This window comes from Ovis canadensis, chromosome 11 (genome assembly GCF_042477335.2).
Source record: "Ovis canadensis isolate MfBH-ARS-UI-01 breed Bighorn chromosome 11, ARS-UI_OviCan_v2, whole genome shotgun sequence".
NCBI classification, from domain to species: Eukaryota; Metazoa; Chordata; class Mammalia; order Artiodactyla; family Bovidae; genus Ovis; species Ovis canadensis.
The window spans coordinates 64,990,707-65,050,537 of record NC_091255.1 but is presented as its reverse complement, the minus strand read 5'-3'; the positions used below and the strand labels follow the sequence as shown (position 1 = coordinate 65,050,537).

Here is a 59,831-nt window from a genome sequence, read left to right as displayed (position 1 = left end):
TCACTCTCTGACAGCAAAATGATCACAGCACTTCTGACTTACCCCTTGCAAACATGTTTTTCATCAAGGTCAAATAGCTTTGATGAAAGGTCATATCTTTTCTTCTATAGGTGGAGAGGGGATCTGTGTGGTCTTGTTCCGTGATTGTCAAGTCTGCGCACACTGCCCTCCAATTCCCTGGTTTCTAGAACAGACAATGCTGTAACTCAACACGGAAGCTAAGAGCAGAGCTGAAGCGGAAGTGGATTCCGCCAGCTCCCGCTGGTCCGTCCAGAGCCTGGAGTTGGGACCACCCTCTCCCCATGGCCTACCTGGACCAGAGACCGTCCTGGAACTGGAGACCTCACTGTCCTTCAGCCCCATTCGCTCCCAGGCCCTCTGCTCTTGATGCTAGACCTGGGCCCCCATGTTGCTCCCCTGTGAACTGGCAACTTTGCTCTCAGACCTGCGCATCTCGTGGAATTGTGGCGAGGCTCCAACGAGCAAGCACAGAAAACATCTGGACAGATACAGCCCAGACTGGCTTCTGTGGTGAGTGGTAGGGGACAGTGGAGAAGAGGGGTCAGAGGACATGTCTTATCTTCAGCCAACTCTGATCTTATTTCGAATGTTGTAACAAGTATGAATTCCTTTTCATGACTGAAAAAAAGTTTGTAAAGTTTCACAGTAACTAAATATGGTAATACAATAATGTATTTTGGGGTCTTCAAGAAATTTCCAGCCCTGTTAAGCTCTCCTATGCCTGTGTGTGGGTCACTTGGCCCAGCTATGGATGCTTTTAGTCCGAGGATGCCAATGAAATCGGCTGGGATGGGGACCTGGGTTCCAGGGGAGGTGGGAGACAGAGGCATGGCGTGACTCCAGGTGGTTGGCTGGCTCCTCCCTTCCCCCCCAAGCCCCCATGTATGAGACATATGCTTCTCCCTCGGTCTCTGGCCAGACCAGCTTGCAGGAAGGAGCCGTGGTACCGGAGAGAGGGATGCTACAGAACAGAGTGGAGTCAGCACAGAACACATTTTTAAAAAATCAATCGCCAGGGCAGCAGCCCACCAGAGTAAGAGGGCTGGGTGCCGGGGCCATCATCCCAAGAAGCCAGCTTGCAGCTAGAGGTTCTGGGCATTCTGATAGCTCAGCAGACACTGGGGCCAGCCTTGGCTGACTGTATTCAGTGCCCAAGGGCACAGCGTGGGCTGGCACACCTTTACCAGGCAGCGAGGAGGAATGGGGCTGTGCACATTTGTACTTGTTTATTTGCTGTTTAGAGCTCCTTGCACGTGGGTGGGGGTGCAGACTTCCCCACGGGGTTGGAGTCTGCCCAGGACAAGCCCTCCCTTGCTCACAGTCCCTCCCAGGTCTGGGAAAGCGGCTGGGGGCACAGTCCATGGAGGAGAACCAGGAGACCTCAGGAGCAAGAAAAAGGACCAAATAAGGAGACCGCTGTTGTTCCTAACAGGGGGTGTCCACACCCACTGTCATTTTCCCATGATGGGAGGGCGGGTCCCCAGGATGACTCTCAAGAAGCGGGAGGTGGGATGGCAGAGATCCGGAGCCCCTGAGTATACCAGGTCACAGCTGAGCTCACGTTACAGCGGTTCTCACCCTTCTGGAATTTACCTCCTGCCCCCAGGCTCCGGCCACAGTTATTTTGGGGCAAGGGGCCGGAAATTCTTCATGTGCTGGGAACAAGTTCTGTCTTTTCCTCCTGAGCCGCCCAGGACTTGGTGCACCGAGGGAACCGGTGGTTCTCTGCTGGGGGCTATAGCTGCCCAGTGGCCAATGATAGCCTGAGGGCAGGAGTGAAAAATGACCCGGGTCCTGAGTCAGCACCGCTGAGACCTCGACTCAATCTCACCATGAACAAGCCCAGCCCATCAGATTGGCGAGACACCCACACCCTCTCCGACAGACAGTCTCCTACTCAAAACATGAATCTCCTCTAGCAGCCCAGACAGAGACTGTCATGCAGAGGGCAGGGTGAGGCCTTCCCTAATTCAGAGCCCAATGGGTGGTTTTTTTTTTTTTTTTTTTTTGTAAAGGGCCAAAGAGCACAGATTTTTGGCTTAAAAAAAAAAAAGATTTATTTCAATTGGCTGTGCCGGGTCTTAGTTTCAGCACTCAGGACCTTTAGTTGCAGCATGTGGGATCTAGTTCCTGACCAGGGATCGAACCCAGGCCCATTGGGAGCTCAGAGTCTTAGCCTCTGAACTGCCAGGGAAGTCCCAAAGGTTTTTGCCTTTTCGGCTATGTGGTCTCCATCACTGCCATTGCAGCGTGAACATAGACAGACAATACACCAACACACGGCCGTGGCTGTGTTCCAATAAAACTTTATTTATAAAAACAGGCAGAGGACCAGCCTTTGGCCTGTATGGTTTACTGACCCCTGTTGTAATTCACCAGACTCCTGCCCAGGCAGGTCAGAGCAGGCTTTAGGACTAGCCATCCTCCCTAAGCCCTGGACCTGCAGTAGCTATCCTGAATTCCCCAAGGGCCTGACTGTCCCTCATTGCAGACAGGACAGTTTGGGGTTTTTTTTAATACTTATTTACTTGACTGTGCCCAGTTTTAGTAGCAGCATGCAGGACCTTTAGTCGTGGCACGCAGCATGGGGGATCTAGTTCCCTGACTAGAGATGGAACCCAGGCGCCCTGCACTGTGTGCTGAGTCCTAGCCCCTGGACTACAAGGGATGTCCCGAGGAAAGTGTGTATGGGGGGAGAAGAAGCAGATTTTTACTGAACTGAGCCCCCCACGCCAACTCTGGGAAATTTGCTCAGTTTAACTTGACCTGATCAGATGCCTCCCCTGTGAACACGTGTTTGTAGCTCCATAAATCTCCAAGATAGGCCACTTAAAAAGATGAACACGGAGTGACCCATCTGCAGGGGGATGTGAGTCTAGAGAAAAAGCGGGAAGCCTGGAGAGAGGCCACGGGGCTTAGGATCAGTCTGCTCTGGGAAAAAAATGGGTTCAAGTCTCCGAGTTGCTGTCACTTGCTAACCAAATGACCTTGGGCAAGTTACTTAATCTCTCTAAGCTTTAAAATTTCTTTGCTTTATAAAATAGAGATAAAAATAGTCCTTGGTTCCTGGAGCCCTGAGGTTTGGATCAGATTACCCATGTAAAGCATTTAACACCTAATATGTTTGGGGGGCAGGGCTGTTAGCTTCCTTCTTGCATGTATCAGACCTGTGCTAGGGACTGCCAGGTTAAATCTTTTCTTTTTCTTTTTTGGCTGCTCTAGGTCTTTGTTGCAGCATGCAGGCTTCCCTTGTTACGGAGCACAGGCCCCAGAACACAAGGGCTTAGCTACCCCGCGGTGTGAGGGATGCTGGTTCCCTAACCAGGGATCGAACCCACGTCTCCTGCATTGGAAGGTGGATTCCTAACCTACTGGACCACCAGGGAAGCCCCTCTATGAGGTAGCTCTTATTATTTCCATGTTACAGGTGAGGAAACTGAGGTTCAGAGAAGCAATGTCTCCCCCAGGGCATACAGAGTTAGTTACAGTCAAAAGGGAAGGGTAAATAAAAAATCTGAAAAAATAAAAGGTATATATGTCAAATAACTGACTCCCTGGGCTGAACGCCTGGAAGCTAACACTACGCTGCCTGTGTGGGCTCAGTCGCTCAGTCGTGTCTGACTCTTTGCAACCCCATGGTCCATAGCCCGCCAGGCTCCTCCGTCCATGGGATTTCCCAGGCAAGGATACTGGAGTGGGTTGCCATTTCCTTCTCCGGGGATCTTCCCGACCCAGGAATCGAACCTGTGTCTGCTACATTGGCAGGCAGATTCTTTACCACTGAGCCACCAGGGAAGCCCAAAGACCTTCATTGCTTTGAGCCTCATCATTTACCATGAGGCCCAGGCTATATCAAGTCTCTGGGCTCCCCTTCGCACAGTTCTTGAGGCAGTAGCCTGCTGTGCTCTACCCTCTCCTGGCAGAGGATTAAAGCCATCTTCCTATTTCTTCCAAACTCTGTCTCGTATTTTTTATTCGCTGGGCGGCAAAGCGGAGATTTTGGCGGCAACCAAAGGACACAGGATGGGAGAAATCTGCTGATGGACAAGCGTGGGTTTGGAAAGCCGGGGGATGTCATAGAGTTTAACAGGAGCCACTGCAAGGACCAGGAATAGGGGTGTAGTCAGGAAATAAATGGGAGGAGAGGCTGGCTGAGCAAGACTCCATTGCCTGAGAACTGCAAACACACGGGGCCTGGTGACACGCTCTTTATTGAAGAGAGATCGGCCACTTGATGACGCATTGTTGGTCGGCTTCTCCCTTCCACTTCAAGCTGCCCTCCCCACCCCTACACAGGGGCTTTGCTTGCACAGCTGTCCAGCGGACAATCAGAAGCCACCCAAGAAAGCCATTCAACTGCCAGGTCAGGGCTGTGCTCAGACGAGGGCGTGCGGCCAGGCTGGATGGTGGCCACATACAGGCCTCTGAACTGTGGTTCTGACCTTGGTGCCCCAGGGCTGAGCTCTACAGGATTCCCGTGGCCCTGGGCAAGCCAGCAGCACCCGGGGGACAGGTGCAGGGGCCTAAGGCTGCCCAGTAGGTGCTCCATGGAGGGGTTTCTCCCCGTCCCCCCACACTCCTCGGAAGGAGGAGTTGTCATAGCAACAGCTGGTCAAAGCCGGGCAGCTCAGGAGTCTGAGTGGTGAAGACTGCCCCTTATTCTGGGTGGTAGCTTGTGTCAGAGACGGTGGCTCTCAATTCCTGCCCTCCTTGTGTGTACACACCACTCCCCTCTCGAGAGCTAGGGTCCATTTCTCCGCCTGCTTGTAGCCACGCTGCCTTGTGGCTGCTTTGACTGAGAGGATATGGCACAAGGGAGGCTGAGCCAGCTCTCAAGAGGACTGGCCATTTTTCTTTCTTGTTTTTAAATCTATTTATTTGGCCACGCCTGGTCTTAGTTTCAAGGTCTTCAATCTTTGTTGTGGCATGCTGGATCTTTTTAGATGTGGGCATGTGGGATCTACTTCTCAGATCAAGGACGGGACCTGGGTCCCCTGTGTTGGGAGCATAGAGTCTTAGCCACTGGAACAGCACAGAAGTTCCAAGACTGGGCATTCCCACCTGCTTTTGGAGTTGTAAAAGTGAAGTGAAAAGCGTTAGTCTCTCAGCCGTGTCTGACTCTTTGCAACCCCAGGGCCGATAGCCCCCAGGCTTCTTTATCCAGAGGAATCTCCAGGCAAGAATACTGAAGTGGGTTGCCATGCCCTTCTCCAGGAGATCTTCCCACTCCAGGGATCGAACCTGGGTCTCCTGCTTTGCGGGCCGAGGCTTTACCGTCTGAGCCACCAGGGAAGCCCCTTGGAGCTGTGAGCTGCCACTTAAGAAGCTGGGCGGTCCCCCTGGACAGAGAGGCTACATGGGGGTAGGCCCTGACAACCTCAGATATTCCATCCAGTGGGGCCTTCAGATGACCACAGCCCCAGCTGCTTCCTGATTACAGCTGCACAGAGGCCCCTAACCCGTGGCCGAGTGAGAATGGGCCAGCTGAACCCTGTCAAGCCACACAACGTTGAGAGTTCAAAAGACTGCTTTAAAGCTATTACATTTGGGGGTAGCTTGTTTACAAAGCTCTCAGTGGTAGGAATACCCTGAAAGAGTCACCCAGTCTTATTCACTGGCCGCTGCTGCTGCTGCTAAGTCGCTTCAGTCGTGTCCGACTCTGTGCAACCCCATAGACGGCAGCCCACCAGGCTCCCCCATCCCTGGGATTCTCCAGGCAAGAACACTGGAGTGGGTTGCCATTTCCTTCTCCCATGCATGAAAGTGAAAAGTAAAAGTGAAGTCGCTCAGCCGTGTCCAACTCTTTGAGACCCCATGGACTGCAGCCTACCACTCTCCTCCGCCCATGGGATTTTCCAGGCAAGCGTACTGGAGTGGGGTGCCATTGCCTTCTCCGATTCACTGGCTACTTCAGGGCAAAAGAAAGCCCCTTTACAACACCCAGACTCCAAGGCCATGGTCCCTCACTGACGATTTGACCCAATGGGCTCCCTTGGTAACCAGCCCTAAGAACGGGGCTGAGTTGCTGGGAGGCGCTGCTCTTTCTAGGGTTGGTAGGAAATCTTTACATTAAAATCAACAAATATTTGTCAAGCAGCTAGGAGGTTCACGGCCCTCTGAGGAGCTCAGAGAGACGGCATATGACACTTCTTATTTGAAGAGCATTAAGCAGCTTAGCAAGCATGCTACCTTATTGAACCTCATTTCACCCGTGACGACCATGAAAGGAGCAGGGCGGGCATGATTCATTTTGTTATTGAACAGGAAAGTACACACAAGACCACACAGGAGCAGCAGAGCCAGGGCTGGGAGCCAGGGCACCTGACCGCCCGTCCCCAGGCCTTCTTTGCACAGAACGTTATTGTCCTTAAACCATCCAGATAGCAGTCTGGGGTGGGTCAGGCCCTTTCCAGGTCAAAAGAACAAAATACTGGAGAAGAGAAAGTGACCACAGGTTCTATGATCATGTTATGATTACAGGCCCTGAAGTCACTTTCCTGGGTTCTGCCCTTGGACTTCCCAGGTGGTGCTAGTGGTAAAGAACCTGCCTCCCAAAAGCAGGAGACATAAGAGATGCGGGTTCCATGCCTGGGTCCGGTAGGTCCCCTGGAGAAGGGAATGGCAACCCACTCCAGTATTCTTGCCTGGAGAATCCCATGGACAGAGGAGCCTGGTGGGCTACTGTCCATGGGGTCGCAAAGAGTCAGGCACGACTGAGCGACTCAGCAAGATTGCACGCCCATGGTTGTGACCAGGTGGCAGTTGCTCACCTGGCTCAGCCTGTCTCTCTGTCAGGGGGATGATCTCTCTGGTCTGCAGAGAGCTACTGTGAACCCAGGGAGAGGGTGAGCTTTTGTGAATGGCAGAGCACGCGGAAGTGGCTCCCGGTAATGCTGGAAATTAAGTCACAACCCGGAAGCTCTCTGCCTCGCTCTGCACGAATGGCCTGACCTCCCCTGGTGGCCATGCTGTGAGGAAGCCCAAACCAGCCTGCAGAGGGGGAACTGCCCAGACAAGCCCTTCCTGAATTCCTAGCCCAGAAAAAACACGAGAGGTAAGGAGATGGTTGTTTCTTGAAGTCACTACATTTAAGGGTTATTTGCTGCATAGCAACAGATAACCAAAACCGGTGAGGCTGGGGCTGGGGGAGTTAGTGGGTTGAATGGTGTCTATCTCTTCCCTTCTCCTCTACTGGGGGGGAAAAAAAAAGACACTTTCACTTGGAACTTTTGGAATAAGGGTCTTTGCAGATATAATTAAGATAAACATCTAGGTGTCCCCTAGAGGTCCAGTGGCCCTGACTTGGTGCTTTCACCCTGCCGTGACCAGAGTTCAATCCCTGGTTGGGGAACTGAGACCTCGGAAGCCCTGCCGAATGGGCAGGACAAAAAAGATAAAGATCTTGAAATGAGATCATCCTGAATTTGGCCGGGCCCTACACTCAGTGACAAGTGTCCTTCTACAGACAGAAAAGAAGACACGGAGGCTTGGGTCACGTGAAGCCAGAGACGAGAATGAGGCAGTCACCAGCCAAGGAACGCCTGGAGACCCCGGACCTATAAGAGGCAAGCGAAGAAAAAACAATAAATAAAAATAAGAGGCAAGGAGGGATCCTCTCCCAGGAGCCGTCAGAGGGAGTCCCCTGGCATGAGCCACAAGGGGTTACTTGTTGCTTTCTGAACCCACCAAGACCCCACAGCCTCCAGGTCTCCTCTCATGCTTGGAATTCCTTTCCGTCCTGCCTTTGCATTCCTTTCATTGTTCCCAGTCCAGCTCAGATCCCACCTCTTTTCTTACCCTCTCCCGGATTCCCCCACCCTCTCCCCAGCATCCATGGCATCCCCCGTCTTCATGCCCAAGGTCTTGGTGCTCTTCTGTGACTATCACCCCGCATCTCAGTGACTGTTGTCATTGACCTCATTGATTAGATTATGCGTGTTCGAAGGCAGAGACTGACTGGGTTTCCTTTACACCCTGCCTCTTGCACACACTTATCCAGTGTGCATCTGAAGACATGTGCCTGAGGAATCAGGAGGCTCGGGTAGAAAGGGTCCTGAAGGGATTTGCTGGAGGAGGATAATCAGAGGCAGAGCTGCGACGGGAAATCCCTTCCCTGCCAGCATTTTTCTCGCACGTTGACCAGCGGTGGGTTTGGCTTCAGAGTCGGTGAGCCCAGGCATGAGGGACTGAGCTGCGTTTCTTGAGGGGTGCCGGGACTCCGCCAGGAGATGATTTTTAGAGACACGGTGGCTTCAGAAACAGAGGGAGGAGATGTGGGCCACGGAGATGTGTGGGGAAGTCAGGAGAGGAGGTTCTGGAGTAGAAGGAGCCTCTGGGAAGTGTTAGACACAAAGCCTGTGGCCAGAATCTAGAACCCACTGGAATCCATGAGGAAGTTCCAATGAGAGGACCTGAGAAAATGGCCAAGACATCAAGGACTTTTAAAGTGACCTTGAGACTTCCCTGGTAATACAGTGGTTAAAAATCTGAGCTTCCAATGCAGAAGATGTGAGTTTGATCCCTGCTCAGGGAACTAAGATTCCATGTGCCATGTGGTGCAGCCAAAAAAATATAAAATAAAGTGCCCTAAAGAATTGTCCCTGCGCTGCCGTGACAATGAGAAGACGGTTGACTAGGCTGACCATTCTAACCACTGGCTCCCATCATCGTTATTCCTACCAGCACCTCTGTGATCTAAGACGATGCCTATTCCTATGTACAGGGTTTTACACATTGCCTAGCACGTGCAAGGGTTGAATTAAGCACCCCCCCAACCCCAGAAAGAGATATATTGAGGTCCTAACACCTGGTAGCTGTCAATGTGACCTTCTTTGGAAACAGAATTTTGCAGATGTTAACAAGTTAAGATGAAGTTATATTGGATCAGGTCGTCCTTCAATCCAATCTGGGCTTCCCTGATGGGTCAGTCAGTAAAGAATCCTCCTGCAATGCAGGAGATCCGGGTTCTATCTCTGGGTCAGGAGGATCCCCTGGAGAAGGAAATGGCAACCCACTAGAATATTCTTGCCTGGGAAATCTCATGGACAGAGGAGCCTGGCAAGCTATACTCCATGGAGCTCACAAAGAGTCAAGAAACGACTGAAGTGACTAGACCACTGCCACATGTCAATCCAATGTGACAGTGTCTTTATAAGAAAACCATGTGGGGCCTTCCTGGTGGTCTAACGGGTAAGACTCCATGTTCTCAACGCAGGGGCACAGGTTTGATCCCTGGTCAGGGAACTAAGATCCAGCATGCAATGGGGCAGCCAAAAAAGAAAAAACTTCCAAAGATTGCCAGTTGCTGGAAGAGACATGGACGACTTTATCCTGGGAGCCATCAGAGAGCACAGGGCTCACCCGACACCTCAACTTTGGACTTCCAGCCCCCAGGACTGTGAGAAGACGCTTTCCTGTGTTTGAAGCCACTGTCTCTGTGGTTCAGCAGCCCTGGGAAACTCACTGCACGTGTTGACATCAGTCTCTTAATTTGATCCTCCCAACCACCCAGTTACTTCATGTATGTTACTATCTGTGAGAGCCAGCCTCCAGTATGGCCCCAGCGGTCCTGTTGCAGCAAGGGGAACTCCTTCCAGGGCCTGAGAGTGGGCTCTCTAACATTTGGAAATGACTTGTCTAAGAAGACACACGAGCTGACAAGCAAGAGACTTCAGTGGGAAGGGGCCCCAGGCAGAGAGCAGCAGGGTAAAGGAACCCAGGAGAACTGCTCTGCCTCGTGGCTCACAGTCTTGGGTTTTATGGTGATGGGATTAGTTTCTGGGTTTTCTGTGGCCAATCATTCTGACTTGGAGTCCTTCCTGGTGGTACACACATTGCTTAGCCAAGATGGATATCATCGAGAAGGATTCTGGGACGTGGTAGGACATGTGGCAGATAGCTCAGAAGTAAAGAATCTGCCTGCAAGGCGGGAGACCTGGGTTCGATCCCTGAGTCAGGAAGATCCCCTGGAGGAGGAGATGACAACCCACTCCAGCATTCTTGGAAATCCCATGGACAGAGGACCCTGGCGGGCTACAGTCCCTGGAGTCACAAAGAGTCAGACAGGACTGAGCGACTGACACACAGGACATGTGGTATCTCCTCTTGACCTTTCCTGAACTCTTCTCGTTGTTGGTGACTTATTAGTTCTGTGGTCCTTATCAGGACCTCCTGCAGGAAAATAACTCATGCAAATGGTTACTCTGGTGCCCGGCCAGGGTGAGCAGTTTCAGCCAATGTGTTTCCCCTAACAGTCCCACCCCCCGACATTCACCTCTCTGTGTAGTTTCCTTCCACACGGAATAAGGCTGACCTGCATACCTGTAAGCAGATAGGATAAATGTCCTTGGAGAAAGAGAACCAGGCCCAGCTTTCTTGATGAAAGTCTTTTTTTTTGTTTGGCTGTGCCACCTGACGTGGGATGTGGGATCTTAATCCCCTGACCAGGGATCGAACCGAACCTGGGTCCCCTGCAGTGGAAACTTAGAATCTTAACCACTGGACCACCAGGGAAATCCCAAAAAGTCATTTTTGGCCTAACCCATTTTGTGATCTAAGCCTACCCACAGTCCTTGCCTTTGAAGAGGTCTCAGTAATTAATGGTCTTCAGGGAGTAAAAGAAAGCAGAAACAAAGGACTATTTTCAAGCAAGAAAATTAATAATAACAAAGATAACGTGTCAGTTGTAAAGGCTCCCAGTTCTGTTTCAATGGTAAAGATCAGCCTGAAGTACTCACAGATCAAGGGCACCTAAGGGGTGACAATGACTTTTTTCTGACCCTCGTGACTTAATCAACTAAAGCTTAGACTCTGTCCTCTGCTGCCCAAGCCCCTTCATGAATATGCATGTACCCTTAGCTTAAAACAAAACAAAACAAAACCCTGTCACTAAGTCCTGTCTGACTCTTTGTGACCCCATGGACTGTAGCCCGCCAGGCTCCTCTGGCCATGGGATTTCCCAGGCAAGAGTACTGGAGTGAGTTGCCATTTCCTTCTCCAGGGGATCTTTCCTGGCCTAGTGATAGAACCCCTGTCTCCTATGTCTCCTGCATTGCAGGCAGATTCTTTGCCCACTGAGCCATCACGGAAGCTCACTTAGCTTAAAACTTCTGCAAATTTGTTGTTCAGAGAGACACTGCTTTGAGAAAAATCCCAGGTATTCTCTTTACCTGCTGCAAGTAATGAATTCTTTCTTCTCCCTATCTTTGGCTTGATTGTGTCTTTTGGCTCAAACACCCACCAAGAGGCGAACTCAGTTTTTGGATAACATAACCAATAAGATCTTGTAGAAATAACAGTGCATACCATCTCTGGGTCAGTCACTGTGTTCAGTTTCTGCCTCACCCTCTCTTGGAACGCCTGCACTGGGAAAACCCAGAGCCCGAGGCCATTCAGTTTATGTGATAAGGAAATGAGGCCTCCAGCCAACAATCAGCCCCACATGAGGGCACCATCTTGGAAGCAGATCCTGCAGCCCCAGTCCAGCTGTGATAAAATAGGAAGGAAGGGGGCAGGGTACAACCTTTGAAAGAACAACAGAACCTGAGAACACAACACAATATACAGGCTGCGTACTGTCACCCTGCTTATTTAACTTGAATGCACAGTACATCATGCGAAACGCCGGGCTGAAGGAAGCACAAGCTGGAATCAAGCTTGCTGGGAGAAACATCAATAACCTCAGATATGCAGATGACACCACCCTTATGGCAGAAGGCGAAGAGGAACCCAGGAGCCTTTTGATGAAAGTGAAAGAGGAGGGTGAAAAAGCCGGCTTAAAACTCAACATTCAAAAAGCTAAGATCATGGCATCCAGGCCCATCACTTCATGGCACAGGGGACACAGTGGAAACAGTGACAGACTTTATTTTCTTGGGCTCCAAAGTCACTGCAGATGGTGACTGCAGCCATGAAATTAAAAGACACTTGCTCCTTGGAGGAAAAGCTGAAACTGTTTACCACAGATTGGGACTCGAACCCATGTGCTAGGACTCAAACCCAGCCAAAACCCTGCTTGGGACTCGAATCCAGGCAAAACCCATGGTTCAGTTCAGTTCAGTCGCTCAGTCGTGTCCAACTCTTTGCGACCCCATGAATTGCAGCACGCCAGGCCTCCCTGTCCATCACCAACTCCCGGAGTTCACTCAGACTCACGTCCATCGAGTCCGTGATGCCATCCAGCCGTCTCATCCTCTGTCGTCCCCTTTTTCTACTGCCCCCAATCCCTCCCAGCATCAGGGTCTTTTCCAATGAGTCAACTCTTCGCATGAGGTGGCCAAAATACTGGAGCTTCAGCTTTAGCATCATTCCTTCCAAAGAAATCCCAGGGTTGATCTCCTTCAGAATGGACTGGTTGGATCTCCTTGCAGTCCAAGGACTCTCAAGAGTCTTCTCCAACACCACAGTTCAAAAGCATCAATTCTTCGGCACTCAGCCGTCTTCACAGTCCAACTCTCACATCCATATATGACTACTGGAAAAACCATAGCCTTGACTAGACGGACATTAGTCGGCAAAGTAATGTCTCTGCTTTTCAATATACTATCTAGGTTGGTCATAACTTTTCTTCCAAGGAGTAAGCATCTTTTAATTTCATGGCTGCAGTCACCATCTGCAGTGATTTTGGAGCCCCAAAAAATAAAGTCTGACACTGTTTCCACTGTTTCCCCATCTATTTCTCATGGAGTGATAGGACTGGATGCCATGATCTTCGTTTTCTGAATGTTGAGCTTTAAGCCAACTTTTTCACTCTCCTCTTTCACTTTCATCAAGAGGCTTTTTAGTTCTTCTTCACTCTCTGCCATAAGGGTGGTGTCATCTGCATATCTGAGGTTATTGATGTTTCTCCCGGCAATCTTGATACCAGCTTGTGCTTCTTCCAGTCCAGCGTTTCTCATGATGTACTCTGCATAGAAGTTAAATAAGCAGGGTGACAGTATGCAGCCTTGACGTACTCCTTTTCCTATTTGGAACCAGTCTGTTGTTCCATGTCCAGTTCTAACTGTTGCTTCCTGGCCTGCATACAGATTTCTCAAGAGGCAGGTCAGGTGGTCTGGTATTCCCATCTCTTTCAGAATTTTCCACAATTTATTGTGATCCATACAGTCAAAGGCTTTGGCATACTCAATAAAGCAGAAATAGATGTTTTTCTGGACCTCTCTTGCTTTTTCAATGATCCAGTGGATGTTGGCAATTTGATCTCTGGTTCCTCTGCCTTTTCTAAAACCAGCTTGAACATCAGGAATTTCACGGTTCACATATTGCTGAAGCCTGGTTTGGAGAATTTTTACCTGGTTTCAGAACCTAATGAAGCTCAGGTTCTTGATGTCTCATCATAGAAAGAATTTAGTGAGAGACAAAGTGATAGGTAAGAAATGGATTTATTCAGATACAGAGTGTGGGCCATCGCAGAGGGTGAATGTGGCTGTGAAATTTGGTGTGGTTAGTTTTTACAGGCTGGGAAAGATTGAAGGCAGGAGGAGAAGGGGACGACAGAGGATGAGATGGTTGGATGGCATCACTGACTCAATGGACATGAGCTTGAGTAAACTCTAAAGTTGGTGATGGACAGGGAGGCCTGGCATGCTGCAGTCCCTGGGGTTGCAAAGAGTCAGACACAACTGAGCGACTGAACTGAACTGAATTTCATATGCTAATGAGTGGGAGGATTATTCCAACTATTTTGGGGAAGGGGCAGAGATTTCCAGGATTTGGGCCGCTGCCCATTCCTTGGTCTTTTAACAGTGCCTTGGAACTGTCATGGTACTTCTAGGCATGGCATTCCACTTACTGATTGAGGATTAAGGTCTAGTCTTGTCTGCCATCTTGGTCCCGTATGATTCTAATCCTTTATGTTGTGTCCTTGGGTGATGCCATTTTTCCAAAAGTTGTGCCCGGCCTCTTTCCCTACTGTTACAAAGCTATGACCAACCTAGACAGCATATTAAAAAGCAGAGACATTACTTTGTCAACAAAGGTCCATCTAGTCAAAGCTATGGTTTCTTCAGTAGTCATGTATGGATGTGAGAGTTGGGCCATAAAGAAAGCTGAGTGCCAAAGAATTGATGCTTTTGAACTATGGTGTTGGAAAAGACTCTTGAGAGTTCCTTGGACTGCAAGGAGATCCAACTGGTCAATCCTAAAGGAGATCAATCCTGAATATTCATTGAAAGGACTGATGCTGACATTGCAGCTCCAATACTTTGGCCACCTGATGGGAAGAACTGACTCACTGGAAAGGACGCTGATGCTGGGAAAGATTGAAGGCAGGAGGAGAAGGGGATGGCAGAGGATGAGATGGTGGGATGGCATCACCAAGCTGATGGATATGAGTCTGAACAAACTCTGGGAGTTGGTGATGGACAGGGAAGCTTGGCGTGCTGCAGTCCATGGGGTCACAGAGTCAGACACGACTGAGTGACTGAACTGAACTGAACCAAGGGCACAACAGAAACTGATCAGAATCATATAAGTCCAAGATGGCAGACAAGTCAACTTCAACTAGACCTTGATCCTCAATATATGCTCATTATAACACATCAGTAAGCCAATGACACACCCAACGTCGCCATGATAGTTCCAAGGCCAACTATCAAAGACCAAAAGGTGGGCAGTGGCACAATTCCTGGCAACCTCCACCTCTTCCCTAAAATAGTTGGAGTAATCCTCCCACTTATTAGCTTATGAGATTACCCAGATCATAAAAGCTAACCACACCGCATTTCAAGGCCACACTAACTCTGCAATGACCCACACTCTGGCTGCTTTGCACTAAATAAATCCACTTCTTACCCTATCACGCTGTCTCTTGCTGATTTCTTTCTGCGATGAGATATCAAGAATCTGAGCTTCATTAGGTACCGAAATGTGGTCTATGATCTCAGTCAGAAGACTGTAGGTTTTGGCTGGGTTCAAGTAGCAGCCTCGTGGGTTTGAGTCCCAAATTAGGTTTTGGCTGAGATCGAGACCTGGCCCATGGGTTCAAGCCTTAATCTGACGTGAACGATTTCAACCAGATGAACTTGCCGCCCCAGCCAACATCTTGGCTTCAGTCTCATGAGAAACTCCCAACCAGATCTCCTAGGTAATCATTCCTTGATCCCTGACTCCTAGAAACAGAGTCATAACAAATATTATTGCTTTTATGCCGCTAGATTTCACAGGACAGCAAATACTTTTTTTCTATCTCAACTAAGGTAGTGTGCATAGTAGTTAAGAACACAAGTTCTGGAGTCAACTATCACTCGCTAGTTACTGACTTTGAACCCCTCATTTGGGCCTCTTTGAGTTTCCTCATTTTATAAGCATGTAGAATAATTATATCGACTTTAGAGACTGTAGGGAGGAACAAAGAAGTTAATATGGAACTTATACCTGCCTGGCACAGAGTAAATATTGTTGTTTAATCACTAAGTCGTGTCTGACTCTTTTGCGACCCCATGGACTGTAGCCTGCCAGGTCCTCTATCCATGGGATTTCCCAGGAAAGAATACTGGAGTGGATTGTCATTTCCCTTTGCAGGGGATCTTCTGGACCCAGGGATCCAACCCGCAGCTCCTTCATTGGCAGACAGGTTCTTTACTACAGAGCCCCCAGAGTAAACACTAGCTATTGTTATTATAGAGAGTCTTCCTAGCTGTACCACCAGCTACTCAGCAGTCAGGCTGAGTCCTGGACCCAGGTCTCCTGACTCCCTGCCTAGCGCTCATAGTTTAACTGAATGGCTGAGGAAGTCAGATGCTCCGTGAGTCTACAATTTCGATCCCTCTCTCCCCCTGCAGCCGGTTGTTTCAGCTGCAAAGCACCATCAACAGCTGGCTGCACGTTGTGCTAGGGGTGGGGAGACAGCCAGTGGGGGTCAGACTGTAGCTCTTGTCCTGGGCCCTGGGGGGAACCCCTCAGTCTTTGGAGGAGAAGCATTAGAAAGGCAGCAGCAGGCTGGGCACCCTCTGAAGGGGCTGTTCTGGATCACATTTCATTGCTACGGTGGGTCTAAGAACAGGAATGAGTCTTTGTTTTCAGCCCTGATTAGGAATGGCCCAAGAGTGAGCAGGAATACTATTTTGAAATGTAATACAGTATTAGGGCGAAAGGGTTGTCGGGAGTAAATCTCTGTGCCCGGCTGCTTTCTTTTGAGCAGATCAAAATGACCTTGGACAAGCAGAGGTCCAGGAGCCACGGGCTCCCTCTAGGAGAAGTACCCACTCCCCTTCTTTCCCCTTAAGTTAGTGGCTCCTACCCCCACCTGATAGCAGCAAACAGCCAATGCTTGTAGTGAAATGAGGCAATGGGGAAGAAAGGAAATAAGAAAAAGCAGTGGCATTCGAAATTTCCTTTTGAATGACCAGTATCATCTATGAAAATTGGATGCAAAGAATCTCCAGGTGTGCCTCCTCATGGCAAGTGGAGCCTTTGGAGAACATCAAGGGAGGTTACTGGGCGTGACTTTCCCAAGACTTTCACTAAAGAGTGGTGGAATATCCCACCCCCAAACACGCCTCTTAGGCACAAGGACTATTTTGAGAAACAGCACATGCAGGAGAAACTCTGAAGGCGGAGCCACAGTTACCCTCTGGCAAGGGAAACTCCTATTTATGAAAGAAATCTCCATTTGTAGAGGCGTCTCCCTCTCCGTGCCAGGAAGAGGATGGCAACTCTAAATCCTGACAATCGTTTCAATGGAGGAGGTGTCGACAGAAGTCTGTGACCCGTCCTCTTGTGGATCACGCCTTTCTTGGTTACGTCCCCCTAAGCAGTCTCCCTCACACCTCTCTTTTGTCTTTTGCTGAAGACAGTAGGTCAGAATTCTGAGCTGCCTCTTTGAGTTACTCACTTTCCACTCTGGTTATCCCTGCCTGCGTGAGCTTCCCCGATGGCTCAGTAGGTAAATAATTGGCCCGCAAAGCAGGAGATTTAGGAAAAGATGCAGGAGACCGAGGATTGATTCCTGGGTTGGGAAGATCCCCTGGAGATGGAAACGGAAATCCGCTCTAGGATACTTGCCTGGAGAAATCCTATAGACAGAGGAGCCTGGTGGGCAATAGTCCATGGGAGTCCCAAAGAGTGGGACACCACTGAGCAAGCACACGTCCCCCATGTGCACACAAGGTACACATGTTAATAAACGTGTCTTGTGTGTGTGTTTCGTTACCGTTTCCAGCAGAACTTGGAAGAGTGGAGGGAAACTTTTCTTTCCTCCTCTCTGTCACTTTGACCTAAGAGGCCCCTCGACAGCATCCAAGGCCGTCACTTCAGCTGACTTGCTTTTTCTCTGAAGCTCTACCAGGTCCAAAAAAAGGAGTCCAGGTGAGAATGTTACTGAATCCAAGCTCAGGGCAGGAGATGAGGTGTTGAGGCAAGAAATAGCGACTCCATTCGACTTTTTTCGGAAAGCCAGGCATCCGAGAAGATGCCCTAGAGTACCATTTTATCGGCGTCTTGATGCCAGTTTCTTTTATGAAACAGAGAAGGGGAGGAGATGAGGAAGTAAAAAGGCTGTAAGTCTTGCAGAATATCTGCTGGCTTGGTCAGCATCAGGGACAGGATGTGTAAATTTCTTCTTTTCGGCAGTCATTCACAGGCGGGCAGGGTTCCCCAGGCAGGCCATTCTGTATGGTACAGCTATACACAGCATCCTATCTAACAAAAGTCATCGAGAGCAAAAGTAAAGTGAAAGAAACAGATCCAACAGGAAGTCAGATTCTATTCTCCCCTGTTTACAAGAAGGAGCAAGACCAGACACCAACAGAAAATAATTCAACGATAACTGCCTCTGATCTCCAGGGAAAGGAAACCTATGAGGAATCAGCTCCTGAAAAGTATTTCTTTGGGGGCTGACTCACATTTTCTTGCCTTCTGCTCCCTTCCCACCTCTGGGATCCTCATCTTTCAACAGGCAAGAGTCAGGGGGCTTCAGTTTATGGGTCCAACCAATGCCCGTCACGGCAACATCATCCCCCCAAGGGCTCCACACCCTCACGCACTCTCCTTACTTCACTCCCCATGAAAACTCAGCTCCCAGGAGTGCGTTCATTTAATCAGACAGCTCTGCAATCATTTACTCTCCCGTCAGCTGCCGCTCCACTTCTGAGCCCCAGTTCTGCTCATCGTTTATGTTCCTGGGAAGTATTTGCTTGTCTCTAAAACAGATTGATATTTCAGTGGCTCTCAAATCCTATTAGACACAACAATCACTTGGAGAACTTCCTAAAATACAGAGTCTGAAAAAAAAACACAAAACATAAAAATAATTTTTTTTAATTTTTATATTAGAATATAGTTGATTAATGTTGTGATAGTTTCAACTGCAGAGCAAAGTGATCCTATACATATACAAGTATCCATTCTTTTTCAAATTCTTTTCTCATTTGTTGCTGTTGTTCAGTTGTGAAGTCCCATCTGACACTCTGCGACCCTATGACCCACAGCACGCCTGGCTCCTCTGCCCTCCGCTATCTCCCGGAGTTTGCTGTAATTGTCCATTGAGCCAGTGATGCTATCTAACCCTTACAGAATGTTAAGCGGAGTTCCCCGTGTTATAGAAAATGTATAGTCTTGATAATACACTTCAGGCTATGATCAACTCTAGGATAAGTTGAGGTTATCTTAAACGCAGGAACCATGCCTCTAATTGGAATGATTTCAGACCTGGCTGGAAAATACTCGGGACAGGAGCACGAGGCAAAGGGAGAGAAACCTAACAGTGGCTTCCGGATCCTCAGTCATGCCTTCAGCCCAGGAGAGCCACAGTGTGGCTGTGCCACAGTGGAACAGAAAGGTGCAAGACTCTCCTTTCCTGGAACGCATCCCTCATGGGTGCCCTGCGCTTCCCACTCTGGCTCCAGCCTTCTGTTGCAGGAGGGGACTCCTTCCAGAGGTGGGACTTGCCTGGGGAGACCACTTGCTGACAAAGCCAGAGGCGTTGCTGGAAAGGGGCGCCTGGGTGGACAGCTGGCAGGTCAGGGAGCCCCGGGGAACAGCTCTGCCAGCTGGCTCAGAGCCTTGGGTTTTATGGTTATGGGGTTAGTTTGGGGGCTGTCTCTGGCCAGTCGCTCCGACACAGGGGCCTTCCTGGTGGCGTGCGCATCTCTCAGCCAAGACGGACTCCATCCAGAAGGGTTCAGGGGGGTTGGTAGGACATACAGACTGGTGTCCTTTCACTCCTTTTGACCTTTCCCGAATTCTTACTTTTGTCGGTAGCTTGTGAGTTCCGCATTGCTTACCAGGACCTCCTGTTTTAAGATAACTCATGCAAGTGAACCTATCTTGTCTGGCCAGTGCGGGTGGTCTTGGTCAGTGGTTCCTCTAACACTTATGCTCATCTTCCAATGACCCTCATCCCCTGAAAGCAGGGAACCTGCCCCCTTGGCTGTGGCAACACAGACGCCTCCACGGACCATCTGTGCTGTTTGCGTTTGGCCTCTATTCCACTTTCCTCTCCTCATAGCTGACCTGAACAATTCTTCTTTTTTTTTCTTAATTTTCATATTTGAACAATTCTTGACTTAACCTTGGTTCTCAAAGGCAGTGTGGATCATTAATCATATTTGGGGGTGGGGAGCAGAGATTTTTAAAAACAGGCACTTAGTCTTCTTTTTGGTTAGAGACCAAAATTCCAGAGTTCAGAATGGGGCCCAGAAATCTGCTTTTTAAACAAACACAACAAACTCTAAAGCTGTGTACTTCAGTTTGGGAAAGCCTAAAGACCTTTGCCTCCATTGTCATGAGCTGTTTTTTCCTTACACAGACGGGCAGTGGAGGCAGATGAGCCTGGGACAAGAAGGTCCCAAGCTCTGGCCAGGGATGCTCAAATCTGCGGTTGCCTGTAATCTCTACAGCAATCAGCAGGGGAGTAGGGGCCGGAATTGTGGCCCCATTTTAGATAAAAGCAAGTTCTTGCTCTTTGGACAACTCTGATGGTAAAAATCTCCCTGCAACGGTGGAGACTCAGGTTCAATCTCTGGGTCGGGAAGATCTGGAGAAGGGAATGACAACCCACTCCACTATTTTGGCCTGGAGAATCCCATGGGCAGAGGAACCTGGTGGGGTACAGTCCACAGGGTCACAAACAGTCAGACATAACTGAATGATTAACACACACACTCACATATACTGCTCCTTGTAGCTCTAAAACTCTATGATCCCACCGCAGAAGTCAGAGCACCAAGCTTAAGCTTTATGTCCATCACTTGTGACTTTAGGGAGGCTCTCTTCCCAGCCTGGCCTCCAGTTCCCACACGGAGGCTGGGCATCGTCTCAGCAGGCTTCTCCGAGGGCTCTCCCGGAACAGGTTAATCACGGGGGCTTAAAGATCTTCACGACCCAGATAATCTTGATGGTGTGATCACTCATCTAGAGCCAGACATCCTGGAATGTGAAGTCAAGTGGGCCTTGGAAAGCATCGCTACGAACAAAGCTAGAGGAGGTGATGAATTCCAGTTGAGTTGTTTCAAATTCTGAAAGATGATGCTGTGAAAGTGCTGCACTCAATATGCCAGCAAATTTGGAAAACTCAGCAGTGGCCACAGGACTGGAAAAGGTCAGTTTTCATTCCAATTCCAAAGAAAGGCAATGCAAAAGAATGCTCAAACTACCGCACAATTGCACTCATCTCACATGCTAGTAAAGTAATGCTCAAAATTCTCCAAGCCAGGCTTCAGCAATACGTGAACCATGAACTTCCTGATGTTCAAGCTGGTTTTAGGAAAGACAGAGGAACCAGAGATAGAATTGCCAACATCCGCTTGATCATGAAAAAAGCAAGAGAGTTCCAGAAAAACATCTATTTCTGCTTTATTGACTATGCCAAAGCCTTTGACTGTGTGGATCACAATAAACTGTGGAAAATTCTGAAAGAGATGGGAATACCAGACCACCTGACCTGCCTCTTGAGAAATCTGTATGCAGGTCAGGAAGCAGCAGTTGGAACTGGACATGGAACAACAGACTGGTTCCAAATAGGAAAAGGAGTACGTCAAGCCTGTATATTGTCACCCTGCTTATTTAACTTCTATGTAGAGTACATTATGAGAAACGCTGGACTGGAAGAAACACAAGCTGGAATCAAGATTTCCAGGAGAAATATCAATAACCTCAGATATGCAGATGACACCACCCTTATGGCAGAAAGTGAAGAGGAACTAAAAAGCCTCTTGATGAAAGTGAAAGAGGAGAGTGAAAAAGTTGGCTTAAAGCTCAACATTCAGAAAACGAAGATCGTGGCATCTGGTCCGATCACTTCATGGGAAATAGATGGGGAAACAGTGGAAACAGTGTCAGACTTTATTTTGGGGGGCTCCAAAATCACTGCAGATGGTGATTGCAGCCATGAAATTAAAAGACGCTTACTCCTTGGAAGAAAAGTTATGACCAACCTAGATAGTATATTGAAAAGCAGAGACATTACTTTGCCGACTAATGTCCGTCTAGTCAAGACTATGGTTTTCCCAGTAGTCATGTATGGATGTGAGAGTTGGACTGTGAAGACGGCTGAGTGCCGAAGAATTGATGCTTTTGAACTGTGGTGTTGGAGAAGACTCGAGAGTCCCTTGGACTGCAAGGAGATCCAACCAGTCCATCCTAAAGGAGATCAACCCTGGGATTTCTTTGGAAGGAATGATGCTAAAGCTGAAGCTCCAGTACTTTGGCCACCTCATGAGAAGAGTTGACTCATTGGAAAAGACTCTGATGCTGGGAGGGATTGGGGGCAGGAGGAGAAGGGGACGACAGAGGATGAGATGGCTGGATGGCATCACGGACTCGATGGATGTGAGTCTGGGTGAACTCCGGGAGTCGGTGATGGACAGGGAGGCCTGGCGTGCTGTGATTCATGGGGTCGCAAAGGATTGGACACGACTGAGTGACTGAACTGAACTGAACTAACTTTGTTGTAAGCTGGTTTTGATTATGACTCTAAGATGCTGTCACCCAGGCTCAGCCGTCATGCTTGATTGCTTACCCTGCGTAGGCAAGTCTTCCAGGGTCAATTCAAGAAAGAAGGAAGGAAGGACAGGAGGGTGGAGGAAGCGGGCGGGAGGGAAGGAAGGAAGAAGGCTTTCAGAGGAGACTCACCACTGGATTTAAATTTGAGTCACTGCATCAGAATGCAGTGACGGGTTAATGTCGCGGGGTGGGTACGCGGACGAGCTGTGAAACGAACAGAAAATGACCACGGGTCCTGCGGCGAGTGACAGCAAGGATGAAGGCCGTCGCCTCGGAGGACTGAAGTATAGATTGTTTACTCCAGGCCCCATTTAGCAAAACCACAACTGCTATTAAGACCCTCAAATGCGCCATCAGTGGTTCTGAACTTGGCATCCTGACTGAACTCTGCCTTATCATCAGAGGGGAAGCGAAGAGCACACAGACCAAAGGGGCTGAAATTTCAGCCGCTGCCAGGCGTCCCGGAGCCCCATCACCGTCCCAGAATAGCGCAGCGCGGTTCCCAGAAGCCTCGGTGCACCACGGCTGGGCTTCCGGCGAGGCAGCCGGAGTCAAGCCTCAAGCAGCGCCAGGAACAGCTGGGACCAAGCTCCACCCAGATGCCAGCTGGCGGGCCCTGCCCCAGCAGAGGCGCCGGCTCTGGTGAGTGCGGGCACAGCTGGCTCTCCCATGGCACCTTGGTTCTCCACCCCCACCCCATCCCCTTGGGGTCCTGGCCGACTTTAAGACTCAAGGGGCCCTCAAATCCCAGGCAAGGGGGTGCAGGCTGAGGCTGGGTCTTTGGAATACTGGTAGGTGATCCAGGCTGGTGGCTGGGGAGGCTGGTGAACAAGGGCCCTGAAGGCGGGACAGGCTGCAGCACACGCAGAGAGGACATGCCCACAGTAGGCTGGCAGCCTCGGGAGAACAGGATTGAAAAAGGGAGAAGGGGCAGAGAGGGAGACACAGCGCCCTGCCGCAGGTCGGGCACTTGCCTAGGGCAGCGCCGTTACAGGGCTGGCTTCTCAAGGTGACAGTTTTGTTGGGAGATGGGAGGATGGCTAAGAAGGGAGGCTGCAGGTTAGAGAGCAGGTCGGCTCTGTTTCCAGCATCCTTCTCTTGTGATAGCCCGTGCAGGCGCTTCGCTTCGTCTTTTTATCCCCTCGCAAATACTGATCGAGGCCCTACAAGGGGCAAGGCACCAAGGGACACAAGGATGCTTGGGCGCACATCTTTCGGGAGAAGAGCTTACATTCTGGTGGAGGAAGGAAGACATATACATAAATGAACGTTCAGAGCTCAGAAAACAAGCTACGAGAGACAGGACGAAAGTGCTTTGGGGCACAGAACAGTGACAAGCCAGTGCGGTGCAGTTAAAACCAGCGGATTCTAATCCAGGGCTAGTCACTTAGCCTGTATGAACCTCAGTTTTAAATCCATACTATGGAGATAATGTCTACCTTTTGAACTCCTAGGGTTGTTAAGATCAAATATATACAAAAGATTCTTGGGAAATTGTACAGTTGGAAGATCCCCTAGAAGAGGAAATGGCAACCCATTCCAGTATTGCCTGGGAAATCCTAAGGACAGAGGAGCCTGACAGGCTACAATCCATGGGATCGCAAAAGAGTTAGACACAATTTAGCAACTAAACAACAACACAGAAGTAAACTATTATGGGTGTTGGGTTATTAGACCAGCCAGTGTTTCTCTGGACACGACTGAGCGACTTCACTTCCACTTTTCATTTTCATACATTGGAGAAGGAAACGGCAGTCGCACAAAGTCGGACACGACTGAAACGTCTTAGCAGCAGCAGCAGCAGCAGTGTTTCTCTGAGCATCTTGGCCTGCGATTCTGAGAGCCAGAGGGAACCAGGGATCTGAGTGTGCGGCTCAGGACAGCAGCAAGTCCAAGCCTAGGCTGGAGTCTGCCCCTTCCCCTGAGAGAAGGGCCCCAGCAACCCTCAGGTCTTAGCCAATCATTCCAATCATTCCACCCAATTCAATGTATGTACAGAGCCTTATTCCAGGGCTGCAGGGCAGCTAGGCATGAAATCTGTTCCCCAGTGAGCCCATCACAGAATGAGGGAAGCCAGGTATCTATATATGAAACAATTAACCGTGCAAAGCAGGGCAAGATCGTTCAATTCATGCTAGAGGGGAAGCTTTGGGAGAGCAGAGGGGGATGGTCTATGCTATGGGTGGGGTTACCGGCCAAAGCTTCTGGGAGAAGCAGGGGGCTTTAAAGGGGGATTGGTTCAGAGAGGCCAGGTCTCAGTGTACTGGACTGAGAGTGGGGGACAGTGTGAGTGAAGCCACAGGAAGGTCTGTCCCGTGGCCAGACTCAGAGCGGACCTCAGGCTGGGATCGCAACTTCCTGTGGGGAACAGGAGGGATGGGACATTGCAAGGGCCTTGAATGCCGCTGAGCAAAGGAGTTTGGTCTTAGTTTAGGGGCAGTGGGAGCCAATGAAGTCTTTCCAGGTGGCCCCAGTGGTAAAGAACCCACTTGTCAATGCAGGAGACATAAGAGACATAGGTTCGATCCTTGGGTCTCCCCTCGAGGAGGGCATGACAACCCACCCCAGTATTTTTGCCTGAAGACTCCCATGGACAGAGGAGCCTGATGGGCTACAGTCCACAGGGTCGCAAGAGTTGGACATGACTGAAACGACTTAGCACGCATGCACGGGAGTCAAGGAGGGTCTTAGGAGCCAAGAACGCCAGGGAGATGTCAGTGGCTGTCCCACAGCAGATGGGGGTTTGCAGGTGACTGGAGGCATCAGGGAGTGGAAGGAAGGCTGCAAGCAGGGTGATCAGGTTGGGTGCATGTAATCCCAATGGGAGGGGTGCTCCCACCCTGGAATATTCTCACAACAGTGACGGGATGGAGGTGTGGAATGGGGGATGATGGGAGACTCTTTCTGGGAGCAAGGAGAGGTCAAATACAATATCTGTTTACCAGCTAGCTGTGGGGCACCCAGTCACCAAGCACAAGATTCCAGGCACCTACCTGTCAGGGAGCCCGGGGCCCCACATTCAGCTCAGTGGGGGACTAGGGGGCGTTGGAGAAGCAGCTTCTGCAAGAGTTTGAGTTAAACACTGTTGTGCTGTGCTCTGCTTAGTTGCTCAGTCATGTCCAATTCTTTGCAATCCCATGGACTGTAGCCCACCAGGCTCCTCTGTCCATGGGGATTCTCCAGACAAGAATACTGGAAAGGATTGCCATGCCCTTCTCCAGGGGATCGTCCCAACCGAGGTCTCCCGCACTGCAGGTGGATTCTTTACCATCCGAGCCACAAGGGAAGCCCTAAACACTGTTAGGCCTCTTTGTTTTTTTGGTCGCAATGCAAGGCTTGTGGGATCTTAATTCCCTGACTAGGGCTGAATTCAGACCCTCAGCAGTGGAAGCACAGAGTCCTAACCAGTGGACTGGGGGGGAATTTCCACTGCTCAGCTTCTTTAACCAGCAGGGGTGAGATTGAAAGAGGACGGACTTCGAATGGAGAGGCTGACCACTGAGCACCCGTGAGTGCCTGGCTTGTGCGAGGAACATTCTAGACGTGGCTTTATCTGGATGTGACAGCAAGATGGGGGGGGGTATTATCATGCCCCCTTTACAGTAAAGCGGGGCTCAGAGAGATGAAGTGACTTATCCACGTCATATAATTGGCAGATGACAAAGCTGCGCCCCACCTTGGGCCTTGTCGGTAGCTTAGACTCATATGGCTCGAAAAGGAAGTATTCCAGTGAATAAGGGTAGTCTCAGTTGGCCAGTGGCCAGCAGGAGTTTGTGAACCATACTGAGAGGGAGGGATTACAGACACCATCCAGACAACCCATCCATCCAAGATCTCTTGGAACAGCCAGCGGGTAGTAGCCTCACGGGCTGTTGCTGGTCCGTCGCCCAGTCGTGTCCGACTCTTTGCGACCCCATGGACCGCAGCACACCTGGCCTCCCTGTCCCTCACCGTCTCCCAGAGTTTGCCCAACTTCATGGTTACTGCATCGGTGATGCCATCCAGCCATCTCATCCTCTGATGCCCTCTGCTCCTTCTGCCCTCAAACTTGCCCAGCATCAGAGACTTTTCCAATGAGCTGTCTCTTCATACCAGATGACCAAAATACTAGATATATGGGACCACTTCTCCGAGTGTTATCTCTTGGTGAAGATGGGTGTCCACAAAGGCTTACACATCTGAAAGTGAAGTGTTAGTCGCTCAGTTGTGTTGGACTCTTTTTTTTAAATGTATTTATTTTCTGTCAGACTCTTTGGACTCCATGCACTGTAGCCCGCCAGGCTCCTCTGTCCATGGAATCCTCCAGACAAGAATCCTGGAGTGGGTGGCCATTTCCTCCTCCAGGGGCTCTTCCCAACCCAGGGATCAAACCTGGGCCTCCTGCCTTGCAGGCAGATTCTTTATCACTGAGCCGCCAGGGAAGCCGCTATGGGTTGTTAAATTGGGTAAAGGGTATTTGGGGGTGCCGATGGGCCTGTGGTCGGGGTCTCTGAGGCCATGGCACCTCCCTCGGAGGAATGTCTCTTCTGCTCACTGGCTGCGTCCAACAGCGCCCACGTGGTCTGGCTCCCAGGGCTGGGGTGGAGTTCTCAGGATTTCCACTCCTGAGTTCTGCCCAGGATAGGCCCTCAGGCCCTGGGGAACTAAAGCCAAGGGCATCAGGGACCCAGCAGCCTCAGAAGCCCCAGGACATCTGCCTCCTGTGCCTTGCTTTGTTCTGAAGGCAGATCCTGTTCCAGATGAGATGGGGTAGGAAGGACCAGAACAAACCGTTCTCAGAAAACCGCCCCAAGTCTCTACCACGATGGCAGGACTGGCTGAGGGTGGGGTTCAGCCGCTGGGGTGTCCAGCTGGTTTCCAGACTACCATCAGTGGGTGGTCAGGCACCACCTACCCCAACCTGACCCCTCCCTGTGCCCATAGAGAGCAAGGTACACTTGCTTCATGAGAGAGGTCTCTGGAGGGAGAAGGGGTTCCCGAAATTCGGAAGCAATTGAGACGAATCTAGAATTCACCTGTGTCTCCCTGAAGTCACTTGCCTCCCAATCTCCCTACTACTCCCCCCCGACCCACCCCTTTCCCAGACTCCCTAGACTGGCTTTTTAAAAAAATTTAGTTTTTGGCCACCCCTCGAAGCATGCAGAATCTTATTCCCCCTGTCAGGATCAAACCTGCTCTGCCTGCAACAGAAACACATGGATTCTTAATCAGTGGAAGCCCCAATAGTGTATATATTATTCATATAAGACTCTGATGCTGGGAAAGATTGAAGGCAGGAAAAGGGGATGACAGAGGATGAGATGGTTGGATGGCATCACCGGCTCCATGGACATGAGTTTGAGCAAGCTCCGGGAGTTGGTGAAGGACAGGGAGGCCTGGCGTGCAGCAGTCCATGGGGTCGCAAAGAGTAGTACATGACTGAGGGACTGAACTATTTATATATATCAAATTGCCAACATCCACTGGATCATGGAAAAAGCAAGAGACTTCCAGAAAAACATCTATTTGTGCTTTATTGAGTATGTCAAAGCCTTTGACTGTGTGGATCACAATAAACTGTGGAAAATTCTGAAAGAGATGGGAATACCAGACCACCTGACCTGCCTCTTGAGAAACCTATATGCAGGTCAGGAAGCAACAGTTAGAACTGGACATGGAACAACAGACTGGTTCCAAATAGGAAAAGGAGCACGTCAAGGCGTATACTGTCACCCTGTTTATTTAACTTATGTGCAGAGTACATCATGAGAAATGCTGGGCTGGAAGAAGCACAAGCTGGAATCAAGATTGCCGGAAGGAATATCAATAACCTCAGATATGCAGATGACACCACCCTTATGGCAGAAAGTGAAGAGGAACTAAAAAGCCTCTTGATGAAAGTGAAAGAGGAGAGTGAAAAAGCTGGCTTAAAGCTCAACATTCAGAAAACTAAGATATGGCATCTGGTCCGATCACTTCATGGGAAATAGATGGGGAAACAGTGGAAACAGTGTCAGACTTGATTTTGGGGGGCTCCAAAATCACTGCAGATTGTGATTGCAGCCATGAAATTAAAAGACGCTTACTCCTCGGAAGGAAAGTTATGACCAACCTAGATAGTATATTCAAAAGCAGAGACATTACTTTGCCAACAAAAGTCCATCTAGTCAAGGCTATGGTTTTTCCTGTGGTCATGTATGGATGTGAGAGTTGGACTGTGTAGAAGGCTGAGCGCCAAAGAATTGATGCTTTTGAACTGTGGTGTTGGAGAAGACTCTTGAGAGTCCCCTGGACCGCAAGGAGATCGAACCAGTCCATTCTAAAGGAGATTGGTCCTGGGTGTTCTTTGGAAGGAATGATGCTAAAGCTGAAGCTCCAGTACTTTGGCCACCTCAGGCGAAGAGTTGACTCACTGGAAAAGACCTTGATGCTGGGAGGGATTGGGGGCAGGAGAAGGGGACGACCGAGGATGAGATGGCTGGATGGCCTCACTGACTCGATGGACGTGAGTCTGAGTGACCTCTGGGAGTTGGTGATGGACAGGGAGGCCTGGAGTGCTGCGATTCATGGGGTCGCAAACAGTCAGACACGACTGAGCGACTGAACTGAACTGATACATATATATAGTATGGTATATATTGGTGTTAATATGATGGTATATGGTATATAATATATATATACATATTTGACTGTACCATGTGACATGCAGTATCTTTGTTCCTCCACCAGGGTTGAAATCTGTGCCCCCTGAATATTAAGAGCCAAAACTTAACCACTCAACTGCCAGAGGAGTCCTGAACTGGCTTTGTTGTTCAGCTGTTTAGTCGTGTTGAACTCTTTGTGACCCCATGGGCTGTAGCCAGACTCCTTGGTCCATGGGATTTTCTAGGCAAGAATACTGGAGTGGGTTGCCATTTCCTTCTCTGAACTGGCTTTAAACATATGCTAATGAGGGACCCCTCTTATCAAACTGGTTTCAGCATTGGTTGCCTAGTTAATGAAAGCTAGCCAGAGCAAAAGGAGGAGGGGACCACCGAGGATGAGATGGTTAGATAGCATCACCAACTCAACAGAAAGGAATCTAAGCAAAGTCCAGGAGATAGTGAAGGACAGACAAGCCTGGTGGGCTACAGCCCACGGGGTCAGCCTCCAACTAAACAACAACAAAGTCAGAGGCCAGAGTCGGCTTCAGGGAGCTCTTTCAGCTCCCCCTTTCAGGGTGGTCCGCACTGTCTGGCCCTTACAAGCGGCTGCACACCCTCACTGTTCGGGGTCCCTGAAAAGTGGCCTGGGAGTTGAAGTCACAACCCTGCAGCCCAAATCCCTCTTCCTCTTCATTCTGGAAAGAACTGAAACAATTCAGTGTTCACCCCACTCCCCAGGCCGGCCAGCAAAGGCCAGGCGCATAAAGAGTTCTAGAAAACCAGGGCCCCAGCGCCAGCCCAGGCGGCAAGGCAAACCTGGGCTTTATCGCTCTGGCAGCGCTGGGTGTTTCAGGGAGTTCGACTTCTGGTTGTCATAGATTGAGGCAGGCAAACAAACAGCCCAGGAGGTACCTCCCTTCTCCCTGCGCCCTCCCCTATCTTGCTACCCCCTGGCTTGCTACCAGCCGCCTCCCCTTCCCACCCCGCCCCCCCTTCCCGGGCGCTCCGGGCAGAACCCGCAAGCCCAGCCGCCGCCCTGCCACCGGCTGGCTCCGACCGCGCTCTGCTGGCGATCCCCCAGGCAACTCGGCGTCAGGAGAAGTAGCACCCCGGAGACCCGGCGCCCAGCCCTGCCTCCGCGTCCCCTGGGCCCCAGCCAGGCCCAACAACCAGTCCCTTCTCGGTGCGCCGTGGCTCCTCTGGGCCTCCCGCGCTTGCCAACTGAGCCCCGCTGCGGCAGCCCACCTCCCACGCCACCCGCAGCCCCAGCGGGAAGTTCAGTTCAAGGTGTCCGGAAAATCTCTTGTTTACTGGGCCGCGGCGATCCCAGGTTGGATTCACTTCCCCATTTCTACAGTTCCCTTTCTGCCGATCCCTGACGCCGGAGGGGAAAGGATGGCCACCAGCTGACCGGTGGATTGGGAGTCGGGTGGGGTACGGGAGGGGAGGCGCTCGAACTTTTAGAAAAGTCCCCGGGCGGAGGGAGGGGCAGGACTCCGCGGTCAGGCTGGCGTGTCCCGGAGCGCAGAGGCCGCGGGGGCAGGGTGAAACACTGTACCTCGGGGAACTGAGCCGTGAAGGCTAATGGGGACAGGTCGGGACAGGGAACCGGGACGCGGGGAGGGGAGCGCGCGCTAAGGTGGACCGTGTCCGGGACGATCCCAGGACACCCAGGCGCGGGGCAGTCAGACCCAGGAATACTTCTGCCCGCAGTCCCCAGTGGTTCTGGGCCCGGCCCACCGCGCTCAGAGGCGCGCGGGGTGGAGCTCCTACGTACAGTAGCTGACCCAGGTGCGGGGGAAGGATCGCGCGTGCAAGACTCGGTGTGTGTTGTGTCCACGTATGCAAGCTCGGATAGGGCAGGGGGCGCAGAAGGCGTGACAAAGACATCGACTTTGCGTCTGAGTGTGCCCCTCGCTTTAGTCCGGAGCGGCGAACTGCCCCACGCGGGTCTCGCGGGAGAGCCAGGACGAAGGTGACAAAGGCTAGGTGTCCGCCCCAGAGAAACGCACTAAGGTGGCCCCCGCGCGTTGCTCGTGTGAGCGCGCTGGGACTCGCGGAGACCGACAGCCCTCCGGCGAACTGTGCGGGGCCGTTCCCCAAGCCGCTTTCGGGAGCGAAAGCCTAGTCCTCCAAGGGTGTGCGCGTGAGTGTGCGCGCGCCCGCGTGCGGGGGCGTGGCAGTAAACAGCAACAACCCACCCGCCGGCTGGGCCAGAAACTCTGATCTCCCTCCGCAGCCGGAAAGGGCGTCTAGTCGGAGCTGGGAGGTGAGTCCGGGATGGGCTGGGGGGAGGGCCGACCGGGCTTTGTTACCTTGTGAGCGGACTGCCTGCACCTGGAGCCCCGCGGGCGCCCGATAAGCGGCTGAATGGAGGTGATGTCACGGCGATGCAGGCATCGGCCCACCCTCGCCAGGAGAAAGGAGTCGAGCGCCCGGAGAGGCCAGCGCGACTGCGAGCGCAGGAGCGCAGCCAGCGCCGGGTCCCGCTGAGAGGCAGGCCCTGCGCCCCGACCCCCCGCCAGGGCCCCACCACCTCAGGCCAGGGTTGGGCCTGGCCCCGCGCCCTGCGCCGAGTCCCTCCCAGCCGCGCTCGCGCCCCGCCTGGAGTTGGCCCCAAACGCCGCGCCGGAGCTGGGCCGGCGGCGCGTCCCAGGTAAGGGCTGCTGCCCGCTCGCTCCGCCCTCCCGCCGGCCGCTGGGAAGAGTAGGGTCGGGTCTGGCTGGCGGGGAGTGGGCGAGGGTAGAGGCCCGGGGTTGGGAGAACCAGGGGACGGAGGGCGCCGCTCCGACTCCGCTCGATCGCAGAAACTTTCCAAACCGAGCCGGCTGGGGACTAGGGGGTGCGAGAAGCCCGGCGCCGCGGCTCCAAGTTGGCGGCGAGGGCGAACTCCACCATCGGGGTCTCGCACGACCGTGCCCTCCGCCCTCGCAGGCGCGCTGCGCGGGTCCGCGGTCAACAGTGACCTGCGGGCCGGCGTCCTCTCCGCTCCCCGCGACCGTGGATCGGGAGGGCAGGTTTCTGGGGCTGGAGGGAACGGGAGAGAGGCTGCAGCCTGCTCTTTCTGCTCCGCCATCCCGGGAGCGTGGGTGTAGGGCCCGGGCCCGGGGAGGACAGGGAGGGGAGTGCTCGGAATCCTCCTGCGCGAAGTTCGGGATTTCGGTCCGTCGTTAAACTCGCGGCTTTTAGCATCGTGGCTTCTAGAACCTTTCCCTTGGCTCGCCCCTCCCCCACCCAGGGGCTTTCCTGCGCCCTTCCCAGCCCAGGAGGTGGAGTTGCGGCGCTCCTGCCGGGATCCACAGTTTTAAACCCCGCCAAACGCGATCATTTGAAAACTCCACGCTGTCGATCCTAAAACTCTGGGACTGGACTGTGTTGAATTTGGGTTTTGTGCTCGTGGAAGGTCTCTCCCGGAGCCTTTTTGTGTGGCTGGGGGAGGGCATGCCGCTGGGGGTGGGGCGCATTCCGGAGTGGCTTTCTAGAGCGGACCCTTGGGTTGAAGACTCACGTGTTTCTGAACGCTCAGGCAGTTGGGGGTCAGATGCTCACCCTCGGGTGTGAGGGTGTAGGCTGGGGTTCCGGGAAGCCCTCTAACTCCCCCTCTTCACCCCCCGCAGCAACTTGGGCGCAGAGGTAGCTCCTTACAGGCCTCTTTGACTCCTCCTATTGGTTGGTTTAAACGCCAGAGCACCCAGAGCAGGGGAGGAAGATGGCAAGACCTAAACTGGGGCGGGGAGGCGGTGGGAGGCTGTCAGCGGGCCCACCCGTCTCTCTTCGTGGGCTGCTTAGTGGTGGCAGAGCAGGAGGAAGGAGGCTACTCAGTGGCCGTCTGCGCGGAGCCTCTACCTGGCCATGGCCCCCTTGAAGGTAACCACTGACTGTGGGTCTGTATCTTCCTCTGCCCCTTTGAGCAGGGGAGACAGACCAGGCCGGCAAGCTCGTGAGAGGCTCCGGTGCCTCTTTTCAGGATGTTTCTCAGGCTTGCGTGTGGCTGGCTGCCTCATCCTTGCCCAGTGAAACCTCGGGGCTGGCTGGGCCTCGGAGCCCACCACTCTGCGGAGGGGAAGAGGGAGGAGGGGGTTCTGGAACCGGATTGGGCCGACTCAGACCCGAGATGGGGGCAGAGTGACTGAGCCTGGGGAAAGGCCGATTTCAGAGATGGTTAAAAATATTTGTATAACTGATTCCAGGGAGGTGAAGCAAAAGGGCTCCTTTGTCCCAAAAATAATCTGCAGCGTGATTATGGGCTGCAGCCATGGTCTGGGGGGCACTCAGAGGGTGGAAGGAGGTCCCCCTCCTTGGTCCTAGAGAACCTTCGAGCAGAAGCAGTCACTCTAAAAAGAAGAGGCAGGGCTGGGATGGGGGTGAGCGATTTTCCAATGCCCCCTGTGTTCAGTGCAAGACTAGATGTTGCGGGGGATGCTGAGATAAACACATTTCGCTCACTCTGGTAGACCTTAAAGCCAGGTAAAGGAGACACCGCACACACACATGATTCTAACCATCGAGGCTCAGAAGACAGCCTGGAAATGCAGGCTCTAGCGAGCTGCAGGGTGGAGAGTCTGGACACCGCTGGTTCCGTTTCCTCCAAGTCCTTTCCCCCTCACCACCGTCTTCAAATATGGCATCCCTTGACTGACTGAATCTGCATTCCTGGATGTGGAAGGACCCTGGGCCGAGCTCTTGAAGTCTCACACTGGCCTCCAGGGGTCGCTGTCCTAGGCAGTAGACAAGAACCAGGCCCACCTGGCCCAGTTTTCCCACTTGAGCTGGTGTGTGCGCCTCTCTCCCCATTCAACCACATCGAGGTTCCTATGTTGGTGGGTCCAACAGGCTTAAAGCATAAGATTGGGACCAACAACAAAGTGAGAAGGAAACTGGGGTGAGGGCTGTGAAGCTGCTCTGGCCCTGGCCCAAGTTCCTTTGAGGTGCTGGATTCTGGTGGGGTACCAGCAGGTATGGCTCTAAGAGTGAGACAGACCGAGAAGGATTTACATAGGAGTCCCAGGACTAAATGGGAACTGGCTTGGTTTTTGGTAATGAAATGGCCATTAGGAGATTTGAACTTGTATCATGGGCTTAGTAGCCTTTCCCCCGAATCCAACCAGGCTTTAGATTTTTTTTTTAATCTTTATTTATTTATGTGGCTGTGTCAGGTCTTCGTTGCATGAGGGATCTTCCTTTGCAGTGCACAACTCTCCACTTATGGCTCACGGGCTCAGTAATGGTGATGCCCGAGCACCAGAGTGCAGGCTTAGTTGCTCTGTGGCACATGGGATCTTAGTTCCCTGACCAGGGATCGAACCTGCGCCCTGCACTGCAAGGCGGAGTCTGAACCACTGGCCCACTAGTGAAGTCTCCAGACCTTAGATTTTATTTGGGTAAGAACCTCCATTAGGCCTTACATTTGGCCTCCATCTTTAACCAGGGATGAACATGTCTTCAGCAAATTGATTGCCGATGCTTTTTTGCCAGACTCAGATCTTAAAGCACAGGCCTGGTAATGCCCTCACTGTGCAAAAAAATAGTCTTCGGTGGCCCCCGCTGCCTTTAGACTCGTGCCCCGAACTCCTTCCCTGGAGCGTCTCTAATCTGTCGCCAGCCAGCTGCAACCTCCCTTTACAAACTCGGTTCATACCTACATATTGGTGAAATTGATTAGAAACTGAATAAAGTGCTGTTGAGAGGTCTTCTCCACCCTGGATCCTCCTTTGTGTTCCTGTATCACTTTTCTCTCTCCAGAGGTCGATTATTTTGTGTGGCTCTTTACCTGATTCTTCTTGGGAGATTTTCTTATGGACCTATCTTTTCTCTCTTTTTGGTTTGAAATAACATTATTGGCAGGGATTGTGTTTGTTCATCTTTGTATTTTTCACTGCGTCTCAGAGAACTACTGGGCTTAATTGTTGTAAACTGCAACCTGGAGGAGGGAGGTGGGATGAGCAGTTCTCGAAGATGCAAAGATTGCTGGAGGCTAAGTCTGACTGACCATTCTCAGGGTTCAGTACCACAGCTTCACCCCAAGTTATACCTGCTTGGCTATGAAGCAGAAGCACCCAAGATAGGCTTGAGTGCTTAGAATCCCTTTGCATGTTATCCATAAATTATCTCCTGGAATGGTTCAATACACCTTATCCATTAGCCCGCTCCGATTCCTTTTTCTCTTCTTAGTCATTGTAAATAAAGTACAGTGTGTGCCTTATTGATTTACGATTACGCAAAGTCCCCTACAAAAGCTTATTTAACTCGTGATGTAGGGAAAACAAGCTTTTGCGTTGAAGTCGAGCGAAACTAGCTGCGTTATGGTACCATTTATTTAGGAAAACAATATAGTAAATTCACATAAAATTGTTAATTTATTAAAAGTTAACGGTCAGGGTTTGGGGAAAAGCAAGCTTTAATTGACAGATGAGGTGGTAGCCAGGAACGCTGAGAGACCTAAAATACTTTCAGGTATTTTAGGATACCTTAAAGGACTTTGTAGGATATCTTAAAGGACTTTGAAAGTTGATGATCTTTTTATTATGTTAGTCTCAATTTGTGAGTTTTATTTTCCCTGACTTAGTAGCAGTGTCCTTCCCCTTATCAATTATGGAGAATCAGTTTTCTTTGCCTGTTAGACATTAATTAGCCAGGAATAGTGGAAACATTAAAGGGTTTTGTTGTTGTTTAGTCAATAAGTCATGTCCGACTCCTCTGCGACCCCGTGGACTGTAGCCCGCCAGGCTCCTCTGTCCATGGGATTCTCCAGGCAAGAATATTGGAGTGGGTTGCCATTCCCTTCTCCAGGGGATCTTCCCGACCTAGGGTTTGAACCCAGGTCTCGTGCATTGCAGGCAGATTCTATACCATCTGAGGAAGGGTTCAGCTCAGTCAGTCTCTCAGTCGTGTCTGACTCTTTGCGACCCCATGAATCGCAGCACTCCAGGCCTCCCTGTCCATCACCAACTCCCAGAGGTCACTCAGACTCACGTCCATCAAGTCAGTGATGCCATCCAGCCATCTCATCCTCGGTCGTCCCCTTCTCCTGCCCCCAATCCCTCCCAGCATCAGGGTCTTTTCCAGTGAGTCAACTCTTCGCATGAGGTGGCCAAAGTACTGGAGCTTCAGCTTTAGCATCATTCCTTCCAAAGAAATCCCAGGGCTGATCTCCTTTATGACGGACTGGTTGGATCTCCTTGCAGTCCAAGGGACTCAAGAGTCTCCTCCAACACCACAATTCAAAAGCATCAATTCTTCGGCGCTCAGCCTTCTTCACAGTCCAAGTCTCACATCCATACATGACCACTGGGAAAACCATAGCCTTGACTAGACGGACCTTAGTTGGCAAAGTAATGTCTCTGCTTTTGAATATGCTATCTAGGATGGTCATAACTTTTCTTCCAAGGAGTAAGCTTCTTTTAATTTCATGGCTGCAGTCACCATCTGCAGTGATTTTGGAGCCCCCCAAAACAAAGTCTGACACTGTTTCCACTGTATCCCCATCTATTTCCCATGAAGTGATGGGACTGGATGCCATGATCTTCATTTTCTGAATGTTGAGCTTTAGGCCAACTTTTTCACTCTCCTCTTTCACTTTCATCAAGAGGCTTTTTAGTTCCTCTTCACTTTCTGCCATAAGGGTGGTGTCATCTGCATATCTGAGGTTATTGGTTTAGTGGTGTACAAAGCCACCCTCCACCTTCAAAGCAGAAGAAAGGTAGGGAGGAGGATCATGCCATTCCCCTCCCAGCCGCTAGTAGTCACTATAGCCCAGGAAAGCTTGTCCAGGTTGCTGTCCTAGAAAGTGCCTGGGTCCAAGATGTAAGAGGAAGAGGCAGGTTTACCAACCATTTACTTGACCACAGTGCAAATAAAAGACTGCCTTCTTGCCTTCTAGCTACAGGGTCTTGATGTCTTCCATTACAGATTAATTCCTTTGGGTTTTGCTTTGCCCTTGCCTCGTTCTTGCTTTTTAAAATGTTAATGCCTCATAGGAGGATTTTTGCGTTAAGTCATTAACTCCCTAGCTGGGAAATTTGTTAAATTTTATCCCTGAGACTCTTAACAACTTGAGCTTCCAAGGAACTTGGATTCCGAAGAGAAGTGTTGAAGAGAAGCATTGGGACTAAGAGTGGGAAAATGAAGGGCAAAAAGGGTCAGTGGTAGGAAGACATCGGGGAAAAGTGTTGATACATACAACTTTTCGGTCATCTCTTTACTGTCTGGTAGCAGTTTGTACCTGTTCCTGGTGCTTGTTAAATACTGAGTGGATGAATGCATGGCTGATTCTCTGTGGCCTTGGGCATCACAGGGACAGAGAGGAGGGCCAAGCGGCTGGCCATCTGAACTGTGGGAGTCCCGGGGCAGAGAGGAGCTGAGTGCTTGGTGAACTTGCTCGTAAACCTCACCCCCATCCTAGCTGCAAGAGCTCAGGGAATATTTGGGTCCAGGTTACAATGGGTGGAGGGAGGTGAAAATTTAGCACAGTTTCCTCGTCTTCCATGCCTGGGAAGAGGAATGACAACTGGGCTTCCTCTCGTTTGTCTGTCTGGTTAGTTGAGAAGAGTCCCGGGAGTTCTGTGTTAAGAAGGGTTCTGGCGGTCCAGTGGCTAAGATTCTGTGCTCCCAATGCAGGGAACCCAGGCTTGATCCCTGATCCCGGAACTAGATCTCACACGCTGCATTTAAGAGCTCACGTGCCACAAAAAAGATCCAAGACCCCCACGTGCCCCAACTGGTGCAGTCAAATGAATACATACATAAATAAATAAGAATAAAATAAAGAAGGATTCTGGGAACTTGCCTGGTGGTCCAGTAGTTAAGACTCCACACTTCCACTGCAGGGGGCATGAGTTTGATCCTTAGCCAGGGAGCAAAGATCTCACATGGCACTCGGCGCTGCCATAAAAGAGAGAGGGAAAAAGGATTCAGCAGCTCAGAGGGCTAGACCCCAGATCAATGCACCCTGGTCCAGCACCCTGTGTGTCGGGGTCTGGCCTGAGGGACTGATTTTGCCTTTTCTCCCCTCCGTCTCTAGGGACCCAGCTGGAGCCTGGCCTGGCATCCAGGATGGCCATCCACAGAGCGGTGCTGACGTGTCTGGGACTGCCTCTCTTCCTGCTCCCAGGGGCCCGGGCCCAGGAGCAGGCCCCGCCCGGCTGCAGCCCTGACCTCAACCCCCTCTATTACAACCTGTGTGACCGCTCTGAGGCTTGGGGCATCATCTTGGAAGCCGTGGCGGGGGCAGGCGTCGTCACCACCTTCGTCCTCACCATCATCCTGGTGGCCAGCCTCCCCTTCGTGCAGGACACCAAGAAGCGGAGCCTGCTAGGGACCCAGGTGTTCTTCCTGCTGGGGACCCTGGGCCTCTTCTGCCTCGTCTTCGCCTGCGTGGTGAAGCCTGACTTCTCCACCTGTGCCTCCCGGCGCTTCCTCTTCGGGGTCCTGTTCGCCATCTGCTTCTCCTGCCTGGTGGCCCACGTCTTGGCCCTCCACTTCCTGGTTCGGAAGAACCACGGGCCCCGGGGCTGGGTGATCTTCCTCGTGGCCCTGCTGCTGAGCCTCGTGGAGGTGATCATCAACACGGAGTGGCTCATCATCACGCTGGTGCGGGGAGCTGGCGCCGAGGGCGACGCTCCAGGCAACGGCAGCGCGGGCTGGGTGGCCGTCTCCCCCTGCGCCATCGCCAACGCGGACTTTGTCATGGCGCTTATCTACGTGATGCTGCTGCTGCTTTGCGCCTTCACGGGGGCCTGGTCGGCCCTGTGCGGCCGCTTCAAGCGCTGGCGGAAGCACGGGGTCTTCGTGCTGCTCACCGCGACCGCCTCCGTCGCCGTCTGGGTGGTGTGGACCGTCATGTACACTTACGGCAACCGGCAACACGACAGCCCCACGTGGGACGATCCCACGCTGGCCATCGCTCTCGCCACCAACGCCTGGGCCTTCGTCCTCTTCTACGTCATCCCGGAGGTCTCCCAGGTGACCAGGTCTAGCCCGGAGCAGAGCTACCAGGGGGATCTGTACCCCACCCGGGGCGTGGGCTACGAGACCATTCTGAAAGAGCAAAAGGGCCAGAGCACGTTTGTGGAAAACAAGGCGTTTTCCATGGACGAGCCAGCCTCAGGTGGGTCACGGGACGCCCTCCTCGGGTCCCCTCTTGGTGGTGGCTTAGTTGCTTAGTTGGCATATTTGACTCTTGTGACCTTATGGACTGTAGCCCGCCAGGCTCCTCTGTCCGTGGGATTTCCCAGGCAAGAATATGGGAGTGGGTTGCCATTTCCTTCTCCGGGAAGGTCCCCTTTATTTAAAAAAAAATTTTTTTTGAAACTTTTTATTTTGTGTTGGGGGATATTCGATTAAGTGTTGTGATATTAATGGTTTCAGGCGAACAGCAGAGGGACTCAACCATGCCTATACATGAATCTAATTTTTAAAAAATTGTTTTAATTATTAATATTTGGCTATGCCATGTGGCTTGTGGGATCTTAGTTCCCCAACCGGGGATTGAACCCAGCCCATGGTAGTGAAAGCACCAAGTCCTAACCACTGGACTGCCGAGGAATCCCTGCCAGCTCTTCTTTTATTCCAGGTGACTTATTGCAGGACCGGGGACTAGTCTCCTGAGCAAAATGGGAGGTGCCTGAGAATATCCAGAGTTCTCTGCCATCAAGTTCCTAAACTCCATTTTTAAAAAGATTTTTTTCTCTATACTCATGCAATTCATTAGTGTATTTTCATTGTAAAATCTGACACATTAGGGATAAAATTACCCTCCACTGTCTCCCTAATTCTACCCTGTTCCTTCCTCTTCTGTCCACAGAACTGATCCCTGTTGACTGATATTTTCCCACTAGGTGCCTCAGTTTCCTCATCTGTAAAATGGGGAATATAGTGCCTCCTATTTCATAGGATTCTTTTGAGGATTCCGTTAATGCATCTTTGTTTTTTTTTTTTGAGCCATGCTTTGTGGCATGGGAGATCTTAGTTCCCCAACCAGGCATCGAACCCATGCCCCGTGCAGTGAAAACACAAAGTTCTAACCACTGGAACTCCAGGAAATTCCCCAATGACTGCATTTCTGTCATTATTATCCCTCCAGAGCTTCTTCTATTACATACATATCCATAGTCTTAACTTCCTTTAAAAGCTTTTTCAGTTAAAAATTTTCCCTTTTTCATGTAAGTGTGTGTGCCGCATGCTAACCTATGCAGCACCCACTATTCAATATCCAGCTTGTCCCCAACCTCCTGCCCTGGCTCTTTGTTACTGGGATGAGGTTCTCCTCTGGAACCAGCACTTGGGGTCCCAGGCAGGAACAAAGCCTCGGGCTTTGGAGTTAAGGGCGCCCCAGAGGTGGAAGTGGCAGGAAGTTGGGGAGAGAAGCCCCCGCAGCCTGCGGCCAGGTCCCCCTCGGGAGCAGCCTGGGAGGCAGGAGCCGGTGGCCATTCTCCTAGAGACGCGTCCGGACACGCTCCGGGCTCCCTAAGGAAGGAGCCTTCTGTGGTTCCTCATCAGGACCACTAGTGTTTACAGAGCACGAACCGAGCGCCAGGGCCTGAGCCTTTCCGGACTTGCTCTATAGCCTACATCTCGTGTGCTTTCTTAGCCGGCTGGCTGCAGCCCCTTCATCCGCCCTGACCCGGAAAGCCTGGACTCTGACCCCGGCCTGTGCTGATCGAGGCTTTTGGGGGCTTAAGACTTGACCTGCCTGACTGTGGAGCAACGACTGGCTCTGGGGCTTCTGCCAGGGGTCAGAGGCCGGGGAGGATGCAGAGTCAGAGCTTGCGGCCTTTTCTCTGTAAGCTGAGGTCCCTGTGATCCCAGCTTTGGGGAAAGGCTCAATCCTCACCCTGCCAAGCGCTGATCTTTGACCTGGCCCCGGGGGTGGCCCTGGCACACGCACAGCCTGGGGCCACTCAGGGAGCAGGGCAGGGGGCGGTGGGTGAGGCTCATGGATGAGTGTTGGGAGGAGCTGTGGCCGCCCCCACCTTGGCTTCCATCCGCTGCCTGTTTGTCAGGCCCAGGCGTTCTCAGCCTTTGTCCTCAAGGCAAACACTTCTGGGGCTGTGAGAGGTTTTTTTCCTTTTATTTTTATTTTTTTTCTAAATGGAAAAATCAATTGAGTGAGCCCTGCACTTAGGAGGCCCTATAGAATTGTGGTCCCTCCGAGCCTCGGGGCCATCCGCCGGCCGGAGACCGGCATCCGCTGCCCCCGCCCCCAGGGCTTAGCCCGCCCCCCCGGACCCCAGGAACGGTCAGCAGTTTTCCGTGGCCCCAGCGCCCAGCAGGGCAGGACAGGTCAGGAAATCGACAGCCCTGAAGACACAGGGGAGTGTTTCTGAAGCTGAAAATAGTTCTGGAAACTTGCCAAGGGACCACAGGGTTAGGCCACTGATGTGCCTTCAGTCCCCTGGGGGGCTTGAGGGGAGCAGGCAGTGATTCTGGGTCCTGGGCGGTCAGCACCCAGCTCTGCCCCATGGAGACTTTCAGGCGGTGGGCTCCCTGCTGTATTTACCCCGGCACCTGGCAGCTGGCCCGCAGCGGGAGAGGCCAGAGCTGGAGGCTGGCCATCTTGGAAGGCCGCCGAAGGTCCGTGTGCCTGTCTTGGCCTCTGGCCCCAGAGGGCGGACAGGGATGTGAAGGTTGCTGATGGAGCATTTTTTGGTAGGAAGGGGTCTTGCGCTGCAGGAAAACCCGAGGGGAAGGTAAACATCATGCTCTCTGTGCCTCCAAACAAAGAGATGCTGGGCTCCAGTGGGGGGGCCCCACACCTACGGCCTCGCCCCCAGGGCTGGCCCAGTCCCCGCCACCAGTCCACCTCCCTGCTCCCTGGGGAGCCTCCCTTGAGAGTGGGAAAGGGAGCTGAGAGACCAGCCCTGGAGCAGCACCTATGTCTCCTTGCAGCTAAGAGACCGGTGTCACCATACAGCGGGTACAACGGACAGCTGCTGACCAGTATGTACCAGCCCACTGAGATGACCCTGATGCACAAAGCCCCGGTGAGTGGAGTCCCCGGGTCCCTGTGACCCTGCTGGAGCCAGGGGGCCAGTGCCGGCAGCGTGGGTGGAGGCGGCAGGGAGAAGGCTGGCTCTGCGTCCGATGGGTCAGCCTTGGGGAACCCAGGGCCTCCAATGCCATTTTCCTGGGAGTGACAATCCCTGCGGCGGGGCCTCCCTGCCCCGTGTCATCAGGGTATCACACAACCCCTTGAGGCTAGATGCTCAGAATGGTCTCTCTCTACACTGATGGGAGCCGCTAGCTGTCCCCCATGCAGGGACGAGGGGGCCTCAGCCAGGTATGTGCATTCCTGGTGGACAGAGGTGCACAGGGCAGGTCTGGGTAGATCCTGACTCCGCAACCACAGCTGTCCCAGGAGGGCCCCCAGCTCCCCTCCCCCCGCCAGCAGGCAGCCACTCTCAGCTTCACACCTCCCCTGGGTTCTGGAAACCAGATGCTCCCTTAGCCAAGGGAGGGGGGTGGGAACAGGAAGCCGGAGGGTTAGAGTCTTACTCCATTGGTGTTCCTCCTCCCCGGCTGGCTGGCAGTCACTGTGCAGAGAGGTCAGTGACCCCCCTTGGCAGGAGGCTGGGAACAGGAAGCAGGGAGGTCAGTGGGGTGGTGTTCTCATCCTCTCCCCGCCTGGAGCCCTGGGGGCTGGGTGAAGCCAGGGCACCCCACACTTCCAGTCCTGGGCTCTCTCCGGGCCTGAACCTGTGTCCTGCGAGAGCAGACCGTGGCCAGGAACTGGGAGGGCAGAGGAATCTCGGAAGGGTGGGAGCAGGGTTTGCCAGCCCCCAGACGCCCAGGGTCCCCTGCCTGGCCCCCCCCTCTACCCATGTGCATTGAGCCCCACTCCTTCAGGAAGACTTTGGACGAACAGATATTTTATCTCCTAGTGGCTCTAAAACCATGGTCCCTTGACCCCCACCACTCCCATCACCTGTGTGTGTGCTCAGCTGGGTCCCACTCTTTGCAACCCAGTCAACTGGAACCCACCAGGCTCCTACGTCACCTGGAACTTACTAAAAATACAAGGGCCGGTGGTGTGATGGAGCCAATGATTAGCATCGCTTCAGTGACGTCACCTTGATTACGTGGAGTTACCCAAGTCACAGTAGGAGTGACCGTGGAAATCTGCTGCCGTCACAGATCAGGGTCATTGAACAGTGACCAGCTCGCCTCGGGGTGGGGCCCCCTAGGTGTGCTTGTGGCTCGGCAGTTCAGGTGATTGTGATGCACAGCCAGGCTTGAGAACCGAGGGTCTCGATGTTCTAGGAGCTACAAGGGGCGGGGGAGGGCAGATAGTAAAGGGGTGGGAGGACCTCCCCCCTCAGGACCCTCCCCCACCCCCATCCCCCGGCCTCCAGGTTCGAGTATGTGGAAGAGCTGCCGCCCCCGAGCTACAGGGCTTTGGTGGCGGCTCTCTGCCTGGAGATGAGGCTGGTGGGGCTCCCGTTCCTTGCAGGGTGGGCCCTGGGAACAACGCCTCAGCCTCGCCCACCCAGGAACAGAACCACTGCTGCTCTGACCAGGATCCAGGCCACGAATTTGGATTTTTAAGTCTCCAAAACTTAAAACTCGCCAGCCCCAAACCACCAGGGTTTTAAGTCTCTAAATTAGACTGCTAAACATGTGATATCTAGGGCCGGACAGAAGAGTGTCCTGGGCCCTGCACACCAGCTGCGATGCTGTGGGGGATGTGGCCTCATTGGTGGGGCTCAGGAAAGACCCCCAGAGGAAGCAGAGTGGGTTGGGTCATAGGAGCTCAGCCTGGCTCACCCTCCTTTGGGCCCCACGGTATAGGGAGTGGGATGGGGCTTGAGAGGAGGAACCTCCCCCTGCGCGAAGCCCCCGGACCATTGGAGGCAACTGGAGCCTCGTTTCACTGCCCAGCCCTCTTCAGGGTGAGATAAGGGGCTGGAGGTCAGAGGGCAGCCCCTTCGGCTCCAGACTTAGAGTCACCATCCCAGGCCCAGCTCGGGGTGGGGGCGGGTGGTGATGGGGAGGGGCGGGGAAGCTGGCAGGCACGGCCCGCAGGAAGCCGACTGTTTGCACATCCGCCCCGGCGGAACCGGCTGTGAGACCGCCTGTTCTTCCTTCCAGTCCGATGGAGCTGGAGCGTACGATGTCATCCTCCCGCGGGCCACCGCCAACAGCCAGGTGACGGGCAGTGCCAACTCCACCCTGCGGGCTGAGGACATCTACACGGCACACAGCCGCCAGGAGGCCACGCTGCCCAAGGAAGGCAAGAGCTCTCAGGTGTTTAGAAACCCCTATGTGTGGGACTGAGCCGGCCCCTGGAAGAGGCGGGCAGATTGGAGGACCTGGCCCCTGGAGAGGGTCTTCTCCCCGCCGGGAGCCCGCGCTCTCCCCAGCCCCCTCCCTCCTCGCTGGCCCAGGGCAGGGGCCTGGGTCTCACCCGGGAGACCCTCCTGTCTGCCAGTGTTCAGATGGGTGTCCCAGTGCCCCTGCCTGCTCCTCAGTGTTTGCGGAGTCCAGGAGCCAGCTCTAGCTTCCTGCCAGGGTCACCTCCGGTGGCCACGCTCCAGCCAAATAGTGTTGTTCTTCTTGGGGTGGCGGCCAGCCAGCACCTACGTTCTCTGGAGTCTTCAGAGAGATTCCTGCAACCTCGGGAGACGTCTCAGGCGCTTCTGTCCTGGGCCTTGTTCCTCTGTGAGGAGCACGGATGCCTAATAAACACGTTTCTGCTTTATTAACCCTTCCTCTGGGAATGTCATGTCTGATCTGGGCTCTCTGTCTTGGATGATCCGCCCCTCTGGCCTGGCCTGTGGGTGTCTCCTCTTTCTCCTCCCTCTGAGTCCAGGTCCCAGGAAAGCCACTGCTGAGCTCTCCTTCCATGCGGCGAAGGAGCCGACGCTTCCCTCCAGGGAATGGGTCTTCAGCTGAGCCTGGGTCCGTGTCCTGTGTGATCAGGATGGCTCTTGGGGCCCGGCTCCCATCTCGGGTCTCATCTGGCATCTGGGCTTGTCTGACCAGGCCACTTTCCTTGGGGACCCCGTCTACTGGATGGAGGGCAGGGAAGGCCAGCCCAGCAGCAGGCGGTTCTGTGCAGTGTATGTGTAGGGGAAGGCTTCAGCCCCTCTTTGTGGAAACAGTGATGAAGATCTGTCGGGATACAGTGGAGGACCACTGCTCCATCTCAGATCATTCAGTGTGTGTGTGCTGGGGCGTGACTCAGAGAGGGCTAGCCCTTGTTTACGAAGGTGGAGGGGGCTGGCCAGGTTCTGGTTGGTTTCACTCCTGGGCGGGAATTTAAATCCCCGTTTGCTCAGTCCTTTATAGTAAAGCCTGTTCACAGCAGTGCATTTTAATCCTTGGAGCTGACCCTGAGAGATGGGTAGGATGATACTTTCTCTTTTCCAGAGTCGAATCCCAGAGCCAGACCATTTTAGGATTAGACGGGGTCTTGGGCCTGAGTGATCAATGTAGCTCCCTGCCCCTCCCCCTGACAGGTAAGGGACTGGCCCAGAGAGACCACAGGGCCTCTGGAAGTGGCCCTGCTTTCAGCTCTCAAGACTTTTAGCGGGTCCCAGTGGCCTGTGTTCAGACAAGCAACCTTGCTCTGACTTTTGGACACACCAGTTCAAGGCTTTGCGAGGGGTCTGCTAAGTGAGCCCCTCCTGGGCTTGGGAATATTTCTCCCCAGCTCCCCAGAAGCTACTTTCTGATACAAACTATAGGAGAGAAAACGTTTCTGTTGGAAGGGGGAGAAAGGTTTCCGGAAGAAAAAATAAATCGGACTTCTCCTTCGATGTCAGATTACACCATCCCCCCGGGGATGCGCTTTTGTGGTTCTTGTTCTTTCTTCAGTTGTTCAAATACATGTTCTTTCTGGTCACTTTAGGCTCAGTCCCCACAAAATAACATGAGATGGTAGACGCCCTCTTCCATGGACCACACGGCGTTCAGATGTCCTCTTTCCCGTATGTCCAGGCTGGGCAGGGCCTTTCTCATTGGTGCTGGGAGGGCCCTGAGGTCACCCATCTGGAGCGGTGGAGTCGGGGGCCGTGTGAAACTCTGAGGATGTGGCTGGGGCTCAGGGCACCCCCGCCCCGATTCCTGCCCAGCCCAGCCTCTCCTGGTCCCGGAGGGACTTGAGACTGCAGGAGCGGTCTGCAGACAGCCAGCCTGCCTCTGGACACCCTCCCCCCACACAGCTCCTGCATCCCCCTCTTCGGCTCTCCGGATGACCATCCTGCAGGGCCACCCTTCAGTGTCTGTCCCGCTCTGCTCCAAGGTGAAGCCAAGCTATGGCGAAGCTGCCCATAGTCCTTCTCACCAGGACCTCCTGCCACCACCTGGCCCGTGGAAGGCCACTGAGCTGGGCACAGCTCCCTCGAGGCCTGGACAGACTGTGCCTCTCTGAATGGCCTCCGAGCCCCTCAGCATCACCACCCCACACCTTCGGTGAACTGGGTCCTGTCAAGACACCCGTCAAGGTGGGAGTGGGGCTGCATTCTCAGGGATGAATGGAGAGTCCTGGGCCTCTCCCAGGACTGAGACTTGTGGGACTCGGGACAGTCCCTTAGATAAGCGACATCCACGACCGAAGATTGTGCCACTTCCTGATGAGCAGATGGCGGGTGTCTACCTCACCTTGGGCACCTGGAAGGGCTGGTGCTGCCATCCTCACCCACGACTTGCTCCATCAGGGCCTGACAGCCACCAAAGGGAGCGGGGGCATCCTTGGGACCTGAACGAGGCTGGCACCAACAAGGATGTGCACACAGCTTCAGACTCGGGGGAAGGAGATCTCTGTCGTGTCATCTCTGTGGTTTCCTCCTGCCCTTGGGTACCACCGCTGGCTCATCCAAGGAGCCCACGCCAGGTGTACCCGTGGAGCTCACCTCTGTGTGCGGAGATGGAGTGAGCCCAAGGCAGGTGCTGACTCCGAGGGCAATCCCACAGCCCCCTGGTGGCACCTTCCTAACCCTAGCATCTCTGCTTTTGTCACTGGGGTATTTCTAGAAGGCTAAGTTGGTTGAACAGACCCTGCAGAGAGTAGGTCTGTACCCCAAGTGTGACAACCCCCTCACCATTCACTGATCCTTGCACTGGGCTGCCCGGTTCCAGGAAGGGAGTATAACTTACTCTGATGAAAAGGAAGAGGGGAGCTCTGTGCACCTGATTCCTCGCGATCTAGGTTAGTGGCCCCAAAACCTCATCGTGAATAAAGGCTCTGTCTTGCATTTTGAGCTGATAGTCTCATGTGTGAGTTCTGGCAGTGCCAACGGCCACGGGGAGCCGCCGGCAGTGAATGTGGGTTTGTTCAGAGTCTGAGTCCCCTGGGGGCTTGTGGTGGGTGAGGCTCGAGCAGGGATAGGCTCCTGACCGATGCAGACCTTCCCAGATGTGAGAATACCCGGTGGCCCTGCTGCTTCCAGTCTTGGCCCAGGTGATCCAGCTGCATCATACACAAACCTCAAATGGAAAAAACCAGCATAGGCCCGAGCCGGGTGCAGGGGACACCTATGTAGATTGCACATCCATCTCTGTCAAATCATGTGGAGCAGTTATGGCTTCGTCACTGTTCAGGATTAAATGAACTTATTCTCCGTTTGGGGACCGAACCCAGGTCTCCCGCATTGCAGGCGGATTCTTTACCAACTGAGCTACCAGGGAAGCCAATACTGCACAATCCCTGTATGTTCATTAAGGATTTTTTTGGGACTTCCCTGGCAGTCCAGTGGTTAGGACTCTGTGCTCCCATTGCAGGGGGCGTGGGTTTGAACCTAGTCAGGGAACTAGGATCCCGCATGCCTCGAGGCGGGCCAAAAAAAATAACTTTTTCTGGAATTTGTTAATATTTTGAATTTGACTCCTTGCCTTCTAGACTAACAAAGACTGCTTGATTCTAACTGAATTTTTTTCTTGGTTGGGGATTTATTCTAAGGAGAGACCAGGCCTCCCAAACCAGCCAGACCCAAGATCACTGTCTCTCCGCTCTCCCCTTCTCCCCCTAAACACAACAAGCAAGGCCTGGTGATGCAAGGATGGGGCAAGAGAGGGCACCCACCTTTGTCTTAATTCCTGCTACTGCTTGGTGAGCTGCGGGGAGGGGGCATCACTGGGTGAAATTCTGGGCTCATGGAAAAATGAGCTGGAGCCAGGGAGGAGCAAAACCTCCCCTGAGTCAGGAGGACCTGCCGAGCACAACCGTCCACATGCAGTTTACACACGTGGTCCCCAGACTTGTTCAGGGTACCTCACAGTTTCTGTAGGAGCAAGGCACAGGTTAAATGACTCGCCCGTGGTCACGGGGCCAGGAAGGGTCCATCAGCCCTCGAATCTGTTCTCACCCAGCCTAGCACTTCCAGCCCCAGGGGGACCTGGATGCTCAGCCACAGATGAGAGTGACCAGACTTTGTTTCCTGCCTGCCGTCTGCACTCTGGGCCCTCCCGGAAGCTGCAGCCCCCGCTCACAGCACTGTATGAATTATTTAGCACCTGCATCAGCCGGGTAATGCTCTGACCTCATCCTCCCCAGGCTCAGGGCGGGGCTCTGACCTCGGTCTCCTTGAGGGAAGGCAGCTGATGAGCAGAGGCTGGGGCGGTGGGACCCTCTGGGATGTGGGTGACAGACAGGGGCATCGGTACCCTCCAGCAAGGGGTGGGGGCCAGGGGCCAGTTGCTCGCTTGTAGCAGGAGACGACCGCAGAGGAGAGAAGAGTCCCAGGAATGAAACAGCCATGGGCTCAGATCCGGATCTTGCTCACTAATTGTGTGACGCTGGGCAGCTCTCCTGACCCTCCCTCGGTCTCCTCATCTGTAAAATGGAAGTGTAACACTCTGCATTCATATTTAGTATTGAGCTCCGCAAGGTCACTCCATGGAAGTCATCGCCATATACGCTGGTCTAGTGTTCCCTGCCCAGACAGGCTGCTCTCTAGGCCAGTTTTTGCCATCTTCTACCCTTATGGCACCCCACTCCAGCACTCTTGCCTGGAAAATCCCATGGACGGCGGAGCCTGGTAGGCTACAGTCCATGGGGTTGCTAAGAGTCGGACACGACTGAGCGACTTCCCTTTCACTTTTCACTTTCATGCATTGGAGAAGGAAATGGCAACCCACAACAGTGTTCTTGCCTGGAGAATCCCAGGGATGGGGTCGCACAGAGTCAGACACGACTGAAGCAACTTAGCAGCAGTAGCAGCAGCACCATTAGAAGGTGGCACGTACTTCCTCGGCCATCTCTCATGGGCGCCCAGTGGGTGGAACAGCAGGCTGCTGAGAGTGGAGAGGGCCAGACCTGGGCAGGGCCCAGATGGCAGGGGCTGGCTACCACAGTGTTAAGAGGGTCCCCTGGGCAGAGGAAGTCAAGGAGTCAGGCTGAAGAACTAGGACTGAACAGCTTTCAGTCCATAAGCAAATGCTTACTTAGCTCCTGGGGACCCCAAAGGAAAGATCTGATCCCTGCCGGCTAGGGGCTCTCAGCCTCACTCCTCTGTCCCCAGGTCAGACCCAGGGGCTGGAGTGGGTATGGTGACGGTGGTTCCATCCTGGCTCCGAGCTGGCATTAGGTGGAGAGATTAGACTTTCACCAAGCAGCCCCCTCCTGCCAGCCCCCCAAGTCAGCACCTCTGCTGTCAACGAGGCTCCTCCTGCGGTGGAGCAGGTTCTTATTAGCTCCCCGACCCCGGGCAGGTCCCCTGACCCTGCTTGGTTCACCTCATTTGTAAAATAGACCCTGAGCCTCCAGCTCTGCCTAAGCCCTGACTGAAGGGACGCCAGCTGTTGAATAAGAGGACCCGGAAACCACAAGACTGCGCTGAAGGTGAGCCCTGGGGCCTCGACTCAAGTCTGGGAACTGAAACTGAAGTCGCTCAGTCATATCCGACTGTTTGTGACCCTATGGACCACTGCCCCCAGGCTCCTCAGTCCATGGGATTCTCCAGGCAAGAACACTGGAGTGGGTTGCCATGCCCTCCTCCAGGGGATCTTCCCGACGCAGGGATGGAACCCTGGTCTCCCGCATTGCAGGCAGCCGCTTTACCGCTTTACCGTCTGAGCCCCCAGGGAAGCCCTCAAGGTCTGGAGGACTGTTCAGATTCAGGGTCACCACTGCCTGGCCGTGCCTGGAGCGGAGGCCCTGGGTGTGGGAGGCTGGGGCGCTGTGCGAGGGTACCTCTGGAATTCTAGCCCGCTCTCTGTCCCCATGTCCCGCCTCTCCGGCCCTGCCCCCCTGGGGGAGGTGCTGGGGGGCGCAGGGAGGCAGGCTCCCGATTCCGAATTCCGCAGACGCCCTGCTGTCTCCCACGCACCTGGGGCGGCGGGTGGAGCGGGTGGAGGCGAGCCTCGGGCGTGCCGACGTCACTCTCCGTGCGCGCCCGCCCCCCGCCCCCAGCCACCCCGGGGCGCCTCCGGTTCCCCATCCCCAGCCCCACCCCGACACCTCCGCTACGCGATCGCCGCCGCGGGGGCAGCAGGCCCGGACCCGCTGGCTCCACCGGTGTCGTCGGCTGGGCGGACGGCCCGCCCGTCTGGGGCCGGCAGGTCCTGCCTCTTCTCTGCCTTCAGGGCCCGGCCCGGCCGAGATCCGGGCGTTCCACTCAGCCTCCCCTCTGGGGACCTTTTCTCCGTCCCCTCCCTGGCTGCGAGCCGATCACCCAGCCCGGCATCTGTGAGATACAGCGTTCATGCCTGTGTCTTTGGGCCCAGCGCGACGCGGGGGCTTGTTCCCTAGAGAAGTCGCCTTCCTGGGCTCAGGAAGCTCGGACGGGTGGGTGTGATGAGGCCCCGGGGAGCCTCGCCTCGCGCCCGCCTTGCCTTTGGGGGAGGATTTCCCAGACTGCCAGGCCAGATCATTGTCTGCGGTGGGAGCCGTGCTATCCAGGGAGGACTCGGGGCCCATCCCTGGCCTCCACGTCTAGATGCCTCCCCTCCCCTCCACCCCCTCCTCTCCTCCCCCACCCCCACCCCCCACCTCCGCTAATGTCTCCAGACATTGCCCAGTGTCCCCTGGAGGCAGACTCCTGGGTTGAGAGTCGCTCCTCTGGGGTGCTTCAGTGGGCATCCAGCCAGGCTCCTGGACACTGGCTTCGAAGCTGGGGGTCTTCCCCTCACCCCCACCCCGGACCGCCCCCGCAAGTCCAGGGCTCTGCCTTTGCTGGGCTTCCCCTCCCCCAGCTGTTTTACAGGTGCTTCAGGCCAGCCTGAGGACCCTGACCCTCAGCTGACAGCATTCAGGCAGCATGTGCCCAGCCACCTCCTCTCACTGTGGGAGCCCTTCTCCGCTCCTCCTTGAGCGGGTGTTGAGCAGAAGGCCCTGGGACCCGAGGTGTGGGAGACCCAGATGTTTTTCGGTCATTAGCAGTCAGTGTAGTCCGGGCACCAGAAGGAGACTTACAGGGCACGTCCATCCATTGGGCAGCTTCCGGCTCACAGAGAGGATCTGGGGAGGGGGCTTAGGGGGCTGAGCCCGGGCTGTCAGGAGGGGCGTCCCCGTCCGCAGGGGCTTTGCTGTGGACCCGTCTTTGGGGTCAACCAGATGAGGCCGGGCTCAGCCTCTGTTCCCCTTCCACATGTGTGCCTGAGTGTACTCAGTTGCTCAGTCATGTCTGACTCTTGGCGACCTGTAGCCCTCCAGGCTCCTCTGCCAGGCAGGTATACTGAAACCGGTTGCTATTTCCTCCTCCAGGGGATCTTCCCCACCCAGGGATCAAACCCGTGTCTCCTGTACCTCCTGAGTTGACAGGCAGGTTCTTTACCACTGTGCCACCTGGGGAGCCCCTCTCTCCACAGGCAAAACACCAGACAACCTCTTATGCACGCCTGTGCGCACACACACACACACACACACACGGACACACATGGAGGTAGAGGGTAGGGGAAAGCGGTTTTCAAGGGACAAAAAGTGACTCGGTCCGGCTGGAGGCGACTCTGTTGGGCTCCTTAAGCAGGCCCCTTTGGGGCTGGTCGGCACAAACAGGAAGGACAGAGAAGGGCGGGACGGCACTCCTGGCCGGTCTCCACCCCCCACCCCACGTCCCCCCCCCCACGTCCCCCCCCCCCCAACCACATGCAAAGTAGAATTTTCAAAAGGCTCCAGCCCCAGCCTGGAGAGGGGAGTTTTGCTGGGCCCTGGGCCTCCCTGGTGGCTCATCTGGTAAAGAATCGGCCTGCAATGCGGGAGACCTCTCTCTAGTATAGGCTACCTTCTCCAGTGTTCTGGCCTGGAGAATTCCATGGACTTCTCCGTGGGGTTGCAGAGTCGGACATAACTGAGTGACTTTCACTTTTTTTCTTTCCCTGTATCCATATTTTCCTGTATTTGCATAAAGAGACGCAAGTCATCATAGCAGATTAAAGAGGAGTTGGGTCCCTGGGACCAGGCAGATGAAGGACAGGAAGACTTTTCACTGCTTTTCTCTCTCTCCTTCCTGTCCCTTCCTTTCCTCCTTCTTCTCATTCTTTCCTTCCCCAAGAAAATAAATTACATATTTTTATTTTTTTAATTAAACATATTTATTATTTAATTTATTTGACTTCGTTGCAGCATGTGGGATCTTGTTCCCTGACCAGGGATCCCACCCGGGCCCCCTGCACTGGGAACGCACTGGGTCCAGTTCTAGCCACTGGACCTCCTGGGAAGTTCCAAAAATAAATTACATATTTTTTTAAAAAATTGATCTGAAAGAAAGAAAAGATGCCCCAAAGTGAACTTCCCCTGCAGTTGCCTCTCTTCCCACGGGCCTGTGTGGTCCCTGCCCTGCCCTCACGGAGGCCACTCTGCAAAGTCACAGAGAAAGATAAGCTTCCCTCATCCTGCCTACTTTTTCCATTACATTCTTCCCTGGGGAGTTTATTTTTGAGAAGGCTTAGGCTGAGGCCCTAGGGAAGACTGTGTGTGTTCTTTGCACGTAGGGGCATGGGACCCACCCTCCCCACGCCCACCCCACCCCTCCTTGCTAAATAATTGCAATTCGGAGAACTCAGGATGTGATATTCACGGCACCGGTTGGTATGCTCTTTGCAGTGTTTCTGTGTGTAGCTAGCTCATGGTTATAAAACGTGTCCAGACGGCATGGGAACAGACTTGGGAACAACATTCAGCTGGTTCATTCATTCATTCATTAAAAAAAATACATTGTCATTGATTTATTCGGCTGTTCCAGGTCTTAGCTCTGGCAGGCAGGATTTTTAGCTGTGGCATGTGAACTCTTAGTTAGGGCACGTGGGATCTAGTGCCGCTCCCAGGGATCCCATCCAGGCCGCCTGCACTGGGAGGTGGAGCCTTGTCACTGGACCACCAGGGAGTCCCCCATTCATTCTTTAGTTCTTCATCAGTATTTGTGAAAGGCTGTCCCCTGCTATCAGGCTCACTGCCATCTGCTTCCGAACTGAACTCCGTCATGTACACGATCCTCCTAACACCTCAGACCTGTGAACTCCGTCTCTGGGTGTCACTTGAGCTCCGAATCAGACGTCTCTGGGACTTACACTACCGCCCACCGCCCGTGTGATTTCTACAGCCACCTGACCGTTTCTGTAAGGTGCTGCGCAACTCTTGGGCTGCAAGGACGGTTACCCATAAGTGTGCAGGTGTCCAAGTACCTGTGTTGGGGCTGAGGGCTTCCCTGGGGGAGGTGGTCAGACCGGAAAGTGGAGCCCAGGGGACCCGCCTGGGTGGGGCGAGGGGGTCTCTTCCTTGGTCAGAATCACCAAGGCCAACAGGGGAGTTTGCGAGTCATCGGAAGGTCCCTTCTCCACGGGGGCCAGTGAGTAGGGAATCTGATATATTTGCTGCTTCACCATCTGCTAAAGTACCACAGACTGGGCAACTTAACAGAAATGTATCATCTCATGGTTCTGGAGCCTGGAAGTCCAAAATCACGGCGACGAGGGACTTCGCTGGTGGTCCAGTGGTTAAGACTTCGAGACTCCACTGCAGGGACTGCAAGTTCCATCCCTAGTCGAGGAATTAAGATCCCACGTGCTGTGTGTGTGCATGTATGCTAAGTCGCTTCAGTCGTGTCCAGCGCTTTGTGACCCCATGGACTGTAGCCCACCAGGCTCCTCTGCTCAGGCGATTGTCTCGGCAAGAAAACTGGAGTGCATAGCCATTCCCTTCTCCAGGGGATCTTCCCGGCCCAGGGATCAAACCTGTGTCTCCGGCGGCTCCTGCATTGCAGACAGATTCTTTATCCCTGAGCCACCAGCAAAGGCTACGCTGTGCAGGGCAACCAAAGGAAAATGAAGGGAGTCAGGAGGCCTGGTCCCACCTGAAGCTGCAAGGGAAAGGCCTGTTCCAGGCTCCCCTTGGCGGGCTGACGGCCGTCTCCTCTCCGTCTCATCACGTGTTCCCTCTGTGTGTGTCTGAGTCCGAATGTCCCCTCTTCAAGGGGGCACCAGTCATATTGGGCCAGGGGTCATCCTCACGACTTCATGTCAACTTGATCGCTCCTGTAAGGAGAGTCTCTCCAAATCATGTCCCCTTCTGAGGCCCTAGGACTTCCTTCACCATATGGATTCAGGGGGTGGGGAGATGCAATCCTTCCCATACCCTCCTGGAGGTTGAGGAGGGTGGGCTATACGCTGGGGCGGCTTGACGAAAAGGACCCCAGAAAGGGACTGGGTGTGTAATGAAGCCTTTTTGGTTTTGGATTCTAGTAGGTTTTATTTGTAACCAATCATATGCAAATCAGTTATCCATAAAATAATGACTAACAGCTATTCTCTAATTCACAAATATAGCACGAAACCAAAATTCTTGCCAAGAAAATCTCTTCGTGAACCAAGATATTACCACTATTTAGCTTAGGCTTTAACTCGAAGGTTGAAAGTGAGTCAGAGAATGTGCCTTTTCTCAGTCAGCGGGGACTTGCAGACACTCATTTTGTCTCAAGCGCCCCGTGCGTGCATACTTCACTTGGTTCCCTCTGGGCTGGGTGCCCCTGCCTGGAGGTTGAGACTCCCTGGCACCACCCCGCTGAGATTTTTTTTCCCTCCTCCAGGAAAGCAGATGGCATTAATAAATAAAGGAAGACAATTATCTCGCTTGTCCGTAAGCCAAGAATGTTGACATCCTTGTGCCTCTTCCCAGATACGGGCTACAGATCTGGGTCGAGGGAGGGCAGACACTGAGCACACGTTACATGGAAAGTCTCTGTTTAGGAAGCTGCATCCTTGCCCTTCATGTGTCAATAAAAGAACAGGGAAGGGGCTGCCCACCCCTCACCCCCCACAGCATCCCAAGTGAGGTAAGAGAGCTGTGATTGGATATACCTGCGACCCACTGTTGCCTACAAGGAAAGCCTTAAAAGCTATGGGCATCTCCCCATCCAGAGCCCAGAGAACCTCGGTCAAGTGTCAGCCACACCAGGAGGGAGCATCATTCACCAGCTCTCAGCCCAAGACCACCTGGGTGGGTAGTTAAAGATCCCGTCCTCCAAGGAGGTGAAACTTGTACACAGGGTCCTATTCCAACCGGAGGCCACAAGGGACCGTGGTCCTCTTGACCAGTTTCAGGCTCATTGAGATTATGAAGGAAGTTCAACCTTGCCTGGCAGGAGGGAGAGCCCCCACCCTGGCATTTCCAGGGTGCAAGGCACGGAGGAGGGGTCTTTTCGGACGAGACTGGACATGCTCAGGGTGGTATGGCTGTAGAGAGAGGAGGGATCTTTGCAGATGGCCACCCTGCCCCCATGTCCTAGCAGTGACCAGGGGAAGGTTTTCTGGCCACCCTTGGACATCTCAGCAGGGGAGGGGGGCTCTGGGGACCGAGTCAGGACCTCCAGGAGGAAAGTTGTTTATTTTGCTGCTGACCTTGGAAGTTCCAGGTTTTATCTTCCTAAGGGTCTTTTCGGACTCCCTCCTCTTCCAAGTTTCAAATCCTGAAATCCTTTCCGCTGCCATACGCTCGCTCCCTTCCCCCTCCCCTCCCACCTCCTCCAGGGACTGACTTTCCTCCCCCTGGGGTCTCTCATCTCCAGCTCCCTCCTCCTCCCAATCCAGCAAGACCCAGTTCTCCAGGTGCCCCTGGGCAAGCCCATCCCAGGCTGTATTTTTATCTTCAGGTTGGAATGCATTTTTGATAAACTGATTATATGAGTTTCTCTGCCTTTAAGTGACTTATATTTGATTTTGAGATCTCTGGTTACTTTGATTAAGGAATAAGTATTGTCCAATTGTCTTTATCAATTTATCAGATATTTAACCATGACTTTTAAGTCTTTTGTCATTTATAGATAGTTTTGTACTGTGGCGCTCTTACAAAAAAAGGACTTTACAAGTTTCTGACTTTCAGAAGATAATACTGAACTGAGTAAAAAAAAATTGAAGAATTCTATTGAGAAACTGGAGAAGGAAATGTCAGCTCACTCCAGTATTCTTGTCCGGAGAATTTCATGAACAGAGGCGCCTGACGGGCTACAGTCCATGGGATCACAAAGAGTCAGACAGGACTGAGTGACTAACCTTACCTACCCCCGTCTTTGGACCCAGAGCTTGGCACAATGTAGGTCTCCGTTAATAGTTGTCAAACAGACCGATAAATAGTGCCTGGGCATAGAGCGCCCCCTGGTGGAGACAGATAGTATGGCAGGATCTTGGATCTCGCCTGGAATACTTAACCTGGAGGGACCTGTCCCTGGCACTCCGGGTCAGGGCAGCCTGTCCAAGTGTGAGGTCGTGTGACTAGGGGTGGGGGTCCCTGGACAAAGTCTGAGGGGAAGGAATGGGCCGGGCCTTTGAAAGGCATGGCTCTCCTAGGATAGGCAGGGCTAGCCAGGTAGTGAGACCCAGAGTCTAAGCTCCTAAGCGCTTTCAGTACCTGTCCGTCCATCCATCCTTTCATCCGTCCGCTCATTTTCAGCACCACCACTGTGGATCTGACCCCGTGGAAGGATTGCGGTGGGCACCAAATCCCCCGGTCACAGGTTTCACTGTCATGTTGAGTGCCTCTGTTTGAGTCCTCTCCTTCCCAGGAGAGCTGCTGGGTGGTGGTCCGGGGGTCAGAGAGTGGCTCCTTGGAGTGAGTCCCTGGCGGACTTCTGTGCGGCCCGCACTGGCTCCAGGATGCATCCAGGGTTTGCCCGGAACATCTTCTCTCCCTTGGTGCATGGTCCCTCCTCTGGCTTCCTTGGGGGCATGAATGCCTTGTCAGGACTCCACGCAGATCAACTGAGTCAGGATCTCGGGGTCCAGCTGGCTTGGGAAAACGGGGAGGGAGGTGAAGGAGGTGGCTTAGGCGTGGGTGTTTTCTTGAAAGCTCCCTGGGAGAGTGTAATATGCATCCAGGGTGGAGACCCCCGGCAGCTTCTGTGCAAATGAGCTGGTGAGTGGGATGGAGGAGCCCAATCAGGTTTACGCTTCTTTCTGCTTCTCCCCTTGCCCCAGGCCCCACAGTGCTCTGCTGGTTCTTACCCTCTCCCCCTCCCTACCTGAGCCATACGTACATGCACTCTGACCCCTGAAACTGCCCATGACAAGAGCTGGGCTTCCTGTTCTCTAGCGCTAGAAACCTCACAGTGTTTAAGTTCTCATGCTCTGGTCCCTGTGGCCAAAACACATGCTCAGAAAGGGGTTGCTGTCGCAGGGAGCCCTGCAAGGCTGCAACACCCAGGGCTCCTGCTGACAGCAACCGAGCAGAGCCTGGTGGTGGAGGACATTACCAGGGCAGAGCATGTGTGTGTGTGCGGCGGGGGGAGGGGTGAGACCTGATTCTCTGTCTCTGCTTCCCAACCTGCTACCCTCTACCACCTGCAGCCTCAGTCCCGCCCCTCTGCTAGAACAGTCCATAGGTAGCCAGAAGTGGAGCACCAGCCTGCCCACCTTAATGGGGCAGCTGGACCATCCCTGGCTGGCCTCAGAGGTGAGGGTCTAGTTGGGCATCTGAGTCGCTCCTGGTCTCGCTGGCTGCGGACCAGGAATCCATGAAACCCCAGAGCCTGAACTCCAGTGTCTCCCATCCCTCCTGGTCTGAGAGCCAGGCACTGTTCTCTTTCCAGCTCCATCCCTTCTGCTTTCATCTCCTATTCCGCCACCACCTCTCTGAAGCCCCCGCATCCTCCTTTCAAGGGCCTCAGCCTTCCCCTTATTCCTGGGCTCCTGGCTGGGGGATCTGGAAGGATCAGTGCCACACCCCTGCATACCTGGAAAGAAGCCTCTGCACTTCCTGACTTGCAGAGACAGAAACAAAGTCTAGTTCAGTTCAGCTGCTCAGTCATGTCCGACTCTGCGACCCCATGGACTGCAGCACGCCAGGCCTCCCTGTCCATCACCAACTCCCGCAGTTTACTCAAACTCATCTGCATTGAGTCAGTGATGCCATCCAGCCATCTCATCCTCTGTCGTCCCCTTCTCCTCCTGCCTTCAGTCTTTCCCAGCATCAGGGTCTTTTCCAATGAGTCAATTCTTTGCATCAGGTGGCCAAAGTATTGGAATTTCAGCTTCAGCATCTGTCCTTCCAATGAACATTCAGGACTGATATCCTTTAGGATTGACTGGGTTTGATCTCCTTACAGTCCGAGAGACTCCCACGAGTCTTCTCCAACACCACAGATCAAAAGCATCAAGAGTTACCTGTCCCAGACAGCCAACAGTTCTGGCAACCACCACCAGATGGCAACAGGGACCACTCACGGCTGGCCCGTTGCATCCTTGCAGGGGTGCTAAGGAAGTCTCTTTACTTGTCCCTGTGCGGGCCAGTCGTGCTCAGCGCTCAGTCGTGTCGTCTCTTTACGACCCTCGGGACAGTAGCCCACCAGGCTCCTCTGTCTCTAGTCCCTGCTGCACCACTTCTCGGCTGCCTGACTAGCATTCCCAGGCTCTGGCCACCTTGGGAATTAGGCCCAGGCCTATGGGACCTCCCAGCACTGCCACCCCAAGACCTGCCTAGGCCAAGGCTAGGCTTGGCCATCTGGTCCACCCCAACTCGCCTGTCCAGCCCCTGCTCACTCCTCTCCCTGTCACCCTGAATCCCTGGGGCTCTCATGTGTCCCCTCGGGGCTGACCAGAGGCGGGGCAGACAAGCAAAGGTGGAGCCCAGATACACCCAGGGCTCTGGAGCCAGGTGGGCATTTGGGAGCTGAAGCACAGAAGGTGCTGGAATTCAGAGCGTGATGGAGGAGATGGGCATGGTTTGGGCACACGGAGTGGACGCCAGGCCAGGGCAGCGAGCTGTCTTGTTTTCAGCTCTGCTGACAAGTGGCACCCACACCGCAGCCCTTAATTCCCGGCTCCCCAGGGAGAGACAGGTAGACACCCATGCCCTCTGCTGAAAGTTTCTGATGACTTTGTCCCGGCCTGTTGACAGCCTCCCCTGTTTTCCTCCCCCTTTGCGGGAAGGGGGCAATCAGCCGTCTGGTGTAGTAACATTTGATCAGGAAGGGTCTGGTGGCAAGGGGCAGATGAAGGAACAAAACCCAAGGAGAAAGACCTGCAGGGCCCAGCACGATGGATAGGGTGGGGAGGGGTGGAGAGAGGTCTTTTCGTTCATCTTCATAACCGGCTTCAACTCCACTTTTTCCTTTTTTCTCCTTTCAGCAATCCACCTGTCCACAGCATGAAGCAGGCAAGCGTGCATGCTCAGTTGCTCAGTGTGTCTGACTCTCTGCCACCCCATGGACTGTAACCCACTAGGCTCCTCTATCCACAGGCTTTCCTGGGCAAGAATACTGGAGTGGGTTACTGTGTCCTTCTGCAGGGAATCTTCCTGGCCCAGAAGACTGAACCCACATTTCCCGCTTGGCAGGTGGATTCTTTACCTCTGAAGCTCCAGAAGTATCAGTATAATTCAATAATGTCTAGTCCATTTACGGAGTTGTACAACCATCACCAGAACCCAATTTCAGAACATTTCCTCCAACTTAGTATTGACATTATTTTCAGTGAGTCGCTCCATAAAGGCTCAGAAATTATGGGACTTCCCAGAAAAGAGAGGGTGAGGGAGCCTTTCCCATAACTCTACACCTGGGGCCCATGACCAGCCTGCACCATGAATTAATATTTTTATAAATCTTGCAGAAGTCTAAAGAATAGTCCAATTTCTTGCTCTGTGTGTTTTGCAAAAACTCTGATTTGTTAAATAGGTAATTTCCACTAGTTCTGTTTTGTGTCTCTTCATTTTGTAACATGCTAACAGGCTCAGAAAACAGAAGTGGGCTAGACTTCTCTGGGTATCAGGGTGGCACAGGAAACCAGAAAGAGATAAAGGGAAGACAAAAGACGCAGGGCCAGGTAAGTCAGCATGGCTGGCTCTGCCTAACCGGCAGGACGTGTAATACTCAACACAATGCCTTGGAACAT

At 53.2% G+C, this 59,831-nt stretch overlaps 1 protein-coding gene and 1 long non-coding RNA gene across 7 annotated transcripts; one reads left to right on the top strand and one right to left on the bottom strand.

Moving 5' to 3' along the window:
* Positions 1 to 7,090: 7,090 nt before the first annotated feature.
* LOC138415426 (uncharacterized) lies at positions 7,091 to 31,213 on the bottom strand. Its single transcript, XR_011247236.1, has 4 exons — positions 30,899 to 31,213; positions 18,012 to 18,239; positions 16,853 to 17,658; positions 7,091 to 7,577 (listed from the first exon to the last, which is right to left on the bottom strand). It is a non-coding gene; the product is annotated as an uncharacterized lncRNA (long non-coding RNA).
* On the top strand, positions 22,514 to 46,780 carry GPRC5C (G protein-coupled receptor class C group 5 member C). 6 transcript variants are annotated; one of them, XM_069544026.1, is made up of 5 exons: positions 22,514 to 22,602; positions 37,603 to 38,688; positions 41,469 to 41,563; positions 43,668 to 43,823; positions 45,430 to 46,780. In XM_069544026.1, the coding sequence occupies exons 1-5, from the start codon at positions 22,560 to 22,562 to the stop codon at positions 45,460 to 45,462; spliced, it is 1,413 nt and encodes a 470-aa protein (XP_069400127.1). In that variant the 5' UTR covers positions 22,514 to 22,559; the 3' UTR covers positions 45,463 to 46,780. The 6 variants fall into 6 exon arrangements, with proteins under 6 accessions (XP_069400127.1, XP_069400130.1, XP_069400129.1 ...); XM_069544029.1 differs by lacking the exon at positions 22,514 to 22,602 and adding an exon at positions 29,592 to 29,913; XM_069544028.1 differs by lacking the exon at positions 22,514 to 22,602 and adding an exon at positions 29,951 to 30,852.
* Positions 46,781 to 59,831: the final 13,051 nt, after the last annotated feature.

What these genes read in the sequence shown, in the direction of transcription:
- GPRC5C (XM_069544026.1), top strand. Translation starts at nt 22,560, where the DNA reads ATGCCAGCTGGCGGGCCCTGCCCCAGCAGAGGCGCCGGCTCTG. An exon ending in CAGCAGAGGCGCCGGCTCTG is followed by an intron (nt 22,603 to 37,602) that starts GTGAGTGCGGGC and finishes CTCCGTCTCTAG; the next exon opens with GGACCCAGCTGGAGCCTGGC. An exon ending in CCCTGATGCACAAAGCCCCG is followed by an intron (nt 41,564 to 43,667) that starts GTGAGTGGAGTC and finishes TCTTCCTTCCAG; the next exon opens with TCCGATGGAGCTGGAGCGTA.